This window comes from Euprymna scolopes, chromosome 17 (genome assembly GCF_053919585.1).
Source record: "Euprymna scolopes isolate OS-2025 chromosome 17, ASM5391958v1, whole genome shotgun sequence".
Lineage (NCBI taxonomy): Eukaryota > Metazoa > Mollusca > Cephalopoda > Sepiida > Sepiolidae > Euprymna > Euprymna scolopes.
In genome coordinates this window covers 68,660,752-68,732,840 of record NC_136498.1, presented here as the reverse complement: position 1 = coordinate 68,732,840, position 72,089 = coordinate 68,660,752, and the positions used below count along the sequence as shown (strand labels likewise).

The 72,089-nt window shown below is 33.6% G+C and overlaps 1 protein-coding gene and 1 long non-coding RNA gene across 2 annotated transcripts; one reads left to right on the top strand and one right to left on the bottom strand.

The window, feature by feature from the left end:
* The first annotated feature begins 31,524 nt into the window (after positions 1-31,524).
* On the top strand, positions 31,525-53,544 carry LOC145296776 (uncharacterized). Its single transcript, XM_080142832.1, has 3 exons — positions 31,525-31,746; positions 48,390-48,464; positions 51,072-53,544. Exons 1-3 carry the CDS (start codon positions 31,684-31,686, stop codon positions 52,797-52,799), a joined length of 1,866 nt encoding a protein of 621 aa, XP_079998958.1. The 5' UTR covers positions 31,525-31,683; the 3' UTR covers positions 52,800-53,544.
* Positions 53,545-65,272: 11,728 nt separating this feature from the next.
* On the bottom strand, positions 65,273-70,541 carry LOC145296775 (uncharacterized). Its single transcript, XR_013870023.1, has 2 exons — positions 70,045-70,541; positions 65,273-66,325 (listed from the first exon to the last, which is right to left on the bottom strand). It is a non-coding gene; the product is annotated as an uncharacterized LOC145296775 (long non-coding RNA).
* Positions 70,542-72,089: the final 1,548 nt, after the last annotated feature.

Genomic DNA, 72,089 nt, shown 5'->3' with positions numbered 1-72,089 from the left:
ACATACAATGTAACGTTTTTTCGATATTTTCAGTTTTTAATGTCTTGATTAAACTGTACAAGTGCCAAAAAAGGGAACATTTGAAAGAAACAGGGGAAAAAAGAATATTGTCTGCCAAGACGTACCGAACTGAACGAGTAAATTAAAGATTGTTTCTTACAATGTGATTTTATTATTTATATTGAACTATGTAGCACAATATTACACACACACACACACGCGCGCGCGCGCGCGCACACACACACACATACACATACACACACACAGCCCTTGAGCCTCTGGAGGGGCATAGGTCATCTACAATTTTGTAGATGCTTTTGTAGCGAGGAGTTCTTTTTTACAGGGTGAGGGTGCTGGCCCTATGTTCAACCTTCCCAGAAGGTACATACAGCGCCTAGCCTTCCCAAATGGTCACCCATCTGGCATTGGCCAGGCTCAATGTTGCTTAACTTCAATGATCTGGCGAGAACCGGCATGTCAACGTGATTGTGCCGTACTAGCACAATATTACTGAGTATTTATTAGTATGTATTAATTTATTCCATTTGGGTCAGTTCTATATTTAAAATACAATGAACACTATTTTCATAGAAATGTTAATAAGATTATATTTATTGTGTGTTATTGGTTTTTCTGTCCCCCCCCCAAAAAAAAATTGCGCTATTCAGAAAAAATATTTGTTGAATAAATATATTTCACATTCTGTGGTATTTCCACAGGTCCCGCTAGTTAGTTATTATTGTAGATGAACACTCACAACTAAATCTCCCTCCCCAACTGGCCCTGTCGGTGGGGCATTAAAGCTACTTCTACAGAATTTTAAACTGAACTGCTCTTTTTTTTTTTAAAGTTTGGTTACTGGTTCAAATTCTACAGAAGTACCCCAAAAAGATGTTTTATTTAACAATTATTATATAGTAAATATTTCTGCATACTAATCTGAAAAAAAGGCAAAATTTAAGGCAAATTTAAAAATAGGCTAAATAAAAAATTTTTTAATGTAAAACTGTTTTTAAAAGGACCAAATTTAACAACCAAACTGGTAACCTTGGTGATTGTTGTTTCTGTTATTCTTCTGAATTTAATATTTTGCCAATTTTACACAATGAAAATAAATGTTGAATATTGATATAATAATAATTTTCAACAATGCGTGCATATGTGGTCTGAGCAAAAAAAAAAAATGGGTGCTTGTTTGGAATAATAACGAAAATCGAAAATTAAAAAATTTTAATTCAACTAAAAACAATTTTATCTACTTAATTTCTATGTCAATTTCAACTAAAAAAAATGTCATCTACTTAACTGTCATGTCGCAATTAGTAACATATTATTGCATTATTATATAAAAAATACTTTCACGATTTCACAATCCATTGCTCCGCAAATATTTTTCAAATCTAATTTAAACAAGAGAAGTAACTCATAGTTTTGTTCTTGGCATCTGTCAGCCTAAAAGAGTATGGTGTTGCACCTGTAGAGGTGACTGAACACAGTCTTTTGTGGCTGAATAAACCTATTTTCAATCTACATTGTCGGTTGCAGGTGTTGCAGTTGTAGATCGTTGCATCACATTGGTGGTCTGTTGAATTTTGTTGACTGGTCTTCTTAAATATTCTTTTGGTCTCTGCCCGTTCTGCGATGGACCTTTTGCTAGTGGCCAGGCCTTTGGTTACCATTTGTTTCCAGCTCTTGCAGACTTTAGCTTTTGGCTCACCTGCTTTCATGTTGCGTTTGCACACGTCAACATAACAGAGGTAAGGATGACCAATTTTCCTTTTGCCAGCGGTGAATTCACCATAGAGAATGTCTTTTAGAATTCTCCCATTGTTCATGCGGTACACATGGCCTATTTTTTTTTTATTTTTTTCATTTTCTCCCCAAACAAGGTACATTGCCACTTTGGTGTATGGGGGCTACTATCAGGGACATAAGCTACTCGAGTACCATGTAGGGAGTTGAGCAGCAAGATGTCGGTTCACGTTACACTTGAACGCATGTCAGTACAGTTGGCAAAGCAGCGACCTGGAATGGAATTCCAAAGTCTAGCAGTTCTGGGGAAGAAACTACTGGAGTAGAAAGCTCTCTTATATCTAGGGAATTTCTACCATGTAGGGGTGGGATTTAGCTGCTTGTCAGGTTTGTCGAGGGTATTTATGTCGTGGGGGCACAAGTGCTTGCAGTTTATCAGAGCATTCACCATTAAAATACTTCTAGAACAGGCAGAGGGATGCAACATTTTGTCGGTGGGACAGAGGCTGAAGCTTAGATAACAGTTCAGAACCTATCGGGTTGGCAACTCTCTTTTGGACCTTGGCTAAGAGCGAGAGACTAGTAACAGATGCACCAGCCCAAATATGACAATACTCCATACATGGGTGAATGGTGGCCTTGTAGAGCTACAGGATACTTTTGGGCATTAGTAGCTTTCTATCATGGTAGAGAGAGCCTACCTTCTTCGCAGTGGTCCTGGCAATGCTCTCACTGTAATTGTTCCAACTCGTGTTTCCTGTGAACATTAGGCTGAGGAGTTTAAAAGAAGTACTTTCTGGTAATGAACCTTTGGCCATTGCTATTGGTGGTAGAGGTTTCTTGTAATTATTGAAGGAAACAAGTTTAGTCTTGACAGAATTGAATGTGACCATCCATTTTTGTCCCCATTCCACTACAGATTGGAGGTCATCCTCTAGTGTTTCTGCTATTTCCTTAGATATGTGTTCATTTGTTTTCCTGTTGTGCCTGTTATAGAGCGTAGTGTCATCAGCATATATACCCATCTCAGAGGCAATTTTGTCGGAGAGGTCATTTATGAATATTAGGAATAATAACGGTCTAAGGATAGACACCTGAGGCACTCCCACATTTATATCATATTGTTTAGATGTACGACCATCGAAGACAACTTGGATTTTTCTCTTATCTAAGAAGGATTTAATTATGTTAAGTATTCGTCCAGTGATACCGTATGAACTAATTTTCTTGAGGAGACCTTCATGCCATACCCTGTCAAAAGCCTTGGATATATCTAGAGCTATCGGTCTACCCCCCCCCCCGCTTTGTCTAGTGAATGGTATATACATTCAGAGATTACAGTTAAGATATCTGCTGTGGAACGGGCTTGCCTAAATCCATATTGTTGGTCGGTTAGAAGTTTAGCATCTGTAAGGTGATGGACTAGAGCTTGGTTAATTATAGACTCAAAATATTTTGGCGAAAAGTGGGAGGAGGCTAATGGGGCGATAATTTAATAGGTCAGCTCTTTCACCAAAATTCTTGAAAACTGGTACCACAGAAGCAGTCCGGAAAGCAAGATTCATTAAGGCATTTGTTGTATAGTTTGGAGAGAACTGGAGCTACTTCGGCGGAGCACCTTTTTTAATAGCACAGCCGGGATGAGATCAGGTCCACATGCTTTTGAAGTTTCAAGGTTTTTATGATAGCATGCACCTGAGAAGGGGTGATTTTCAGATCGTCTAGCGTGGTGTCTGTCCACAAAGAAAAGTCAGGGAGGGGGTGGTTAGCAGGGTCCAGTGTGGAGTTGGAGGCAAACCGACTGGCAACATGCTAGCCTTCTCAGTTGCTGAGCAAAGAACCTCATGATTGTTGGTTAGTGGGGGAATTGTTGATTGCCCATCATTTACTACACTGTTGTAGATTTTCCAGAAATCAAGGGTTCCTAATTTTTGTGCTTCGATACGTTTTTTGGTGGTTTCAGTAAATTCTCTCTTAGCTGTTGCTATTTCTTTCTTACAGTTACTTCTAGCTTCTATATACTTCTGTCTGTTTGAACTGGACTTATGTCAGTTAAATCTGCAGTACGCATGCTGCCTTTGCACAATGGCAGTTGCACAAGTAGAAGCAAACCATTGGGAAGAGTGGGGCTTGCTATAAAATAAAAAATTCAGCATAGGCATTTTTTAGGAAGAACATGGAGGGGATATCAGCCTTTGTGAGCGCATCATTGTTTATAACTTTATCTTTTCAAGAAATTTAAAGAATTCTCTGCAGACAACACATGTGAAATGTGTTCAGTTTCCATTCTTGGTGATTGTAGGTTGTCCATGCTTTTCTTCCATACATGCTGATGACACAGGCCATGTAAACATTCACTTTTGTGGAGATGGTGAGATATTTATTTTTCCACACCCTGAATTGTCAATTTTGCAAGATTGGTGAATGCCTTTTTGATGTGCTTGCTGAGTTCTACATCAAGAGATAGGTAATCTGAGACTGTAGACTCAAGATATTGGAATTGATGGACTACGTCTAGGCACTGCCCATTCATAGTGATAATGGGAGAAGGCTCATGATCTGGCTCATGACCTGGGTTTTTTTCAGGCTGATGGTGATGCAAGCATTACAAAACCTGTCCATGAGTCTTTGAAGTCGTTCTTCAGTGTAAGATGCTACTACTGCATCCTCAGCACTTTGGTCCTGGGCCGAAGACGGTTGATGTTGAAGAGGCAGCCATCTGATCTGGAGCAAAGATAAACTCCATCTTCTGACGAATTGAAAGCATGTCTCAGGAGAAGGGCAAGCACACAGCTCTGTTTGACACCGCTTTTTACACCAAACTCAACAGAGGAGTCTCCACCGAATTGCACGGTGCTTATCATATCATGAAATGGCTCTATAAGGCTCAGGAATTTGGGAGGGTAGTTAATGAGAGGCAGCATCTTGAATAGCTCATCTCTACTGACTAGGCCAAATGCCTTAGTACGGTCAATGAAGGCAAGATACAATGGAATGCTTTGTTCTCTGGACTTCTCCTGGAGTTAGCACAGTGGGAAGATCATGTCAACAGTGAAATGTTGGAAGTGAAAGCCACACTGTGATTGTTTAATGATGTTTACTAATTGTTTATTTGCAATTTGCTTCGAAAACAATATTCATTAATAAGTCAATTTTTAGTTTATAATTTTTCTTAATTTTTGGATATGCTACTAATTTCGACCTGACAATTAAGTAGATAATATTGCTTTTAATTGAAATTCAATCTTTCGAGTTTCGTTATTCTGAAGTACCAAAAATATTTTTAATCAAATTTAAACAACAAACAAACAAACAAAAATACTGGTAATTCCAGAGGAAAATCGGACTCTCCCTTGTTTTTATTTTGTTTAAAATTATAATGTTTTAATTCTCCAAGAAGAATATTTGTTAAAAATTAGAAACCAATGATTTATTTGAAGAAGAAAAATTATAAAAAAAGTAAACAAAAATTTTGCTAAAACTATTTTAGGAAGTGTGCACAACAAAGAAAGAAAAAAAGGACACCATGTGGTCAGGAGAAGAAAAAGTACGGTTGAAAAAGATGGACGTGTAAAGTTGAAGACAAGAGATGGCTGTCTTGTGAAGTGGAAAAAAAAATTTCACCAGGTGAGATGGACATGTGGCCCCACAGTGGCAGCAAGAGACTTTTAAGCTGTCATCGAATTATAAATTACTAATGTAAAGTGTAATGCCACATAACATAACGTTAAATAGTATACTTATTTTGGATTTTACTAAAAATGGGTCAATGTGAAGAAAAAAAGAAAGAAAAATAAACGTTACCATGACATGGAAAAAAATGCAGTCGCAAATAAGGTCTCAATAACAAACCAGGCAGAGAGTGGAGAACTTGAAATAAAAAGGATGTTGCACCAGTCAGTGAGTCAATTGTTTGCTTCTTTTCTTCTTATCTGCTCACTTTCGAATTTTCTTCGGTTCAGTCAGTCATATTTTCTTGTTTTGTAGGGACCGTGGTTTACAGTCAATGTTGCTTTAGTGTTAAAAATGAATGTTTTAGTCTTACGGGTCAATTATGCATTATGATAAGAGATATTGTTTCATACTCATTTAAGCGTAGCAAATAGCTTGTTTTGTTTTAGAGAGGAAATTAAAATAAACCATTTTGACTTGAATATATTTTTATAAGTTTGTGTTTGGACTTCAGTTTTATTTCTATGAATTTCTAAAGGTTTTAAAAGCAATAATTGTTGTATAATGTTGATAACCGAATAAGTTGAGGGCACGGATAATACCTCTGACCTGTTGAATCATGTGTTAACTGTAATTGTTTCGAATAGTGGTTGAGTACTCAAGAGACAAAAATAGGCTGAAATTGTCTTGAATAATCTTGCCAAACGGAGGCTGAACTATTAAGAGAAAAAAAGGGACCATAGACTAAATAGAAGGTTAGATTAAGTAGTGTTCTCTAAAATAATCTTGTTAAAAATAAATGAGCAATAAAGAGATAAATGAGTTGTAGACATCAAAGACTATACAAACCTGGATTTGGTCTTGCAATGATTTGACTGGCTTTGTAAAATATTTTGAACATTTTGAAACACTTTAACACTTCTTCAATGAAATTTCTGAAAAAAAAAAAAAAAAAAACATACATCCTTGCTATTACAGTTCTCTGAGTCTTTTCCCTTGCAATGTATTAAAACGTTGCTTTTAAATATTTGGAAAAATATGTTGGAATTCCTTTATTTTTACAAATGAAAAAAGAAAAAAAAATAAGGAAAGGAATTTCTGACATAAAAAAGCATAAAATGGAAATATCAAACAGACTATACACTAAGACATTTTTATTTGGATTTAATTATTCATGTTTTATTGTGTGAACTTTTACATTTTCTTTTTTTGTTTACGTTTATTACTTCAGGCAGGTTTAAACCTTAAATTCTTATAAAAAAAATTTTTGGGGAAAGGGAAGGTATGTAACAGAGTGCGTATGAGTGTGGGGAAAATATCAGCAAGAGTTGTAAGATAGCTGGCTTGTGAAGATATCAGCAGCAGTATCCAAAAAAATAAAAAAGCATATATGCAAATTAGGAAGCGTGCTCAAGCTTGTGTGACAAGAAAAGAGAAAAGGACACTACATGGTCAAGAGAAGAGAAATGCAGTTGAAAAAGATGGGCGTATAAAGTTGAAAATGAGAAATGACTGATTACGGCTGGTGTGTCATGGAGCAGTAAGAAAGACACTTGCCAGGTGAGATGGACAGTGGCAGCGAGGGACTTTTAAACTGGGGTTGAGATGGGAAGAAAGAAAAATGGTAATTTACGACTTGTGTTAAAAAAGAAAGAAAAGCCAGGTTGGATTTATTTAGTTTTGTTTGGTTGCTCCTTTTTGATGGTGCCAGATGGCATGGGCATCTGAGAAAGGTTTGACCTGTAACGAACACGTTTTGAGTGTAAGGGTCACATTACAAAAATACCGACAACGATGAAAATTGAATTGCAGTTACATTTGCAAGACTTTAAAAAATAAAGTAGAAATTTATTTAATTACAAGAAATACAATTTAAGAATAAGAATCAATTTTATCCAAAATTAGCTGTATCCGTCTGGCATTGTCAAACTTTTTAATTTCATTTCTTTGTTTTTTTTTTGTTTTTGTTTTTTCATACATAAAGATTATGTAAGAATTTTATTTTAAAAGTTTAAATGATTTTTTATTTGATAGTTTAAAGACTTCCAATTTCCTTTCAAATTTCGAACAGTACAAAGTAATTGATTTTTTTCAACTATTTACAAAATATTAAAATGGCTGATTTCTTTACAAAGAAACCGACATGCATTATGGTAGATTTAATATTGTAGTAATATTTTAATTTACTACTTTTTTTATTAATATAATAATTGAAAAACATAATGATGAATAGCCATTTTCTTATAACAAACACAGAAAAATTGATTTTATTTGTTTTAAAACAACAGTAAATATTTAAAAAGTATTTATTTTTAAATATGATTGGGGGAGGGGCACTTAGCCCTAAAACTATATATATCCCCATTAGGAACGGTCCTAAAATCTCTTTTCAATCGATATTCATTCCATGATTGTCTAATTTTCCTACCTTGCCAAAATTGCCTATTTTCTGAGTATGGGAAAAACACAGAATCTCATTTTTTTTTTTTTTTTTTTTTTGTGGGGATGCAAAGTGAAGGAGGGAATTTAGCTGAGGGTGCTCACTCATTTACAAAGTTGCCAACTCTTATCCTCATGCAGCTTTTGGCCTTGATAAGTGATGATTAAAAAATCCTTCCACTTAATTTTTGATTAGTGTTTAGGCACAAAATTCTGTTCGCAAATATCTTTTCAGGAGATGAGGATCATTTTTACATTAAGCTAAAAGGTATAATTTTACTTTAATAATCCCAAATTCAAAAGTTTATTTTAATGTTTAACTTTAACTATATTTTTGAATTATTTTAGTTATAATGTACATCGCCAGTAAATAAAGACATATGTGAAATCGTTTGAAGGTACGAAGAGACTTTATTCTCGAATGTACAAAAAACAAACCAAACGTTAAAAAAAAAAGACATTGGAAGGACCTGATAATAAGGGTAAATAACTCCATCACACTTAGTTATCTCCCTTGACCAATAAATGGTTTAAATTTAATATTGGCATGATGCATTTTTTTTTTTCTTCTTCTTTCTTAAGATAAGGGCTAATAGAGCCAATCACCAAACATTAGTAAAATATTCTTTCAGGTAGATTGGTTTCACTTTATTTCGGGGGTGGTGAGCATGTCCATATTTATTGTCCATTACCGAGACGGGATGTGTTCTCTCTACCCCCTGGAAAGAGTTAACTGGAACCTTCTCCTCAGTCACAATAGAGGGTTGGCTAGTTGGTTGACTGCTTAGTAGTAACCTTTTGTCGCTGATCATGCTACTAATCTTCTCTGGAATCGCGGGCTTGGTATGCAAGGCCAGATCGCTATCATCCTTGTCAATGTCATCTGGAAGACCCAGATTAATCTCTGGGCTGTGATTGGTTGAGCAGGGACCCTGAAGCAATCACCCTTGTGAACCTTGTATGGGTTAATCCTAAACTGGGAGCCAGTAAATTTCCTTTATTTTTCAACAGTTCACTGTGAAGGGAGACAATGTCTCCAAAATCCACTTCCATACATGGGCTATGTGAGCAGTTGGAAGCTTTAGAGCGCTCACTGTAAACATAGTTGACCTTACTCCTGCGATGCTGTTCTTCTATCAGATCCATATTATTGAATGCGTTCATTATTAAATCAGTCCTGATGATACAAGATCAACTTGGGGAACAATCTGTATGATCCAATCTTACTGTTCAACAGGCAACATGCTATAGAAAGCAAGACTGTAGATCAGTGAACCAGTTGGGCTCAACTTGAGAAGTTCTCGCCAAATGTCTTGGAAGCTGAGGGCGGAGTCTGTCCTTACGACTGTAGGTGGATTATTGATGAGTCTGATTAGATTCCTTTTCTGTACATGTTAAAAGTTGTATTTGCCTAACTCCACTGATGACAAATCACAGCCATGCAGATGAGGAAGGTGAAGAAATTAATGCAGTAATCACTACAGGGTGGAATGATAAAATTGTTGCCCTAGAAAAGATGACATGATTTCATTTCCATTTGATAAAGACCAGTTTTCTTTCTTTTTTTTTGTTACAGACCATCTACTAGTTGGCTAGTTGTGTGCAAATCCCAAGAGTGATAGGAGCCTTATATCATGTCTGAAAGTGACATAATGTTCAACGAGCAAGATCAGAGATGCGTCATTGTACAATTCATGTTCTCTATTGATGTAAGTTATTATAACAGGACAATTGCCAGCACCATCAAAATGCAAATATGAATGGTTCAATGCTTGAGGGCACAACTCAATACATTGAACAACTCACAGTTATCGTCTTTGATGGAGCTTCAAGTGAGGGCCACATCATGCCACCTTACATCTTCGAAGTCAGCTTGAAAATCAACACCAAAGTGTACCTGGATGTGCTGAAGAGTGTGGTGATCACCTGGTGCAATCAGGTGGCCGCTGGCAGACCCTAAGTGTAGCAGCAGGACTCGGTGCCGGCCCACAAGTCTAAAAAGACTCAGGCTTGGTTTCAGAAGGAGTGATACGACTTTGTACCCTTCTCTCACTGGCCCCATCCTCCTCCCCCTACCTGAACCCGCTGGACTACTTCCTGTGGTCATATATCAAGAACATCAACATGACCTCTCACAATACCAGAGCCAGCTTGATTGCTGCCATCCATTGAGTATTTGCTAAGCTCCTGCTGGTGCTTGTGGAAAAGGTATGCTTTCAGTTCCGGATCTGTATCAAGGGGATGATTGAGGCTGAAGGCAGTTACATTCAATAGATATCAGCTCTACTACATAATCAAGTTACCTAAACTGATTTTCTCAATAAAAGTTTTAAAATAAAGCTGTAGTATTGTTAGTCCCTCGATTTATCAGAGAGGGACCTATGTTTTCAGTGGCGTCCGTGCGTCCGTGCTTCCATGTGTTCGTCCATTAGTTTTTCCTGAAATTTTGCCACAAATTGTATTTTATTAAATAGATGTGCACAGTAAAAAAATTTTTCATGAAAATTCCCATTGCGCCTCCAGGGGCTCAAAAGAGATTAAAAATGCCCCAAAATAGCCAAAAATGACATGTTTTGCCCCATAACTTTGGATCTCCATCCATTAGATTTTTCTGAAACTTGGATAAAATGTGGAACACATTGTACTTAATGTAAATACAATATGGGTGACCCTGGCAAAATTCTGGTTTGTGTCCCCAGGGACTTTCAGTTCTAAGAACGTCCCTTTTTGTGGCGCTTTTTTCATATTTCGCAACAAAAACTTGATATGTCTGACTATAAAGTGTTTTTTCACGATGGTCAACTTAAATATACATGTGTTAAGGCCTGAAACTGCACCGTTATCCATTTAAATGGGGATTCGGTGTCTTCAGGGGTTCAAAAGAGGTCAAAAATGTCCCAAAATGGCCAAAAATTACACTTTTTTTTTTTTTTACCCTATAGCATTTGATCCATCCATTAGATTTTCCTGAAACTTGGCCAAAATGTGGAGGCCATTGTTCTTAATATAAATTCTGTATGGGTGACCCTGGCAAAATTCTGGTTCGCATCTCTCTGGGAGTTTTAGAGCTAAAAAAAGACATGTCTTTTTGTCGCTCTTTTTTCATATTACTGAAACTTGATATGTATGTCTATATAGAGGTGTTCCATGGTACTGGATTCAAATATACATGTCTTAAGGCGTGAAACTGCACCGTTTGTCCATTTTCACTGGGATTCGGCGTTCCCAAGAGCTCAAAAGGGGTCAGAAATGCCCCAAAATTGCAAAAAATGACACTTTTTACCTCATAACTTTTGCCCTATCAATCAGATTTTTCTGAAACTTGGCGAAAATGTGAAGGCAACGTTGGCCCTTCACACTTCTCACATTCATCATTTCTTCACTATTTTTTGTGGCATCATCTCATAGTCAGCACCAAAGGGAGATCACGCACGCACAGCTTCTTTTCTTTAGGGTGACAAATTTATCGTTCCACCCTGTAGACGAAACTGTGATGACAGCAATGAAGAAGAAGATAGCAAAAAAAGGATAATTCACCTGAAGGAAAAGTCATCAGAAATACCCATGTGCATGGGTCGAGGGATGAATCCTTTAATCCTGCGGGGTCGGGAGTGGGGTGGGGGTGGGGGTGGGGGAGGTAGCTGCATTATTCTATCCACCACCAACAGCACTCCCATGCACAGCAACAAAGGAAAACCGTGTGAAGCTTCAACAGTTTCATCTTTATGGCGCCAACACATTCACACACATGTGAACATCAAACATTATTTATGATGGACTGCCCACCGCTAAAGCTAGTGATGGACCTTGACGCTGAGCCTGTAGCTCATCATATGCATGTAGCGGTTCTCATAAATTGGTGAGAGGAAGTCAAAAAAGGACGACCGAGACATGCAATTGGGAGTCATTGAACCAGCACCAATTGGTGAACCTGTCACTTGGTGTCACAGGATAGTGTTCTGCGCAAAGAAAAATGGCCAACCAAAATGTGCAGTCAATCTTCAAGCCCTAAATACCTATGCAACTCATGAAATGCATCACACACCATCGCCATTCCTTCAAGCGCGATCAGTGCCATCTGGTAAAAGAAGACTGTCCTTGGTGCATAGAATGTATCATGTAAGAAAAACACTACCGAAAGCGGTGAAATAGCACAAAATAGCCCCAAGGTCTCGGGGTTAATACCATGCAATGGGTAAATTTGCGGCAGGTTTGAGTATCAGATTCATTGTCAGGGACCTCGAATACCCCTAAAAGACCAAATTAGAGTGATTGGTGTTCTATTGTAGTGTAAGGTAACATTTACCATCGCCAATAGTAACGTTTACAACAAATGAGTGTTTGGTTATCTTTAAATTCCGCATGTTTTTTTTTTGTTTTTGTTTTTTTGTTTTTAACTTCCGATTAGTACTGCTTCACGGTGAATGCCCTGAAAAAATTCCTTCTGGATAATGTTTACCAGTTTTAAAAATAAAAAAACATATTGAGATTTTTTTTAGAATGGTTTTATTTTTAATTAAAAAAAAGAAATAGGCAAAAGTGTGCTGGTTGACTACCGAAGAAGGACCTACGTTTAAGAATTTGAGATTAAATTGTTAGGTTAAAGTACAGAATAGTTACCAAAAACATCCTCCTCTCCTCATGTTAAGCAATAGGTTTCTACCGTGTAACCCTGATATAAGAGAGCCTAATATAAGAAAAAAAGAATATAAGAGAGATTTTCTCTGGTCCCAAATTAGAGCCTGTACTAATGTACAGGGTAACCCGGATATAAGTGCAATCCGGATATAAGATAGCTATATGGACCGGATAAAAGGTCTTTTATATCCGAGTTAGACTGTAATTAACCCAAAAACAGCATATGCCCGACAACAAATACCCAATATCTTAAAGGTGCTCAACCAGCGCACTTTTACCAAAAAATGCTTACTTGAAATGTTTTGAAGTACCGATTTTACTATAGGGAAAAAATTCAAAGTACAGAACATTTTGTTATGTTAACTGTTTTTTTTTCAAAGTAAAACGGAAATATATGCTTTATGGTAGGGGTGACCAATACTTTACTTAACGTATCATGAAAAAAAAAATATTTTCAAAAAAGTTCAAATAAAAACTATGTTTTATTTTTATGTAAATTATTTTTTAAATATTTTTTAGTTATATTTTATTAAAAATAAAACCAGTCCATAAAAACAATCCAATATAAATCCTATATATGTTATTCGAAATGAACTGCCGGAATATGCCGAGCTCAGCCCAAGCGCTGATGAAGTTGATCAGCCAATATAAAAGCGATAACAAACACGCTTAGTCAATAAAAAAACAAAGCAGATGATTTTAATAAATTAGAAGAAGAAAAAAAAAAAACTAAAAGAAATATTTAGTTTTTAATCACACACAAAATTTACCTGGACCCTCAACCCTAACCCTAAAAAAAATTTCAACAGTTTTCCTAAAAGTTCTTACAACTTTTCTTGAAAAACAAAAAATCAAAAGTTTTCATTACAAGAAACATTAAAAACTTTTTAAAAAAATAAAATTTTATCCTTAAAATTCTCTTGAAAGAAATTTAAAAAAAAATGTTTTTCTTTATTTTAAACAAAAAATAAATATATATATATATATATATATATATATATATATATATATATATATATATATATATATATATATATATATATATATCCATAACTCTTACGGTAGGTTGTTGTTAGATTTTATGCCATTATCTTTCAATCTTTTTTTCATTGTAATTCATATCTGATAAATATTATTTATAAATGATAAATATTATTTTTTGCTTCCTAATGTTTTTTAATTTGATTGGCACTTGGCATATATCAGGTGGTTTACGTCAGTTGCCAATTGAACCCAAATCAACATCACAGAAATCCAGTGTGCAAAACTTTATGAAATATTTTTTTATAAAAATAATATATTTTGATGTGTGAGGATCTGTGAATGAATATAATAAAATTCTCAACTGGATGTTGACTCATCGGCTGTTACACACAAAGTATACAAAAACAGCTCTCATATTGGCTCCACTCACCTGTAGCAGCCGACACCCGCTACATCACAGGCAGGAGCTACTTCTCACAACTTCAAGGTTTGAAATCCACTTCCTCCTTGCTTGTCCAATCACAAGCCAGCTCTCAATCACGTGACAGAGTATATAAAAGGCGAAATCTGAAAACATTAACCCTCTTTCAACCTGGCCCTGCCTAGGGGCAGACTTCACCTGGGGCTTAGGCCCTAGGCTGAACATGAGTACTGCGAGCTAGTTATGGCTATCTTCAAACTCACATTTATTTCCACATGCTATACCCAAATGAACATTCTTTGTCTAAAGAACATACACTGACACACACACACACACACACACACACACACACACACACACACACACACACACACACACACACACCTGTCTCTACTATCGGATGCACGCTCCTACATATGTAAACATACTGAAACCTTAGCCCTTTCTTTCTCTTTTAACTGGCTTCCTCCGTACCAACGGCTACTACCTACCAACACATGTAAACAGAACTGATCTGTTCTCTTGTTCAACCAGCCGGCATGATATTAATTCTATCTCTCCACAAGAACACTTCAACCTACAAACCCGTTTCTCTCTTGTACACTCTTTTACTAACGACACTAATGAAGATAACAAATAAAGTCGTTTATTAATATAGAATCAAACTCCAATTTTTTGTCCCTAATTCTACATTTCGGTGAACCTGACATGATATGAACACTAAACCCCATTTCTATGTCTCATTTCTATACACCTTTCTGTTGAGAAAAAGAAAAATAGTAGAAATTAACCCGACCAATGGGAAGTGTGCACACCTAAAATAAAATATGAACAACCGGCATGTTTTGGGAGCCGGTTGGGAGAGATAAATGGTCAAGGTTTGGAGAGGGACCCAGCAAACAGAATCATAGCAAATTGGGAGGGGGGCATTTTGAAGAGGTACAAATAGAAAATAGAAAAAATTAAAATAATAAAAAGTTAACAAAAAATTTAAAATGGTTTATCATAATTAATTTTTAAGGTTGTAATATGCTTTTGTGTTTTATGTGTGTAATACTATTTTTAAATGGATTTTAGATACTTGATTGTAATTCCATGAAAATAAATATTTTGAGGACTTTCTGGAATTTTTACGGTTAACAGTACATATCACAAGAACTAATAATTTTGTTTAACTAATTTAACTTTATTAATTTATTTTTATTTATTATTTATTAATTTACTTTTACTCTATTAATTTAACTTTATTAATTTATTTTTATTTATTATTTATTAATTTACTTTTACTTTATTAATTTAACTTTATTAATTTATTTTTATTTATTATTTATTAATTTACTTTTACTTTATTAATTTAACTTTATTAATTTATTTTTATTTATTATTTATTAATTTACTTTTACTCTATTAATTTAACTTTATTAATTTATTTTTATTTATTATTTATTAATTTACTTTTACTTTATTAATTTAACTTTGTTGCAATAAAAAGGAAATGCTTCTTTAATTGGAATATCATTGAATGTACAAAAGAATTTATTTACTTTTCTCTAAAAAAGTTTCATATTTAACCTCCTATGAGAATACACACACACACGCACACACACACACACACACACACACACACACACACACACACACACACAAGCACATATAGAGCAAAAATGGTAATTAGTAAACACCTGAAGAAAGTGCTCAATACAATTGCAGAGCAAATATATATTTTTTTATTACCGTTTTATCTGCTTAGTTATACATGTTTCGGTTAACGAATCATATCAATGATCCAGTAACTTCGTCAGATTTTAACAGAAAATCTGACAAAGTTACTGGATTGTTGATATGATTCGGTAACCAAAACATGTGTAACTAAGCAGATAAAACGGTAAATATATATACATATATATATATATATATATATATATATATATATATATATATATATATATATATATATATGCATATATATATTGTTTTAACAAAAACCAAGACATCAAGGAATGGATTGATAGCAACAAAATAGTGTATTTCATCGTTAGTTGCTATCAATCCATTCCTTGATGTCTTTCCTTTCCTGGTCCATACTATTGCTATTATTTATTTTTATCTTACTTGTAATTCTTTTGACTTATTTTTCTTCGTTTTTCTATCAGTGGTCAATGACTTGATCACTTACACCCCTCCTAATTCCACATATGACTCGATAAAATTGGGAGGTCCTGCTCCGGACGTCAGTGTCAGTGGAAAAACGCTTCGAAACGTTAGTCCACGACAAGCTCTTGGGAGACCATTTGCCTAGTGAGCTACTCCGACGAATGAGAGAGTTTGCTGAAGACGTCCCCGCTGACAGTGCCCTTATAAAACAGCTTTTCTTTTCGAGGCTGCCAGCACGGGTGAAAGCTATTTTTGCTCCTATGTTGGAAAAAAACTCTGTCAACATTGTAGCGGCATCGGCAGATAAAGTTATGGACTTTACTAAGGGTCCTACCACCGCAGCTATCCCCCAGACTTTCGCCGAAGTTTCTACGCTCTCAGCCAAAGTTAGGGACACAAGTCAAGAAACCACTTCCTTGGCTATAATTGACGCTCTCGAGCGGCTTACCAGAGAGGTGAGGAAGCTGAGTGTGGGCAGATCACAATCACCCAGACGCCGCTACAAGAGCCGTTCGCCATCCCCACATCACCACCATCACTCTAGCAAGCCAGGACTATGCTTTTATCATAGTCGTTTTGGCAAGGATGCACGGTGCTGTACAATGCCCTGTTCATATTTGAATCAGGGAAACGATCGTCTGGAGAACTGAGCACAGCATATTCTCCACAGACCTCCCACAACTGTGCCTATTTCATCACTAGAATTAACCCTGGTAAATGTGTTTTTGGTGCTTCAGAGTTAGTTTTCCTGAGCCACATCATCAGCCCAGAGGGTATATCTCCCTAACTTGAAAAGGTTAAGGCTCTACAAGACCTTAAACCACCCACTTCACTTCGCCAACTAAAGCACTTCCTCGGCCTGCTAAATTACTACAGATGCTTCATCCCACACTGTGCGGATCTCTTGTCTCCTCTTTCTGACTTGTTACGTAACAGGAAGAAAAAAAATGAGCAGATTTCACTGAATGATATTCAACTAAAAGTCTTTAAAGAAGTGAAGGAGAAACTAGCAACACACACATTACTTGCACATCCTGTGCCTGATGCCCAGTTTTCACTGATTGTGGATGCATCGGGCACAGCTGTAGGTGCAGTGTTGCAACAACAGCACCAACAACAACTACAACCCCTCGCATATTTTTCGAGGCAGCTGAAACCGGCAGAACAACATTACAGCACGTTTGGCCATGAACTCCTGGCTATGTACCTCGCAGTGAAACACTTTCAGCATTCACTCGAGGGCCGACAATTTGTGATCTACATTGATCACCGTCCACTTACAATCGCACTGCGTGCTAAGCCAGACAAATATTCACCTCGCAAAACTCGTCACTTGGATTTTGTTTTGCAATTTACCAGCGATATCTAACATATCTCTGGGGGACAGAACACTGTGGCAGACGCCTTATCCCATCTCCCTATTAATTCTCTGTCCTCACCTTCGGATATCAATTTACAATAAATGGCCTTAGAGCAGCAAAGTTTGGACATGTTGGATCTGTCGTCATCTGAATTCGCAACTTGCAAATTCGCATATCTGCCCGTGCCTACTTCTGACACGCAGATCATATGTGACACTTCAACAGATTCACCTAGACCGTTTGTTCCCATGACTAATCGTAGAGCCGTCTTTGACACACTACACAATCTGTCACACCCCGGACGCAAAGCCACAGTGAAGCTGATTACAGCTAGATTTTTCTGGCCTAATATGAGGTGTGACATCACTGCCTGGACACGTTCATGCGTTTCCTGTCAGAAGTCAAAGGTGCACAACCATATCCGTGCACCCCTGGGATCATTCAGCGCCCCAGATGCTCGATTCAGCCATGTTCACATCGGTCTGGTTGGACCATGGCTAGTCAGCCAGAGATGTACCTATCTCCTGACCTGCATAGACTATTTCCCACGGTGGCCTGAAGTTATTCCCCTAAAGGACATTTCGGCTGAATCTGTAGCACAAGCCCTTATATCGGGCTGGATATCATGCTATGGAGTCCCCACAAAAATTACCACAGACCGTGGAGCACAGTTTGAATCCCACCTGTTCCAGGAACATTCCAGGATTTTAGGGATCAAACATATTCAAACAACAAGCTATCACCCAGCTTCGAACGGGATGATAGAACGCTTCCATCGACAATTGAAAGCTTCCTTACGCACTTATCCTGACCAACAGCAATGGAGCGAATACATACCTGTTGTTCTTCTTTGCTGTCGTGCAGCTATCAAAGAGGACCTGGGATACTCTCCAGCCGAACTTGTCTATGGAGTACCTCTATCGCTGCCAGGTCAGATGCTGATTCCGATAGAACTAGGATTGTCAGATCCAGCTCTGTTTATAAACAGACACAAGCTTACTTTAGTAAGCTTCCTCCCATGAAACCTAGGGAACAGACCATAAAATCTTCGGTCCCCAAAGACATTTCTTCATGGACACACGTTTCTTAGAAAAGACTGTGTGAAAGCCCCTCTAACACCGCCTTATACTGGTCCTTATCACGTGTTACCACGCACTTCTAAACTTTTCACCGTGGATATTAGGGGCAAAAAAGAAACAGTATCTGTTGATAGAGTGAAAAGAGCTTTTCTTGACTCAGAAACACAAGACACACATATCCCACCTACATTCACACAACATGCACCTGAAGTGAATACTGAAAATGACAACTATGTCACTACTACATGTAGTGGCCACCGTGTATATTGGCCCAAAAAATTATGCAAAACTTTGTATATTTAAACCCCTGTAAATTCGGTTTATTTTTAAAAAAAAAAAGAAATTTTAGCTGGAACTTTCTATTCTCATTACCCCTTTATATATTCTTTCTTCAGCAACATAAACTTCCAGACATTACGTTGCCTTGTGTTCTGTATTTTTCTAAAGACTGCTACCTTTTTATTTTTCTTCATCGGCTTTTCACCTAAGCAGGGGGTGATGTAGCAGTTAACAAAGTATTAAGCAGATCAATGCCCGGTGCCAAAATGATTCGGCCACACTGACCAATCGGTTGACAGGGCGCATTGATTTGAGCTGTCCCCTTAAGGATTATTTTTAGCCCTTTGGGATATGAACTGCGATCACCAGAGAGACGCCAGCAAGCGACCTGTATAGACCTCTCTCACTCACCCCTCCCACTGCTACTTGTTGGCGACTGCAGTCTGATGGCAGACAACACCTTCAAACAGATATTTACACTTTCTTTCTTTCTCTCCAGTCTGAGATACAATCTCGCTTTTTTTTTTAATAAACCCTTTATTATTGTTTTGTTAAAAGCAATGTCGTTTGGCTTTGTGTTTATTTGAGTAATTATTAGGAGAGAAATGCACAACATTTCCCTCCTATATCTCCGTTCCATGACGAGTACTTACATCATAAATGTGTTTCTTCTGTAATTTCATTTTTTAACTAAGTGTGATTCTAAATAAGTACCACGTATTTTATTGAAAATAAAGCCATTCCGAAAAAGAATAATTTTAAAGTAAAAACTATTTTTTATGCAATTTTAAAATAATACTGGAATTACTTAAACATTGATCAGAAGGGACTGTTCTTTTGTTTACACCGAAAAAGAAAGCGGAAGTCAACATGACTATTGAACTTAGACTTTTAAATTATTAGTTGAAAAAGAAAACATTAATGCGGGGGGGGGGGGCCTTATGCATAATACGAACCGTGCTGAAATAATAACGTACAGTGTTCATCTAACAATTTAATAAACAAAAAATACTGTAAAAATTAGATTTGACTTAAGTATCCTGTCTAAAATATAGCACGACCAGTATTTTGCATAAGTATATTTGCGGACCTAAGTGTGGCCACCCCCTAAAAGTGCGTGTTTTTCTTTTGTTTGTTTGTTTTTTTTTAAGTTTTTTCAATGATTATCACAGATTACAGACTTAAGTATCATATTAGCAGAAAAAACTTCGGAAAAAAATAAATTTAATACCATTTAAGAAGGGGGCTCACGTTTTCGTTATAACATTCTAATCACGTGAGAAGTCGGTAAAGAAATGGACACTAAGTCAGGTAGCAAAAAAAGTAGGGGTTTGACATTTTAGCCGCATTTTCGCATCGCGAAAAACTAGCTCTGCTTGAAATATGCGTTCGGTGTCACACAAAAATATTCCCCTTTTATCAGCTGACGAATTTGGCTTCGTAATGAACAAAAAACTAAATGTTTACTTTTTACAGTTTATATAAGTTTTTATTCCCATTTATTGAAAACTTGAATTTCACTTCGCGTTTTTTCTGAAACAGGGAAAATAAAAAAAATCTACGAAAACTTTTCCAAAAAAGGCGCACTTTGTTCACTCGTAGAAATAAAATTAGGTTTTTTTTTTCGTTTCTTTTAATGAGTCCCAATTTATCAAGGATAAAACACACACGAGGGTTAATGGTGGAGAAAAGATGCACTTTGTTTAGTGTAATTAAAACTGCCTCATTAGATTAGGATAAAAGGGAAATATTTTTGGTATGACATCGACCGCAGCTTTCTAGCAGAGCTGGTTCGCGATGCGAAAATGCGGCTAAAATCTCAAACCCCTACATTAAACTAGCACGATTCAATCTAAATTATATTGGACAAAATAGAATAAAAATTTAATAAATTTAATTAGTGAATCAGAATTAAGATGTCAAAAAAAAAAAAAAAAGTGTTGAAGCACATTGTTTAAATTCAATTTTTCAGAAATGAATTTATTACAAAAATAAAACTTTTAAAAAAGAAAGGTGACAAACACGCATTTTTATGGGGTTGGACAGGGCACTCTCGTACAGGTCCGCCCATGATTTAATTTAATTAAATTAATTTGTAATTTAATTAATATCATCCTAACTTTTTTGCCACTTAAAAGAAGAAGCATTAAATAAACTGCTCATATTAAAAAAAAAAAAAAAAATTACAGCATACAAAAATAATGAAAATGCAAGACAAAAATCGTGCTTACATTATGGACGCTTTAAAACAACGTAGTGACGTTTTTGAAGCTGTAAATTTACCTATGTTTTAAAAATCTAGCAAAAATCAAATAGTAGTCATATCTTCCTGAAAGTTTCGATATTTATTCGCTATTAAATAAACTTACATAATAAAAATAGGTTTTGTTAAATATAAGAGGACATTTTTTTTTAGGTTTTTTACCCCCCCCCTATATTTCATGTTACGAAAACTAAAAATAAATGTAGGTCGATAAAAATTTCAACATTTTTTAAAGTTGAAAAGATCAAATAATGAAATATATATATATATATATATATATATATATATATATATATATATATATATATATATATATATATATTCTCGGTAATAGAATTTTTTAAATTAAAACAACAAAAAAAAAGAATTTTAAAAAATAATTATTTTTAAAAAGCTTTAAATGATATTGAATTCAAATATTATGTGATATGAAGTTTAAACAAAGTTTGTTTTTTTTTCTAACAGGTTTCCAATAATAATAAAAATATATTCATATATTTTAATATCTCTTGAGATAATAAAAATTGCAAATCCCAAATCGGCCTAAAAAAAGTTCACTTTGATTTTATTATTTAAATTGATAGAGAGTGATCTGTATTTTTTTGCGCCTTTTTTCAAAAAAGTATGGAGGCCTGTAAGCAACATTATCTTTAGATACATAAGTGTCCACAGAAGACGTTAAAATTAATTTTATTTTATTATCTCTCATCTGTGTAGTTCGTCAATAAAAATCTATGGTGAAAGTGCACTGGAGGGACCACCCGAAGACAGTCAATGTGCACTGGTTGTCCAACCTGCAAAGAGTGTTTATTCCAAAAGCCATTCTTAACATAGAGAGGTTGGGAGTATTCCAAAAGGCATTTTCTTATTTTCAACCCCCCACCCCCAGTCATCAGCTTCTGAAAGGTAAGTCTTTGTGTGGTCCGCCAGTGCACTTTCACCAAATCTATTTGTTTTACAAAAGATGAGTCTTATATTGTTTTTTTATCCATAGCAAAAAACAAAACAAAAATAAAACGTTACTTCCATCAATCATTATAACGCGAATGCCCATCCATAGAAATTGACACAAACACACAAAGTGGTGATATTGCTATAATTGTGTACAATGTTAACGTATTACGCAACCTCGTGGAGATACCTAGTGAACATATTAAGGTTTTCTAAAGCAAACTAATTTTTTGAAAAATTATCAGAATAAAATAACCTATAAAATAAACAATTACATTGAAAGCACTGCCAGGGCCGCTGCGAAGAAGGTAGGCTCTCTTTAACGTGCTGGAAAACTACTAACACCCGAAAGTATCCTGTACATCTATAAGGCCACCATTCGCCCACGTATGGAGTATTGCTGTCATATTTGGGCTGGTGCATCTACTACTAGTCTCTCGCTCCTAGACACGGTTCAAAGGAGAGTCGCCAATCTGATAGGCCCTGAACTGGCATCTAAGCTTCAGCCTCTGTCCCATCGACGAAATGTTGCATCCCTCTGCCTGTTCTACAAGTATTTTAATGGTGAATGCTCTGACGAACTGCAAGCACTTGTGCCCTCACAACGTAAAGAGACTCGACAGACCCGACAAACCCGACAGGTAGCTAAATCCCACCCCCACACAGTAGAGATCCCTAGATGTAAAAGATCTTTCTACTCCAGTAGTTTCTTCCCCAGAACCGCTAGACTTTGGAATTCCATTCCAGGTCCCTGCTTCCCCAACTGTACTGACGTGCAGAAGTTCAAGTGTAACGTGAACCGACATCTTGCTGCCCAAATCCCTACATAGTACCCCAGTAGTTGTTGCCCCTGATAGTAGCCCCCTACACCAAAGTGGCAATGTGCCTTGTTTGGGGTGAAAATGTAATGAAAAATATTTTTTTAAAACCTAAGCCAAGTTAAGATACGGTTGCATCCAAAACTAAGGGACAAAATTTTAAAACCTAATATTTGTTAGAAATAACAACTGTAAAAAGCTGAAATTTTGACAACTGATGATCGTTATCATCCCTAATAAATATACTAAAATCTGAATCATTTGCAAAGGATAGAAAAAGAATTATAACAATTAGTAAAAATAATGATGTCAGTAACGAGCGGTTTACAAAAACAGACTTTTATGTTTTTCGTTTGGGGAGGGGTATTCAATTGTAGAATTTGTATAGCTTAACAGGTGCTTCTGCAGTTTAATTAATTATTTTTCCATAAGTAACGCGCCAATATTTATCGAGCAGATATTTATCGAGCAGAGCTCGATAAATGTTGGTGTGATACTTATGAAAAAATTATTAATTAATCTGCAGAAGCATCTGTTAAGCTATACAAATTCTATAATTGAATACCCCCCCTCCCCGAAAAACATAAAAGTATGTTCTTGTAAACCGCTTGTGAAAACTGAATTTTTGGAATTCGTTTTAGATTTGAAAAAGTTGTCAAAAAACACACACTGTGGATTCAAACAGGATAGTAAATCCAATGGAAGATTTTCACAAGATCAGTATCGTTTTGAAGCTCGACCCTTCAAACAACAAATACCGAAAAATTGGCTAAAAACATTAATTTTTTCACCCTCAACTGGGCACTTTTCAACAGGGAGAGGTCGCTTTTTACGTCGATATTTTCAAAAGTCATCCCCTCTTTTCGATTGTCTAGCCTTAATTTAAACCCACGTCACTTCCGGCTTGGGGGTGGTCATAACAGCAAAGACAGTTTTTTTTTCCATTCTTTTCCTCCTTACGGTACGGGTTTGAGCCTGCCTCCTACTACCACTTTTTTTTTTTTTTTTTTTGCCTGACATATACTTCATATTTTTTTGACAACTACACATTTTTTCATTGTGTTTCTTTTATCTAATTTATTTTAAGGAAAAATGATTCATATTTTTGGACAATGTTGAGAAAATATTCATTAATTTTTTTTTCCATTACGTTCTTTTTTTTTAATTCATTTTAATTTGTTATATCGAAAAAATACTTGCAGTATTAATCATTTCTGTAAATAAACATATTTCAAAGAAAATATCAGTTTTCAGATATTTTTATGTGGTGATCTAAATTTTTGTATGTTTAAAATAAAAAAAAATATATTTCCGAAGAAACTACACTGTTTCGTGTGGACCACTTTCATAGCATGAAGTTGTTTGTTTGAGTCAATATGCGCTTGTACCAAAAAAGTTCCCTATTCTAAACTAGAAAATTATAAACATGAGTTATGTGCCTTTATCCACGTTTCGACTTGCTAATCAAAATGGCGACTATATTTTTCCGGGCGGGTTTTTGGTTCATCGATTTACTAGTATGATGAAACTCGCTATAACTTAAAGCTTGTTTGTTCAAATGTTTTACTAAAACATCGTTCAAGTAAAAATAAGTTGTTTGAGAGAAATATCAATTCAATTCATTTGACAAAAAATAAAAGTCATGCTTCAGTTGCCATACATCAAAACTCATTAAACTCTAAATAATTTATGTGACAAATATAATAGACATGAAGTGAAAATGAATGTACATATATCGGAAGCAATGACAAAATCCTAAGAAAACAACCTTTTGTGCCATAAATGTTTAGTAACATTTAATGCTACTAAGACTAAGCTTCTTTCCTTTATCAATTGTAGGACTCCTTCTCAACCACCGATTGTCATGGCTAAAAACACCATACATGAGAGCTCATCACTCAAACTCCTCGGCTTAACATTTTCAGGCAACATGAATTCGAACAAATACATTGGCCATGGAAAATGCTTTTACAATGTAGACATGTTTCGAAATGTAGGGATTGGCATTGTTTTGCTGTAAATGAACATAATTCAATGCAAATACTTCATATTTTTTTACAACTACACATTTTTTTTCATTATGTTTGTTTTATCTAATTTATTTTAAGGAAAAATGATTCATGTTTTTGGAAAATGTTGAGAAAACATTAATTAATTTTTTTTTTTCCATTACGTTCTTTTTTAAAATTTATTTTAATTTGTTATATAGAAAAAATACTTTCAGTATTAATCATTTCTGTAAATAAACATATTTCAAAGAAAATATCATTGCTAAGCCTGCTGTAAAGAAGGTGGGCTCCCTCTAATGTGCTAGAAAATTACTCCTATCTTAAAGTATCCTATATTTTTAGAAAGCCATCATTCACCCATATATGGAGCATTGGGTTTGTGCATCTACCACTAGTTTCTCCCTTTTAGACAGGGTCTAGAAAAGTCTCCAATCCAATAGGTCCCACACTATCAACCGAGCTCTAACTTTTGTCCCATTGTTGCATTCCTGTGCCTGTTTTGTTTATTTTGCCTTTATTAAGTCATGGTCATAAAATCGTTAGCAATAGACAGAGGCTACTAAGCTAATTAGTTTTAATGCATAAAACTTGGGAACATCATGATAGCCAGCACAGAATTCTGAAAATGTGACAGTGGTGTTCATTCACACAATTCTGAGGCAGCACATTCAGGACTGTAGAACATAATGCGAAAGAAGATCGCCGGTACATGCATATCGTCGCAAGTTTGGTTTGTTCAGTCACAGCACAGAGCAGTATTTAAGCATTGTGGTGGGGCAAGAACTATGAAATAATTTGTATGTAACAGAAGCAACTGTTACATTCCGGCGAGTAGACAGCAGATCTTATCCAAGCAGATCATATACTCCAGAGAGAATAGGGTCGTCGCAGGGAATATGTAGCATATACTTGATGGCATAACACTGTAGACACTCAAGAGAATCAGAGAACACTCTGCCAACTCTGTCGAACACTAGGAACCTGTTTTACAAGAGGGGACGAATCATTGCCTTTTAAAGTCTAGTCAACAATTGCCATTCATATTGGATATATGACAAGTGGTCCCCAAACCTGAGATTGCTAGATATTATTACTCCCAGATAGTTATGACATTTTGAGAATGGCACAAATGTGTCTTGAAACCAAATCCCATCGAGAAGAACAGGGGAGAGATATCTAGGAGATGATGGAACAATTTTTTTTGCTGGGGTGAACATCTTTCCCTAGTCCCTCGTCCACTCAGACACAAAAATAAGCAGTGCCTTCAGGTATGCTGACGTTATGTAAGGTTCTGGGTGACACAGAAATTTGTTCGTCATCAGCATAAGAGCTTGATAATGCAGTCAAGTTGTCACAGTTAAAATGAAATGTTGCACTGTCCATTTATGTCAGCAGGTCGTTGATGAAGAGCAATAATAACATTAGTGCAGTTAAACTTCCCTATGGCATCCCAGCTGAGACAGGAAGCTCAGCTGACAAACAGTCAGCAACCAAAGTAGCTTGCAGCCGATCAAACGGATAATGACACATCCAAGAGAAGAACTTGCCTCGAATGCCAAATGAGGGTAGTTTCTGCTGCAGGATCGAGTGAGGAACAGTTCCAAATGAGTTGGTAAGATCTAAAATTGCCACAAGTGTGCACTTCTTAGCCTGAGGTTAACTACTGATAAAGACAGGCAGCTTGTTCCGCGGCAGAGTGCAGTTTTAGAAAACTGAACTCAGACGGATGAATGAGCTTATTTTTTATGAGATGTGAAGTAAGTAATATGTTCCATGACCTTGCCAAGACAAAAGCTTTTACAAGTGCTTTAATGGAATGTGCTCTGATGAACTCATAGCAGTTGTGGTCCATCGACGTACATATTTCCGACTAATCTGAGAAGCAGCAATATCCTACCCCTTCAATTTTGAGGTCCCTAGATTCTGGAATGTCTTCTAATCTTTTTTTCCCCATAGACTACTAGACTGTAGAATCTTCCCTTGTTTCTTGCTTCCCAGACTGCACTAACATGCAGAAATTTAAATGCAACGCGAACAGATATCTCGCAGCTCAATTCCCCACATAGTCCCCTGTAGACATGATTCCATGCCTTATTTGAGGTGGAAAAGAGTTGAAAACAAATATATATATATATATATATATATATATATATATATATATATATATATATATATAAAAATTAACCAATTATTTTATTAACTCGAAAACATTTTAAAAGTAAAACAAAGTTTTTATTTCAGTTATAAAATAATAAATAAATAAAAAGACTGTTTTTAATTATTTATCACTTTTACTTTCGTAAAACAAACGTTTCAACGAGCAATACTAATTCATTTGAAACCTTAAAAAGGCGACTGACTAATTAAGTTACTTAATTCGGCTTTCTTCAGTTGTTCACAAATTATCGACATGCTATTTCCATTTAAAGCAAAGCAATTGCTTTAAAAAAATAAAAAATAAAAAAAAACATAGCATTGAAAAACAAAAACAAAAAAAACAACACTAAAACATTGATTAAATCATATTGTTAGAAACTTGCAGAAATATTGTCGCTTGTGGAGTTCCATAACTTCGGATGTGGGTCACGTTTAAATTTATACAAAACTTTTCTAGCCATATGGAAAGGTTTTTTTTTTTTTTATTTCATTTGTTAAAGGGTATACCTAAGTGCTCTACTCTATTTTCGGGATTGTGTTTTTTCCCCCTCAAAAGGAGGATTTTTTTTTTAATGTTTCTTTTAATATTACGTTATTCAATCCATTTTATTTTTATAAATAATTTATTTGAAATAGATTGTTAGGATTTGTTTCCGCTAGTCAATAAGTAAAAAGAGAACTAAAAAAAAAAAAAAAAAAAAAAAAAAAAAAAAGATACAGCAATAGTCCTTGTCTCGAAGGGCACTAACATTTTTAATTAACATATTGTTAAAACTAAATAAATTTACTTTAGGTTACTTTTTTTTTTTTAAATTTTTTATTATTTAAGATTTTTTTTTCATTAACAGATTTTGGCTATGTACGTTTTCAGCACCCCAAATTCTCTTTTCAAAGGACCGTTAATATTCTTATATCATTATTCGATTTGCAATTTTCATTTTAAATTTCAATTTTTAGATGTATAATTGTAGTAAAAAACATCCATAAATATTTAATTTGACATCTATCTCTTTATGAGAGAGAAGAGAAGAAAAAACTTTAACAATGGAAGAAAAAAGGTAAATTTATACAAACACCGTGACAGCGAATTAACCCTAACCCCTAACCCTAACGCTGTCACGGTGTTTGTATAATAATACCAGAAAAAAAGTAGGGCGATAGATTCAAATTAAAAACTTGGCATAAAAAATGTATCCTGGAAAAATACTTAGTTAAAAAAAAAAAAAAACAGATTCTATATTAAATTTAATCTTTTATTAACCTTATTTTACAATCGCATTTTTGAAACAACAAATGATGTAGATAATATGGGCCGTTAAAATCGTACACGAAACCTATCGTAATTAATAATTTTTGGCTTCTTCACAGAAAATACAAGACATTTCATAAACAATTTGCTTATATATATATATATATATATATATATATATATATATATATATATATATATATATATATATATAGTGTGTGTGTGTGTGTGTGTGTGTGTGTGCGTCTGTGTATTCTGAATGTTTTAACCATGCGTAAGTACATAAAAAAATAAATAAAAAGGCAAACTGTACTCTTAATATGAGAATGGGCAAATAACCCCTCAAATGAATTTAGGTTGTTTCCTCTCTAAGTTTCGTATTAACATAAGTAAAAGAAAACTATTTTTAAATTTTGCATATAACATATTTTATTAAAAAGCCCATACTTAAAAAATAAATAAAAATAATAATAAATAATTAATAATTTAAGGTTTATTTTTTTAATTATTTAATAAGACGTGGAGCCCCCCCCTCCCACTCCTCTCTAAAAACATAAGTGATTTTAACTCCGCTGACTTTATTATGTGTCGATAAGTGATTTTCAGTATTAAAACTATAAAAAAATATCAGCATTAAAAATACAAAAATAAAACTATCAAACGAGATAAGTGTTTGTGTTTCTTGCCTATACCTTAACTTTAACACTGGATTATTTTTGATTTTGCGAATGAAAAAAATAAAATAAATTAAACTGGATTAAAACAGTTTTTAATAAAAAGTTTAAGCCCCCTGAATGTGGGGAGGTCATCATCACCGGTTAAATACAGCTAACTTATATGTAATTAATTAAAACATGGAAAAGCTTAGTTTTCATAAAGTGGTACATATGCAGTTGCACCGTGCTGAAATAATAACGTTATTTAGAAAGCCATTCTTAACATGGAGAGATGAAGGTGTGTTTTCTAACTATTCTGTACTTTCACCTAACAGACAGTTAAAAAATAAAAACAAGATAAAGTAAAAAATTTAACTTGAGAATACAATTTAAAAAATAATGCGGTACAATAAGTGCAAAAGCACCCATAAAGTCTTGTTTTAATCTCATGTTTACACTTTTTTTGTTAATCAATCAGCGTCTGATATTTTAAAAATTAATGTTTAAAAATACTATTATTATTATTTTATATTCTATTTTTTTTATTATTCTGATTATTATTATTCCAATCTTGGTTCACAGCATTTCGGCCGATATAACGGGCGACCTTTTATTCCAATCTATCTTTTCAAACTTGAGACCCTTCCAGTCGAACTGGTCCAGATTTTCTCGGTCGGTCGGGGTTATATCAGCCGAAACGTGAACATAACGATCAAGATGAGAATCGTATTCTGAATTATTAATTCTCATTTCAAACATTCCGAAACTTAAGATGTTTACCTTTTGATAAGTTTTTTTTTTTTTTAATCTGCCACTTGGTTTTAATTCAAATAGACAACTTTAAAAGCGACAAATACAATATTTTGGAGGGGAAAAGTAGTAATTACTTTAAAATTGTCTTATATAATAATTTAAACATTGATATTTCTTTAAAAAGAGGAGGAAGTTAGTAAATTTAAACTAATTCAAGGGCTTTTTCGATTATTAAATTAAATGTTTAAAACGCTTTAACGTTTTTATTGCGATTTCTTACACGTGTGTGGGCTGTGTGGCTATCATAATTAATTTATTTTTCTATTTAAAAAAAAAAATGCAAGAGTTTGCTTCTTTTTTTTTTCTAAGTTAAATGAGTCTAAAAAAAATACTATACCGTCATTCAAAATTCACTTAAGTATATTCTTAATTTTTTTTTTTTTTTCTTTATAATTTTTTAAAATCTGGAACATACATGCAAACTTTTATTTTTCATTAACGGAGAAATCAATAAATCTTTCGTTTCTTACGAATTCTTTATAAAAGATTTTAATTTAGTTTATAACTCTTCTCTTTTCGCAGAGAGTGCATGTTACACAAGAGCGTTTTAGCAGAGTAAAATTCAAACTCTCAACTCCAATATGGGGGCGGTTTCTATGAGCGATTGCAAAAGTTGTGATTTGGCCCGTCAGCATTTCCTAGTGGGTCGCCTCAGGCGATTACTCCACAACGAGGAGGTAATGTCTGAAATCGTTTCCTCACACCGAACAAAAACAAATTTTGTTGATTTAGATTGTCCTAAATATAAAACTTGTTAGTGTTTGTTAAACCTTAAGTTACAAAAAAAATGTCCTAAATTCATAGAAAAGACATCTTAGCATTCTAAACAATTAAATCGATAGTCTAAAAAAAAATCTTTTCAATTCATAGCCCTGTAAAAAAAAAAAAAATGAAATTGTAGTCAATTTGTTTCTGCTGAAGCTGCGAAAAAAAAAGTTGAAATAGCAAAAAAATAATTCGAACCATATTTTTTTATTTACTTTAGAAGTTCAACGACTCAGAGGGTTCAGTTTTCAAATATAGCTTGCACTTTTGAAAAAAAAAACTTGAATGCTATTTTATTTATTTACTTGCTATGGTTATTTAAAAATAAAACAAGGAAAAGATTTAATATTTCATTAAATTTTATAATTTAACAATTTTTATAATTTACTTGAGTAAATTAACGAAAGTTCAACAGTGAGGCAGGCTTCTATCGGAGGAAGCTATTCTCACAAGTATTATCTCGTTTGAAAAGGAAGAGAGGCGATGCGAAACAACGAATGTAATTAAAAATGGCTGTTTCTTGGCCTTTTAACTAGTGTAGTATCTGTTCTGTGCTAAACGAGTTTATTCTATCTACGGTCAGTGAAACAGAAGTCCTAGACGGAGACAATTTTTATGTTTGTTCCAATCCAGCGTGCTTCTGTATTTTTCACACATTACAAATCGACTTTCTGTCTAAGTTTGCCTTCGTGGGCAGGCAAGTAAATAGAAACAATGGTTGATAAAAAGATGACTGAATGATTGATTTTTTTTTTTTTTTTTTTAAGTGAGTGACGTTTTAATTAAAACGTGCAGAGTTCATAAGTGCTTTTATAATAAATATTGCTTTTATTAGAGGCAGGAGAGAACAAAATTAATTTTTAGTGCGAGGATTGAACAAATAAAATGATTATAATTCAATATGCACTTTGGTTTTATATATATAATAAAAAGATTAAAAGAGGGGGAGGAACGAGAAAAAGCTAGGTTAGAGAAGAATAAAGCTTGAAGCTAGTGTCTCCACGCATGCGCAGAGTGAACGCTCTTCTCTCTTGCCGGAGATTGCCGAACGGCGTTGTGACGTCACGCTCGGGCGTTGACGTCAGAGAAGAGAGCCAGGTTTTCCCAGATGGCAGTGCGGTTTAGAAAACCTCACAATGTATGGGCGACCGCCATTCTGGTGGCTGAACTTCGGTCACTCGCTTGGCAGAAGTGCCGTCACCTAGGACTATTCCATCGACCCGATGCAGTTCTCTCCTATAGAGATAAAAGAGAAGCTTACGAGGGCTCTTGACGAAGACAACAATGTAAGAATTTACTTTTTAGCGAGCCAGACTTTATCTTCTCCGTTCGTTAGCAAAAATGATCCTAGCCACGAAAGAGGACATATTAGATGTTTTTGCGAAAAAAGGAGAGAAGGCTTCCGACGCACACACACATACTCGCACCTGAGTTGTTTCGCTTCTCGTTTATGATGCTTTTTGATATTGAAAAAGAAAAGCATTTTTGATTTGTTTACACGATGATTATACCAAGATAAACCATCTGGATTTTTTATCGTAGTAATTTAGTTTTCATTTTAAGTAAAGATTTGGAGAAGGTAGTTTTTTGTAGCTTCCTTTCATGGCGTCCGTCTATCATAAATACATATTCGACATTACAGGACATCGTTTTTTTTTTTCCTCTTTTTCTTTCGATTAAAATATTTTGTTTATAAAACTGTTTACATTTTCATTTTAAATCCAACATTAAAACTGCATAAGGTCATTCTGATATTTTAAAACTATTTACCTAGTTTATTTGATTATCTAATAGATTCTTATGGCGAATGTTTTTTTTTTCTTTATTGCTTCTTTTTTTTTTTTTTTTTTTAAATTAGTCTCCTGAAATACTAAATATTTCACCTATGTGTGTGTATATATATATATATATATATATATATATATATATATATACACACACCAACGTGTCGGTTTTTTTCTATTGAACTTGACTAAGCAAGATCCTTAGATAAAAACGATGAATATTATTACTTTTTAATTATTTTAAAAATATTTTTAAACCTGGATAAGTTGACGATAAACCTTGGAAATCTTTGAATAAATCTGTCTTTGATTTGATGTGGCAGAATAAGTATTTGTCAGGATGGGGAATATGAACATGATTATAATAAACACTGAGTATTTGAAGTTTCTTTTTACTTATATATAAATTAGCCTGCATTTTTTTTTTTTTCTTAAAGTAAAAAGAAAGAAACTAGCGATTCGTAGATTTTTTTTTTCTACTGGGTTTTAAGCCTAATTCAGCTCGGGAGTTAAACGTGAATAAAAAGCAGCAGCAGCATAAGCCGACAGAAGTTGAATGGGATGGCCATAAAATCGGGGATCACTTTATATAATGCTTATAATTACAAACCGATCTTCCCCTAACATTTGGATCGTTACTCTGAACCGTATAGCAGCATCGAATTAGCCTAACTTTTTTTTTAATGGAAGGTGGTTTATAGCCACGGCGAGATAACTCGTAAAATATTAAAATAATAATAAAGTTAGATACTAAAATATTTGTCAGTGTTATAATATAACACTGTAACTTTAAAACTTTGTTTTTTGTGCACCAGATTTGCCGACTGTTCAACTCTGATAATTTGATTTTTTTTTTTTTTTTTTTCATGTTGATTATATAGATTTGCATACATTCATGCCTTTAAAAGAAATGGATGCGTGTATTTCGTTTCTTAACTTGCCCCCCCCCCCTCTTTCAACAACGGGAAAAAAAAATGTTCCTCGGCGCTGCCCGCTGAATACCGGTTTTCTAATTTTTATTTTAAAGCGCAATTCTAAAGTATAAAACCTGGTAAATAACTCGCTTTTTTTTTCTTTCTTTTTTTTTTTTTTTTTTTTTGCAAATGAAGTTGTTTTAAACAATCTGTAAATAAGGTGAAAAATACTAAAATAGGAGAGATCGTATAAGAAATCAACACAGGAAAAAAAAATGCACGACTGAATAATAATTGGGAGTGGGTTATAACAGACTTCATGCTGCAAACAATCGCTCGTTGTTCATTAATTCAATCTGATGTATTTGAGTTTTAATTAAACCCCTTCCTCCAATATTTCGATCAGCTGATATAATACCCCCCCCCTTTTTTTATCAAATGTCTACTACTACTACGTGGGTCTTTCTGTCAGCTTTACATATGGAAGTTCTAATTTCATTCAAATAATATAAAACTGTATTTAACTCCCTTTGGCACATTTTTGACTTGATTAAATCGACCCCTATCTTGCAGTTTTTATAAGTGATTCAATTTATAGAGAGAAAGCCTTATGAAATTGTTAAGAACACCCTATATGTCCATATATATATAAATGGTTGTGTGTGTGTGTGTGTGTGTGTGTGTGTGCTAGGTTATTGTTACACAACTGCTACTATATTATTGCATGTTATTTTATTTTTTAACTACGCTTATTTTATTTATTTAAAATAAACTTTGATTCTGAATATCTTCACTGTTACCTTTAGTCTCTAGATTTTTACCGTTTTAGATTATTGGATTTAAAATGCAAATGTTTACTTTCTTAGCCCTCTCCACTCTCCAGCTCCAGCTGTTATGAAGGGGGGGGGAGCTAAGGTTTGCAGAAAACTGATAAAAATAGTTTACATTACTGATTTATTAACCCCAAAATTTAATGTTAACCGAAAACTCTTTAAATCGTAAATTTAAAAATACAAAATTTTAACACTGAATTTATTTTTTATTTTATTTATTTATTTTTATTTTTTTCAGAGTTGATTTTTTTTTTCTTTTTAACGACCTGCTCCAAGGCAGTACAAAACACCCCCAACCACTCCATGTTAAGAACGGCGGTATTATTATACAAACACCGTGACAGCGTTAGGATTAGGGTTTAGGTTTAGGGTTAGGGGTTAGGGTTAGGGTTAATTCGCTGTCACGGTGTTTGTATAGTTTTACCAGAACGGCTTTCGGAATACCCTCCCCCAATCACCCCATGTTAAGAACGGCTTTCAAGGTTGGGCGGTGTTTATTCCGAAAGATGGGGAGGTTGGGGTGTTTATAATACGCTGGCCTGTGGGCGCATAAAAATTTACCGATTTTTTTTTTTTTTTTTTTTAACTTAGAACTCTTTAGTTTTTTCTGGTTCTATAGAATTGGAATTGAACCAACCCGATTTTGCCGAATTGAACTAAATAGTTCTGTTCAAATTTTGTAGAAATACCATCTTTTTTCTTTCATTTTATACAAATGGGCACGTGAGAAAATTACATGTTTTATTTCGTTTAGCACAAATTACTCGCAATATTAGATTTTCTTAATAGCAATGTATTAAAATGTTGGACTCTTTTAACTGGCAAAACTCAAATATTGTTCATTTGTGGCTACATCCATACAGAAAACATAATGCACCCCAGTTAGAATTATCGAAATTTTCTTCAAACTAAATTAATTTTAACGATTTATTCAATGCTTTTTAATTTGTATTCTACTATTCTAATCTTCGTTGTTGCTTACAGCATTTTGCCCCCCCCCCCAACCTTTAAGGGTTATAAGCTTTTCAAACTCTTGAATTTATGCGAAATTTCTAACTGAAACCTCTTATTTAATTCTCTGGGGTATTTTTTTTTTTTTATCACTTGGATCTCCAATTTCTATAAGAAAAAAAGTCATTTGAAACTGACTGTTTAACGATCATCTTTAACCATGGATTTCGAAGAAGGTCGGAGATTTCATCGAACGAAATGGTGTGAATGTAAGGAGTAAGATGAGAATTGTAGCTCGAGGTGTTGCCCGGATTTAAAGTTGTATTCAACACAGTTTATCTTTCGTTCGTCTTGTCAATAAAAGCTTGTACAAAAATAACCTTTGATCGCAAGTTTGAAGGCAAACAATGGACGACATTAACATTTCGTTTCCATTATTTATTGATATTGTGCAAATAATTATTTTATGGTTGAACTTTGTTTTTATATATTCATGGCACGCTTTAGAAATGTTTATCTAAAGTGTTCAATACGTTAATATATTGGTAAAATTGCACTTTGAGAAATCTTAAATATATACCAAACGCAGTAGAATTTAGTTTTATATCGACCTGCACACTTTTAACGTGCTGAGACTATTTTTGTTTCATTTTTTATTTTCTTTATTTAAAAATTGTTTCGATCTTCGTGTGGTTATAGTCAAACTAAATTGGGTGATCACGTGATGTCTTGTTTCAGTTGAATTCATAAGATGATATGGGCATGGTTTACAATAAACAACAAAGCGAAAAAGTGATACAAAACCAATCTAACAAACGTTACCAAAGGCAAGATAGATTGCTCTTTTTACCTAGCCAGTTTTTGGTGTTTTAACTTATTTTTGAAGCGTTTAAGTTTGAAATGCAAGTAGTGCCGAGCATTTAATTTAAAGGAAAACAAAGATGGCGATATGAGGCTGCCTCCTTGCGAGTTAAAGAATCGCTCAAAACTCGAAAATAAAACAATACTAATATGACCACCTAATAAATGATCATTTTTGCAATTTGTTTAGTTAAACATGGCCAAATCATATTTAATCACTGAGGTTTATTTAGATAAAACACAGTCGCTTTATTTTACGTGTGTCGATAACACTTCATTATAGAAAAACTGAGATTTATAAACAATAACAAATAATATATATATATATATATATATATATATATATATATATATATATATATATATATATATATATATAGCTTTTGCATGTTAGAGAATTTCATTCTATTTAGTTTGCTATGTTTTTTTATTTTTTTTTTTTCTCGGCTGTTAATTATACTGCATTTTTACCAACAGGTCTTTTAAAAACTGTCTAGCATTTGTAGGGCTACATGTTGGAATGTAGTTTAAGCATTAAATTTGCATCTTTAGAAATGATCATGGTCGATTAAACTAAACGATTGGGGTTACAGTAGAAACACAATTATATCTCAAAGCATATAAATATAATCTGGTGAGACAAAACCGTAATGATGGCGGAAGTTTGTCAGAATCCGATTTTCGATAGTTTTGTTAGCCTTTTTGGCCTTGACTACACCACGCGTTGTTGATGTAAACCAGTGATAACTTGCATTATTTTGATTATTACTATTCTCGTCTTTATTATTTTTATATCATTTCGACTGATGTAGCTTTCTTCTTAGGGTACTTTTGTCGAACTCTGGAATCTACATGGGATTTCGAACAACCAAAATGAGAATGGTAGTCATCATAATAAAAATTCACTATTTCATTAGGCTCATTATTAAATTGAATGTTAAGTTGTGTGTGTACTCTACAATCAACCAGTTGTACACAATTTAGAAAGTAAATCTGTAAATTTCACTATTTGAAGTGACTGCGTATGATTCTAATTAATCGGATTTGCACAGTGACTATCATTTTTACAAAGCTTGAACTATTTTTGTTAAAATTAACCTCATTATAACTTTCGGTAACAAAACCAACTACCCAAATCCTAAAATACACACGAGGTTACAAAAAGAAAAAAAAGTTTCTCAGATATAACAAACTATTGTAGGATTGTTCTCGCTTTCTATAAGCTGGTCTGGTTGTATAATTTTGAATTAAATCGATTTTCATTTCAATCAGTGCCCCCTGGTTTTGGTGGAGGTATTTTCTCCACATTAAAAACCACTCTCCACGTGGAGAGGCAAGTAACTAGGGACAACTTTATAAATGAACAGACGTTCTTGGCCTTCGGCAAGATCAAAGTGTAGTATCTCTTTAGATGCTGCACTTAAATTTTTATTCTTTCTCAGTAGAGGAGAAATCCTTTACGATTGAGACAATTTATATTTTTGTTCCTTTTCTCCATGTTAAAAAAACGACCCTGGTGTCTAACTCTGCCCCGTGGGGAGGCATTGTAAATAGGAAATTTAAATACCCTTATTTTAGAAATTCTTAACATCAAACTGCTATTACTTTAAAACTTATTGTATAACCCTTTCTCGCTTTAAAGCTGGTTTAAATCGTACCAAGTTTAGAAGGAAGTTTTAACTTATTTTTGTTTTATCGATATTAAAAAAAAATTAAGTCGTTTTTGTCAGCTAGCTACATGTTTTGTAGCCAGACTTCATCTTGCATTTTGATTTTTATTCCTACATGAAAGGGCAAAATTCTTATCTTTTTCCCTTTTAATACCCTGTATAATATATTGTTTGTAAATGCTTGAATTTGGGAATGTCGCCGTCTCAAGGCTGATCTTGTGTAAAGACAACACATTAGTTGCGTAATGCGAGATAATAACCCCGACTTAGAACTATTTGCTCTCTCTGCATTCATGGAATTACAATTATCATTTTCAACGTGTACTTTTTTTCGATTCATGCTTATAAAATACTTTTTAATGGATCTGTCACCATTTAATCAGCTTGTGATAATCATATTTTTGCAATGTATTTATTGGTAAATATAATTTCACAACTTTTAACATTTCCCGTTTTATCATACAATATGACATGTGGTTGCTGCAACCACATGTCATATTGTATGATAAAACGGGAAATGTTAAAAGTTGTGAAATTATATTAAAATATATAGAAGAATGCAATGCATTCTTCTATATATTTTTAATTTTAAAACTAAGGAAAGAATGACTCATTCTAAGTAATGTTAGTCTTTTTTTAGTTTTATTAGAAAATATATTTAGTGAAATTTTCGAAAGTTAAACTTTTGAATTCTAAAAGGGGGAAAAAATTGGTTCTTGTTCAGAATCCCTCCTATCTTAAAAAAAGAAGAAAAAAAAACCGAAAAATCTTTATGATGTACGTATCCGTGAGTAAACGAAAACAAAACATATTTCCAAAAATCACATATATTGATCAAGTAGTTTATTTTTAAATAAGAAAATTAAATTTTATGACTAAAAGAGGAGCGACCTTCTAGAAAATAATCTCAAGAAGTGAGGGAGATAGCTCAATAATCGTTCAAACTTGCAAGTTTTGAAGTTTTTTATTAAAAAAAATTTTTTTTTTTTTTTTTTGTGGTGTACGAATTCCCATTACTCGTTTAAAATTGATTTTATTTGTAAAAATAAAATAAACTACTTAATCACTTTCCGTGATTTTTGGAATATATTTTCGTTTTGTCATGGGTATGTACATCATACAGATCTTTTTTCTTTTCTTTTTTTATTTCTTTTTCTTTTTTTTTTTTTTTTTTTTTTTTTTTATAAATATAGTAGATTCTGGACAAGAACCAAAACTATTTACAAACAAGAATTTTATTTGTCTGTAAATATCTCTTTGGTGAAATTGGTTGTCTCTTTCCTGTTGATTGTTTCAATAACATATTTAATACTTAATAGTTGGAACTTTATGCTTCTGTACAAATTGACCATTTTTAACTTTTTTAATTTATAGGTACGTGCAAAATGAATAGCTGGTGCTGCTGCTCTAATTATCTTTGAAATAGACCCAGAAAACTAATATTTCAAAGGATTTTTACAATGACTATTTAACTTCAAAATTTAAGCTGAATTTGTCAACTTCCGAATGTCTCCGTGAAAACATTTTTCATTAGTAATAATCGGTGTGTTACTTTACTAAATGCGAGTTGATTAAGGTTTGTTTCCCCCCCCTCGCCCTCTTCCCAAAACTCTTTTCCTGTATATTTGTACCTATTTACTATGCCTCCCCACGGGACAGAGTTAGACACCAGGGTCGTTTTTTAACATGGAGAAAAGGTACAAAAATTCTTGGATTAAATTGTTTAAAAGAAAAAAAATCTTTTTATTAACCGTCATTTAGAATTAATTGAACAAGTTGCTCTTGGATATAAATTAGATTTTTTTTCATCCATGTAAACGTTGTGTAAATTAGAATTTCTAAGTTAGAAGCCAATATGGTACTAGTGAGTGCACCTATTGATCCATGCTGAAATAATAACGTTATTATTTAAAAAGCCATTCTTAATATGGGGAGGGGAAGGTGTTTTGTACCTATTCTGTACCATAACCTTACAATTGAATTAAAAAACAAAACTTTAATTAAACTTGGAAATACGATTTAAAAAATAGCGCGGATCAGTAAGTGCACTAGCACTGCCAATATAATACAGAATTTTTTTTTTTTTTCATAAACATTTATTATAATTAAAAATGTTAAATCAACTTAGTTTCGACTGTATACATCTTCATCAGGAACGAAATCAATTTTTTTTTTTCTTTGCTTATGGCAGAGTGTATTTCTATTTCTTCATTTTCCGATTCAACCACTCTCTAATACAAATTTCTGCAAGCATTTTAAGTTTGTTTGTTTTTTTCCTTGTAATATAATCTTATTTACATATGTATCCATATACACCAAACATTTGTCTAAAATATTAGGATATGCAGCATAATCACGTTAACACATCAGTTCCTGTTAATCGACGTTGAGCCTGGTCAGTACAAGATGGGAGACTATTTTGAAAATAGGCCTCTGTTATCTCCCCTAACCAGGATATACATGCTGATTAGGGACTGTATGAATTTTTACTTCCTATAAACTTTCAATGTAAAGTGGAATGTCCAATATTGGACGAAGACCACTAAAAATGGTATTACTAGTTAAATTTGGATAAAGATATAGAAATAAAGAAACCAGAATATGCACAAATATCTTAGCTGTGTCACAGATTATGAAATCAAAGAATAAGTTGTGGCTGGACCCAACCGGTCACTGTGTAGAGAGAGCGCGAGCGACAATTTCTACTTTAAATATTTACACTTTCTCAGTGTGCATAAAATCTTGTGTTTGACTTGAAAAAATATTTACTGAAGTTTTTCTATTTCTCTTTGACAGCAATATATCTTTATTGAATGTATTTGCACATTTTTCTTTTTTGAATATTTTTTATATAAATTTTTATCTTGGCAGATTTTTCTCCGGATATATCTTGGAAAAACGAAGTGGTTGATCTGCCTTGTTAATCAACCCCCCCCCCCTCCACTGGTTGATTCTTTTGGAGGTTTTCCTTTTGAATGTTTAAAAAAATTCTTTGTTTATTAGAATTTTGATATTTCCTTTTGATCATTAGTCAGCATTGATTTTCTTTTCTTTTTTTTCTTAACTAAATTTAGCATTTAATCCTATTTGTACAATACTTATCTGCCTGTTAAACCGTGTTATTCCTAACTTAAATCGCATTGAAACACTGGTTCTCATCGGATCACCAAAGTAAAGAAACGTTCAGTTTGTTCAGGACTTAAATGAGTAACCTTTATTTTTTTATTTATGGGAATCGCCCAGACAAGGCATGAAGCCACTTGATGTCGGGAGCTAAAAAGAAAAAAAAAAAAATTATTTCAAGATCAAAAACTGGCTGATAGGTGTTAGATTCTGACTCAGAAAAGGACAATTCTTTTGTACAAAAAACATTGTTCATGGAATATGAGGACAAAATAAGGAAAGTGAGTTATGAGACTGTTGAAACTAAACCCATGGTTCACTTTCTACTTTTAAAAAAAATAAGTATTTTGGGAATATCATGTGCTGTGTGTTCTAAGTTTGAAACTCTTGTACAGTCATTGTACTGTTCAGGTAACATAAATCCACCTCTATGGATGAAGTAACTAGTCTAGAGAAGGAAAAACATGTCGCTCGTCCCTTTTCACTATTTATCCCAACTTTTTGTTTCTGGTTGTATTGGATTTTTCCTTATGCAGCTGGAGATTTCGCAACCTCTTCTCCACGTGACTCTCCAATGATGATGATGGGTGGTATCCTTATTTCAAGATTTTCATGTTATTGACAATATAATGATGTACTTGGCTACAATTTATTTTAAAAATGATTTATTCGGTCGATGGGATTGCTAATATTAAACGCTTTTATATAATCTAAAAAATAAAATTTAACATAGGGGATAACTCATTTTAAATTGAAAGATATAGAATTTGTCTACCTTAAGTGTAAAAATGTGCAAATGAGAATTAAAAACTGAAATTACTTAGCTGCATCCTGCACAATACCAGTTTGGTACAGTTAGGTTAAAATAGTTGTTTTCCAGTTTTGACTTCAGGACTTTACTCTAAAAATTTGTTTTGGTCAAGGTGTTGAATAGCTTTTTAATGTTATTTAAATACTTAAAAATATTATTTTCAAAGTCACTTTTCTAATTGTAATCTGTCAACAGTAGCTGTATCTATTACTAGCAGGACTTGTGTACCAGTACTTCCTGAGAAAATTGAGATTAAGAATTGCAAAAAGACCGAAAGATACTTTTCACCCATAATGCTAAGCATTTAACAATATAAAAAATTAAATATATAATATATACTATATAAAATATTTGTAAAAAGATTGGTGTATTCATTGACTTGTTTTGGTTGAGAAGGGCTATTTTTAATTTACAATTCAACAACTGTATAAAATAGCTGACTTAACCAAAATGTATTCTGGATAAATTTTATCATGAAATTGGTGGTCGTGGGGTAGTTACCGACTTGTTTGCTTGGCTGTGGTGTGCACATGGCTTGGGGAAGAGCATTGTTTTTAATTTACAAGGTAGAACAGAATCACAACCTCCGGAAATAAATTGAACAAAAATAGGGAAGACTTTTGTTGTCAAAAATGCTAAGTTTCTATCCACAATTTTTTATATTGTGGATAGAAACTGTTATAATAAAAACAACCAATGAATTAAAATCCAATAATAAATGAATAGTGAATTAATGAGATGTTATTATACAAATTAACTTTTGGACGTTGATTCCATGGATTTGATCAGTATATTAGAAAGCTATATTGTGTATATGAATTTGGTGTTTTATTCTCAATGTCATTTCGATAAATTGCCCCACCTTATAAATATGCCAATTGTTTATTCTTGTACAAAAGCTGCTAACCTCTTTTGTAAATTGAATCCATCTTGATGCCTCTCATCTTGCTTCCACCTTTTAAAAAAAAAATATTTTTATTTTTAACCTGAGGGCTTTTGTTATTTTAGTCTGATTTACTTTGTGTTGTAATCACATGCAGCACATGTGGCTAATTTTTTAATCTGCGGTTATCCTACTTAAAATAGGTTTACTGCAGCATCTAAAATCCAGATTCCCCCGTTAAATAGTCTGGAACCTTCATCGCAAAGGATCTCATTTGGACTAACTGCAGTTAGTCCAGATGAGATCCGCATGAGATGCAGTTAGTTCCAGATGAACACTTGATATACAACAGCAAATCTGCTCCGTTTAGGAAGGGGGGGCAACAGCTCTCTTTCTACCACTGTTTTGTTACATTTCTGTCTGAAATTTTTTGGGCTTATTTTTCCAGAAAGTTTGATTACCTGCCATCCACAAAGAAGTATTATGTGATAATTGGAAACCAAGTCGTTCACACTAAGAAATCTCTCTCATACTTGAATCTGATGTTTTATACAATAGAGCACAACATATGGTTTTATTCTTTACAAAATACAAGTTTATTAATTTCAGTCTTTTCTTAATAAAAGAATTTAACATTATATATATATATTGCAATAAGTATTCGTGTGTGTGTGTGTGTAAGGTTAGAAGAGTACCTCAGCAGAATGTTTGATTATTAAGAAAAATTAAAAATAAGTGTAATATTTATGTATTACAGATCAGAACAGTATTGGTACCATCTGTTTTGAATCCTAAAAAAGGGAATCTATTACAGACTTCTTTACTGGGTTCTCTTCAACCTTTGTTGTGTGTGTGTGTGTGTGTGTGTGATGGAATTTGAAACTTTAAAATGTCTTAATGTTTAACTTGGCTATAATTTCATGTCATTTCAGAAATTATGATTTAAATTTTTCTTTTCAATAATAGCTAAAATGCTTTTAAATATACTTTACATTGTTAGTAATGTTATTAGCAAAACTGAAAACTTTTTTATAATGCCATAGATGATCATATTTTTATTTTGTATTGTGTAATTTCCTTGATCGGGCATGATTTTTGTTTTTGAAGTGGGGCTGTTATAATGAATCAACATAGCACCCTTATACTTGTAAATGTATTTTGAGAGTGGAAGGCGGGTATTCTTCATCGAACACATGCTTCCATTATGGGGAAAAACTTTCTAGTAGCAGGATGCCCAAAATTGATAGAAAAAATTATTTTAGTTTTTGGCATGAAGGATAAACTTTTTTCTTTTCATGTTACTGGATTTCACAATATTGAATTCTATTTTGAGTTTAAGATGTCAAATGTCTTAGCAATTTAGTTTTGTAACTTTATTTTTTGTAAATTAATACTAAATTACATATTTTTAGCTTTGTTTTAGTTATTTTTAGTGTCTCTAACATTATCAGCATTATTTTTTAAGCATTTTGTGTATAAAATTCAACTTAAATAAAATGTTGATACTTTTTTATTTGAACAAATTTTATATTGAATGCATTGACTCTTTTTTGGAGGATATCAAATATTTTTGATTTGATGGGTAGAACAAACTGTTCTTGTCTAGAACTCGCCCTATATTAAAAAAAAAAGAAAGAAAATCTGTATAATGTACCAGTGACAAAACAAATCGTGTTCCAAAAATCACAAACTGAGTAGTTTTATTTTTATAATGAAAATCATTTTTAAGCAATTAATGGGAATTCTTAGGCATTACAATATAACTCTCGCAAGTTTTTAATTGAGTTCTTTTTTTTTCAAAAATGGCAGACAAGATGGTTACTTATCCGATACTCTTAAAATTTAATTTTCTTATTTAAAAATAAACTAAAATCAATTTGATTATTTTTTTTTTTTCAAATAGATTTTTGTTTTATCATGAGTACACATTTCATTGTTTTTTTTTTTTTATAATATAGGAATTTTAAACAAGAACTGAACATTTGAGTTTTTATATAAAGTGAATATATTAATATCTATCTATATAAGCATGCATGTATTCAAACATTTAAGCAATAAATAAGTTGAAAGTTTAAATGGAAGATTTACTCATATTTTAATGTTTTGGTTTATCTACATAAAACAAAAACTTTCTAGAACACTTAAATCGCCAGAAACATTTGGTACATCCAATCTTTGTTGTTGATTAGGCTAGCTGTCAAGAAAATAAAACTAATTCAGATATACTTTTAACATAGGAATACATTATATTGCATAATGTACAAAATACCATTCATTAGACAAACTTTCTAAAGTTTTTACTAAATTCTGTCTATAGTGTTTCTTACTGAATATTGTTGCAATATGTTTGATAGTATGTTCTGATGTTTTGATTACTTCAGTATTGCTTTGACAATATTTTCCATGTCATTCTCCATATTGGTCCCCCGATTTATCGGAGAGGGACCTATGTTTTCAGTGGCGTGCATCCAGACGATTGCCAGAATTTAGAATATTTTTCTTATTAGAAATGTAATATTGTCATTTTTTATGGAAGCTAAATTTAGCTCTGATTTTCAAGAAATAGCTGAGGTCTTTATTTTGTATACATACTAAAATTTTGAACCAACTGTAGGATATATCCTCGATGAGAAGTTCTCAAAGAGTATAAATAACTGTTTATCTATTTATAAAAGTAGTTATGAAACACGTAGTACCAATGTCAACATACTTCAAGAATTTATGGTAGGTCAAACTTTTACTGATTTTTTATTAATGATCCATCAAATCATTGAGATCATTTAAGATCTATGCAAATGACTCAACTCTACAGCAACACTTTGAAGAGTATTATTAAGATTCTTTCTTTTTTGATGGCACATGAGGAAAGGTGGCTTATTTCTTTTAACATGTCTAAAATGAAGATTCTTTCCTTTCGTCACCAATATTCATATCCTTGTTTTGTTCCAGTTGAAATGAATGATACTCTCCTTGAGGGAGTCTCTTATTTTAATTAGCTCCTGAGACTGACTCATTCCAGATCTAAAATTGAAGACATTGATCCAATCTGTTGTCTGAAGCACATAGTATTAACACTAGTGTCCCTCAAGTGTCTATTCTGGGTCAAATTCTGACTAAGGCTGCTGGAGAAATGGTTGGATCATTCTACTGCTTCAAAAAGTATCAGACTCCTGATGCAATCCTCTGCCTATATGATACAACGTAAGGATTAATGCTGCGTTCTTACCTTGACAGAATACAAAATTGACTTCACAATCTAGTGGGGGAATGATATTCTGTTCTCTAGTCTTTCTTAAATAAGATGTCTTTTCTCTATTCTATAAGTATTTCTACGGAAGATCTTTGATCTTTAAGCTCTCGTTCTTTGAAAAACATTCACAGTAAGAACCAGTCATGCTAGTATGACTGCAAAAAATTTTCTTTTTCATCTGCCATGTGGTTAACATCAAATAGTTTCTATGAACAGTTTCTTTCCAAGAACTTTGCATCTCTGTAACACGTTACTATAGGATTGATTTTCTGCAAACTATATAATCTTGACTTCAATGTAAAATATTTGTCATAAACTCTCCTCATAAGTGATCAAATTTTAGTCATTCCATTCACTTTCAATCTTTATAATATTCATTATTTAACTGTCAATCTATTTACTTCATTAACCCGTATCCTTGGGTGGCTTTTAGCTTTGATAAGCTTAAAAACAAACAAAAAAACACCTCAAAGTTGTATCTTGCTTACTGCAACTAAATTACACCAAATCCATTGTTTGCTGAGACATAAGACCTCTTTCCCTCTATTAACATGAGGTCTGCCTAAAATGAATTTTGGTAGTGGAAGAAGACCTTAAACATGCCTATTCCAAAATCAGTTATCTTTAAAAAGAAACTTATGTGTTTGCTAGAATGCTCATGTCCATGCATTAAAACATCATATTGAAAAAAAAACACAAAAAAAGACAACTTGTAATCCCTTTGGTATGTACCAGGATGAGATGCTAACCTTCTGACATTACTTTTAGTATTGATCCTACCTTGTAAAAGTTCCTTCAATATTCACTTTGTAACAGACATACGAGAGTCATTCTGAAAGTAAGACTTATTTTATTAACTAAAAAATAAAAAAAAATAAAACAAAGACAGGAGTAGTATTGCTAAAATGAGCACCGTTTTGTGCTCCAGAATTCATTTTTCTACATAGTTATCACCAAAACTCTAAAAAATGATGGCTAAATAAGTATAGTATTTAGGCAATCATTAGTCCTCACTTGGAATATGGGTCCCCAGTGTTTGCTGGTGTTAGCAGGTTGTTCTCTGATTCTCTTGAGAGACTACAGCGTTGTACCATCAGATGTATACTATCTTCCCTGTTGCGACCCTATTCCTTCTGGAATATATGATCTGCTTGTATGAGATATGCTGTTTACTCATCGGAATGTGACAGTTGCACCTGTTGCTACAGATTATTTCATGGTTCTCGACCCACCACAATGCTTAAATATCATCCTGCGCTGCGGCTGAACAGACCAAACCTGCGACGATATACATTCACATTAGATCCACTGCATAATCACACCTGTGTTTGCTCAGATATACCAGCCATCTCCTTTTGTGCTGTTCTGCAATCCTTAACGTGTTGCCTCAGAACTATGTGAATGAACATGTATATCATTGTCACATTTTAAGAGTTCTGTATTGTCTAACTAGCGTGATGTTCCTAAGTTTTATGTATTTCCTAATTAGCTAGGTAGTCTCTGTCTATTGCTAACAGTTTTTATGACCCTGGCTTAATAAAGGAAAAAATAAAATATAATATGATGGGACGATTCCAATATTTTCCATAATTCTGATACAATTACCAATTTTAATTCTTAAAATTCTTAATATAGTTGGGTTTTTTTGGGGGGGACGGGTGGTGCCATAAAAACTCCTAATATGTGCATACATTTTTGCAAATGTAAAAATACATTTGTGGAAGTGATATATAGATTTAAGTTTTACATAGTTTAAAATCAATATTTATCATTTCATCATTAATATGAACCATGAAAAATTAGGTTTTAAATAAAAATAAACAAACAAATCATTTTTGGTATCAGAAAATAAGCACAAATATTCCCGATTCCGATAGCACAAAAAGATCTGATTATTATCCCCCCCCCCCCCCAAAAAAAAAAATTCTGATTAATCTTCTCAGAGAACTATGACACTCACATTCTCTTGACAACTTGACAATGCACTTTTCTGGGTAGTTTCAGTAAAGTTTTTCTCCTTGAGCTATTCATTGATGAATGCCATCTTAGCACTAATATATTTTTTTATCGCTTACCATAGCGTCACTACTGCAGACTACCATTTTTACTCTATCTGGTGATTTTTGTCTAATTTTGCTATCACACACAAACATGTTTATAAACTGAGAAAACTTTTGTATATTTTTCTCTATAATTAATTTGAAGAAGGTGTTGCAAACTGAAATTAAAAAAATTTTCTTAAAAACATTTTCTTCAAATTAATTTTTTTTTTCTCTTTGCTTTTACATATCTGAAGAAGGTTACTGAAATGCCATATGTACTTATGTCAGCTTCCACCTTAGTGTGTACGACATCTGAAACCATAGTCTATCTTTAGCATGGTTGCATAAGATGGCTTGCCACTTGATTCCATCGACAAGACCTTGTTCTTAAGTGTCACTGATGCATTTGCCATGAAAAAAGTTTCTTCGAGATTTAAGAGGAGGCACCTAAGTCCTACCTTGAGTTTTTAGCGAACCCATATATGGGTCTCTGATAAGTATTACCACTTTGAACCAGCATGGACCTGTGATTAACTAAGAAGTAATTTCACAGTCTCCTTCTAAATTGGAGCATCGTCAGTAGATGCAGTTTTGTATCCAACCTAGGTCATGAATTGAATGAAAGCTTATTTTACAACTTTTTTTTCCAGTCCATATATCATTGTATTAAATATTTTCTATTTTTCCTTGCATGACTAGCAAGTATGTTTATCTTTTACATCCATTTTTAATTATTAATAGTAAAATAAGTTTTGAAAATATTTCTTCCAAGTATTCAAATTCAATGTATTAATGTTACTATTTCAGGTATCGGACATACAGGCTGTCCTGGAGGTTATTTCCACCTTGGAAAGTTACCCGATTACAAGGGAGGCACTTGAGGTAAGGTATTACTTATTATAAATGAAATTGTATAAAACTTTACATCATATTGTAATACAAATTTCTAATATTCAAATGTTTGAAATCTTTATCTGCTATGAAAATTGATTTAAATTTTATTACAATCTATTGAATATTATTGATTTTAAAAAAGTTTGTTAAAGGTAAAAAAAAAACTGATTTTATATTTATTCATTGTTGCTAAGCTAACTTTAATACTTCAGTTTTAAATTATTTTTTTATTCAATATAAGATGTCCAGTATTTAAATGCAAAGGGTTTTCTTTGGACTAAAAATAAACACAGTATTTATGTATTTAAATGGAAATCTTAGAGAATTAATCTTAATTTGGTATTTTGATATTAAATGATGCAAATAAGTTTTTGATGTAGTGCATTCTCCACAGGTGATTATGAGAATCAATCCTATCTAAAGTTTTTTGACCTGCAGGTCTTCAAACTGTTTTTCCTTTTACTCTTTTTCAAGAATAATTAACATAACAGAAATTGTCTTGTATAAATTCAAAATGTTTACAGTTCAATTAAGCTGTAATTAAAAAAATTTTTTTAATAATATTGACAGAATAATGTTGGTGAGTGTTTAGAGAGAATATCTGCATTACAAAAATAATTTTCTCGACTAAATTTATACATTAGATAAAATTTAATGTCTATAAAACAAAAGTATTTATTTTATGTGGACGGGAGTGTCTCTTTCATCCCTCCCAACTCATGCTGCACCTTTTGCACTTATTGTTATCTCTCTATTATTTCTCTAGTTATAGTTAAAACTCATTACAATTGATAAATTGTATATATCAAATGGGAGATAGGGAGAACAATTTTTAATTGTTCGGGCGATGATATAACATTTAGAGATGAAAAGTTTGCTTATCTTGAAGTGACCTTTCTCTCTCTCTCATTTCTAACTGCTGCTTCTCTTACTATATTGAGTAAATGTTCTTAGATACATAAACATATCTATGCACATTTGTTTTTAATCTTTTGGTAGTACATCTTAGATTGTTTAAAGTCATTCTTTAAGAAAGTTTTCTTTTTCCGTTACTTACATTTTTAAGTAGTTTTGTTTGAAATATGAGAAAATGTATTATTAGTCTAACATGCTTCCACTTGCTTGATTTTCCTGTCAACGAGAACACACTGCAAAATATTCTCGCATTTTAAATGTGGATGCATCATTGAATTGATGTGCTTGTGCACTTTTACTAAACAACATTAATTTTTCTATTTCATATAACTGTTTGGCTGTGGGCAATGTATTGTTTTACATAGAATTGACATAAATTTCTGGCACAGACAGGGAAGTTTATTCCATCATTTTAGATTATTATGCAGCAAGAAGAGATAAAATATTGCATAAAGTGAATAAATTTTTAAATGGACTTGCACAGAGATCTTACATTATGTATTTTATTATGTTACTGATGCATATACCTGTAAAGGTTGCAATAAGTTACTTGCTTGTGCATCTGTTTTCCTCATGAAAAAAAATACACTGCATGCATTATAGTTGTGTGAAAATTGTCTTTTTTGAAAGGGGAAGGGGTACAAATTTATTTTTGGAGATCATCAGTCCAAAACAGATACATACAATATAACCTTTCTTTCAATATTTTCATTTCTTAATGTCTTCATTAAACTGTACAAGTACCCAGATTTCCCACTATATTTAAAAAAAAAAAAGAAAGAAAAATCTGTATGGTGTATATATCCTTAATGAAACAAAAATATTGCATTCCAAAAATTATCTAAATTGATGAAGTAGTTTTATTTTTATAAAGAAAATCATTTTTAAGTGATTAATGAAAATTCGTAAGTATTATAGCAGAAATCTGGCAAGTTTTGAATTGAGTTATCATCTTTGGTTTTTGAGATTTTCAAAATGGCGGGCAAAACTTTCACTCTTTCGATACTCATAAAATTTGATTTCCTTATTTAAAAATAAAACTAAACTATTTACGTAATTTTTGGAATATGCTACTTTTGTATGTATATTATTCAGATTTTTTTTTTACTTGTTTTTTAATATAGAGAGAATTCTGGACAAGAATTGAAATTTTTAATATTTAGTGCTTGGTTATCTCACACTGAAATAGTGAGAATATTATGCTAAAGTTTTTATGTTTTGAAAATTTAAGTCTTCTATTTGTACTGATAAGTCACCATGAGGATAAGCATTAATGGAATGGATAGTCAATTGAGTGATGAGAAATATTAGTAGAGGAATGAAAATGATGAATGAAATAAAACCAATTTGAATTCCCTCTGGACAATTTATGACAAATATTTGGAATTAGGCTTGAAGAGGACATTGTTGTAGCCTGCAGGAAAGCAATCATACAGTAATGTTAATTTAACAAAATACTGCTGTGCCACTTAAAAAAAATAGTTTCTTGATTTAACCGTGATTGAATATTAATACTGTTTTTGTTTTAATTCTAATTTATAAAAAAACATTTTCTCTCAATTTAAAAAAAAATAATAAACCCTTTATTTTAAGAATACAGCTTTTGTTACATTTTTGTATAATTGAATGAAACTGAAACCTGCTTTCCTTCTAACTATTTTGTATTGTTTTCCATTTTAGCAAACAAGAATTGGAAAATTGGTTAATGAGCTCCGTAAAAAGACTACAAATGATGACTTGGCGAGGCGGGCAAAAAAACTGGTGCGCAGTTGGCATAAGCTTATATCTCCATCAGATAGCAACAGTATCAATGGAGAACGGATAAACAGTAATTCACAGAGCCCAGGCATGACCGTCTATAGCGGTGCCGGTTCGCAGCCGGTCAGCCCAGCTTCACTTCGTTGCTCACCGGCCCTGTCTAGATCTAGTCCGTGTGGAATATCCATGTCCAACAAAATACATTCTCCATGTTTGCGTATGAATGCATCACCATGGACTTCAGGATTGTATCCTATGTCTCCCAAAGTTGATCCAAATGGTATTCAACGGTCAAATGTTTCTCCCAGTTCGGTCTGTCCGTTGAGGTTTGGCCCTTCTATGACTTCAACTCCAAAAGGATCTAATATTTCCCCCAAAACCATGTGCCCTCGAAGAGTCAGCACACCATCATCTTCAAAACTTAAAGAACATAGTCCTAACATGTCATTGTCGTCTTCAATACCAACATCAAAAGGAATTTGTCCAAATCCTCCCCATGGGAACAGTGCCTCAAATGGAGGCCGTTGTGAAAATAACTGTCAGAAAAATGAACCCTGCAGTCCGGCAGGTTGTGATCGGAATTGTGTGTCGAAAGAAAAAACTTCATTATCAAAAGTTGGTTCATTACATTTAGGGAAAAATTCCCCAATTTCGAATCATTCCAAAGATCGCATCAATGCTGGCATAGTCAATGATCCAAAAAATCCTGTGAAAGTAAATTTCTCTAAAAAGCGAACTTTGAACGACCCAGGGGGAGGGCCTCCAGCAAAGCGTGTGCCTCCCTCTGAAAAATGTGTTGCTAAAGATTTACATACTAAAAAAAAGAAAGTAAATGGCATTTTATATGGCATGTGCCCAAATATAGAATCTTCTGAGAAGAAAAAAACAAATGAAATTCTCTCCAAATCAAAGCCTGTGATGGACAATAGTTTCACATATGTGAGTGGTGACAGTAATGACTCCTTTAAGAACTCTGCTAATAAACGCAAATTGACTATTAAACAAGACAAAACAAAGACTTCTAAAGTAAAAACTACAGCGCAATTGATAGCAGAGTTGCAAGCCAAATCAGGAGGCAGCAGTTCTCATTTGAAAGGAGATGTCATCGAAAAAATCCGAGCAAATCAAATAAAAAGAGAATCCTCTAATAATATTCTGCCGTCAGACATTCATTTAAAATCAAATAAACGTGACTCTCGGCAGCCGCATAACATGCTAAGCAAGGCCAAAAATGAACTCGTACAAAAGTTTCTTCAGACTTCTGTGAGGCCCAATGATATTAAAGAAGAATCTGAATCTCTGTTGTCTCTAGAGATGGACCCCTACCGGTTGCAACTTCCTGGCAGTCTAGCAGAGTCGACCCCTGCACCCATGACTGCCACCCAACAATCTTTACTGGATATTTACGACTCCCTTCCACCTCTGAATCTTGACCAGATTGACTGGGAAGAGGACAATTATGAGGTGCCGGAGCGGGAACAGGTTGTCGGTGATGGGGATGTGGATCGATTACATTCAGAACAATGGCCAGGCGTGAATGGTATGTGTGACTCCTTGGGAATGTGGCGGGATTGGACTCAGACTATGTCTGCAGAATCACTTGATGGGGGCAGAATAGAATTATTACCCTATGTAAATATTGAAATATAATAATAATAATAATAATAATGATGATATGCAAATGTCATTGGTTGCTCCAGTCCCTCAAGACATAACTTATTGTTGTAAAGTGATAGGTCTGATTACTACTGACATTTGACTGCTGGATTTCAAAGAGAAGATTCAATAAAGCTCATTTAAAAAAATTAAAATTAAAATTTGTTTGACTATTAGAAGATAAATTGAAATGTAATTTAGATGCAAATTTTAATTGATGGGAATAGATTTTGAATGAGGTGCTGTGATAAAAAAAGAAAATAAAACACAAAAATGGCTACCTACGCAGTGCACCATTTGACCAAGAAGCTTAAAAATGCATTTTTTTTTTTTTTTTTGTCTTACCGATAACCAGTTTTGTCAAGAATCTTAATCTCATTGGTTAAAGGGTGATCATTGTCTTTTTATTAAAAAAAAAAAAAAGGAAAGTTCACCCTTTTTATAAGGTATTGATGAAATTTATGTATTTGTTACCCTTTCTCTTCCAAATTTCTATTTTTAGTTCTCTCTCTCTCTCTCCTCCCATCCTTTTAGTCGGGCATGACTAATTCTTGTCAAGCACACACATACATCATCTCCTCTTCCTCATGTCTTTTCCTCCTTCTTCATCCAGCTGCCATCATCTCAAATGCATTAAAAAAAAAAAAAATGACCACAACAATTTCCTTATGTTGAACAATATTTTCAGTTAACAATCAACATGAAAGTGATAACAGAATAAATATATGCAAACACCTTGTGATTTGTCAGATAGATTGATTTACTCATTTTTCACTTTCAAGAGATTTGGTTTATCAAATTCTATAAATACACCGATTTTTTACATGATTCTAGATTAGTTGGAGAAAATGTTTTGTTTTGTTTGGGGAGGGGGGTGAAAAAAATTAAAATCTTCAAAATGAAAATACAAGAAATGGATTGTTTCGAATTTAGTTTCATGGGTTAAAAAAGTCTTTCTTTCAGGAAACTGTTTTGATTTGGGTTTTTTTTCCATATGTACCAATCGTTCTGCAGGTAAGATGCGATATGGTCAATTTAATGGGATCTGTATTGAGTTCCAATCAATAAGAATAACTGTCTTATTTTCCATTAATGGAAGAGATAGTAGATAAATATCAAGTTTCTTAGTATATTTAACAGATAAGAATCTCATGTTTAAAATAATCAAATCAACCAAATAAGTAAAAAAAAAAAAAAAATAGTTCTTATTTAATTGGTGTAGAAGAAAACATAATAATACAATTATATTTAATCACATAACCAGAATTCAAGAATTTACATCCCAAAAAAATGGCTGATCCTTAAGAAGTTGCTCGTGAGGTTTAGACAACAGCCTGAGAATGACGTTCTGAGCTAAGAATCACTGTTCACACCCACTTGTATTTACAATCAAGTAATGTATTTTCCTGATCTTTATCACAAAATTAAATTGTTCAGTTATAAAAGAAACTATGGTTAGGTCAGGCTGACTGTACAGTTAGCTTGAAATGGAAGGAAAACATAATTAAAAAAATAATAATAATTTAGAAGAAAAAAAAACAAGTAAACAAAATCTTACATCCCAGGACTCGTTTTCTGTGTGCTTACATCAATTTATTTTTTCCAAAATAAATTGACTTGCATCCTTGATGCATGGATAAGATTTTACTGTGTCTGATGCAAGCTATGTAACAATTAGCATCTCTTATATGTATTGAACTTAGAACCCCCCCCCCCCCCAAAAAAAAAAAGTGCTTGAATATATAGGTAGATTTTATAACTGATTTTATATAAGCATCAGTAAAACTGTAGACAGATTAATCTCCTCAGTTTTTCAACCCCTGATAAGATGATTGTTGTCAATACCTAGATTAACCCATGTAAGGTTTTTCTGATGCTTACATAATTTCATACATATATATAATATATATATATATATAATATTTATTTATTCAGACACGTCTCGTTGAACACGACAGAGTTATTCTTTTTGCCGATCTTGATGGATAGTTTTTTAATTTCGGTAGGCAGCTTATGCAGTATGACACCCAAAGGTTGTGTTTCGGCCATATTGTTCTCGAGCGCTTCCTATCGGTGCATCCGATTATCTTCAGGGGCGATTGTTGTTGTTGTTTTTGTTTTCTATGAGGCTTGCTGTAATTATAGTTTTTTTTTTTATTAATTGGTTATAGAGGTGAGTGCATGGGGGTTAGGTTGAATTATTTTTTATTCAATTTTAATTTCGATTTCCTCATTGCATAGTTTATTTATTTAGTTTCTAGTTAGTTATTAAATACCGTTAGTATATTTGTGCTGGTATTAAATGAGATCCGGTTCAAAAAGGGCTGTCGTCTTTTTATAAGTATGGCTTCTAGTAATTTTAGTCGTCTTGTGCAGTTGTTAAGGTATCTGATTTTAGTATTGTTAGTTAAGATATTTCTAATGTCAGGCGACTGTAGTTTTTTATTGTGGGATGTTAGATGTTGTTTTATGGCACTATTGTCAGCTAAATTATAGGTTAGTCATCAGGAGAGTGTTGTTGTATGGCCTATGTATGCGTTGTATGAATTTTTAGAGTGGGTTCGGAGACCTTTGAAGATGTATCTTTTAATTAGGTTTATTATTTTTTCATCTATTTTGTAGTTAATATGCTATTGGTTTTTATAGTATACTTTGATGGTGTCGTTTTTGTTAGGGTTTGGGTTTACGTTTTTATTATGGAGTGAGTTTAAATAGTTTTATGTGTTTGTTGACAATTTTATTGGGAAAGTTATTGTTTATTAGGGTTTGTTTTATGTTTGTTAGCTCTTTATAAAATGTTTGTCGAGTTAATGCTATATTGTATATTTTTGGAGTCTAGGAATATTTTATTTTCGAGGTGGGTCATATAGTATTCTGCGAATGTTGGGCCTAGAGGTGATTCCATTGAGACGCCATCTATTTGAATGTATATTTTCCCATTAGGGTCTGTGAAGGAAACTTGTGTGGTACATTTTAATAGTAATTTTTTGATGGTTTTGGGTTTTATAGCTTGAGGGAGTATTGTATTGTGGTTGTATACTTGATTAATGATTATTTTAATTGTCATTTATCGGGACATTAGTAAAGAGGTTTTCAGCGTCAAGGGATGCGGTTATACATTTTTGGGGGGAGTTTAATTTTAAAAGATCTTTGAAGTCGGTGGTAGATTTTATGCAGTATTTACTAGATCAAAAAAAAAAATCAAACTAATAATATATTATACTAAATTTTAAAAGATCAAACTAATAATATATTATACCAAATTTAAAACTTCCAACTTAATAATCAAAAACAATAACAATACTAACCCCACACTAAACCAAACTAATGTAGTGTATGAATTTATTTTCCCCTGCAAAGAATGTCTCCGAACCCACTCTAAAAATTCATACAACGCATACATAGGCCATACAACAACACTCTCCTGATGACTAACCTATAATTTAGCTGACAATAGTGCCATAAAACAACATCTAACATCCCACAATAAAAAACTACAGTCGCCTGACATTAGAAATATCTTAACTAACAATACTAAAATCAGATACCTTAACAACTGCACAAGACGACTAAAATTACTAGAAGCCATACTTATAAAAAGACGACAGCCTTTTTTGAACCGGATCTCATTTAATACCAGCACAAATATACTAATGGTATTTAATAATTAACTAGAAACTAAATAAATAAACTATGCAATGAGAAAATTAAAATTAAATAAAAAATAATTCAACCTAGAAAACGAAAACCACAACAATCGCTCCTGAAGATAATCGGATGCACCGATAGAAAGCGCTCGGAAACAATATGGCCGAAACATAACCTTTGGGTGTCATACTGCATAAGCTGCCTACCGAAATGAAAAGGACCACCCGGCAAATTGAAAAACTTTCCATCAAGATCAGAAAAAAGAATAACTCCGTGTTCAACAAGACGTGTCTGAATAACAATCTGCTGCCAATATATATATATATATATATAATGTATATATATACTAGCTAGCTAGCTTGGACTACTCACTATTGCTTCACAAAGCTTGCTACTTGAATTACATGAAATTAATTTAAAATATTTCATTCATAATTTAATAAACATTAAGTAAAATCTTTCATTTATTCATATAAACATCAATATTTTCATGATTTTGATACAAATTTATCTTAAATGTGACAAAATTAAAATAAAAATCAATTTGCCTTTTCAGTTTAGACTTGGAATTCCCACAAACAAAAGGAACATTTGAATACAAATGATAAAATGTTGCAAAACAATATTTATTTTATTAAAATCAATAACAAATAATAATAATAGTCTATTAATAAAATGTCCTTTAAACTAATATGCAAATTAACTTTGCGACTGATATTCCATAAACATATCTAGTATATATAAATAGATGATGCATCTATTGTATAAAGTTTAATTAGCTTGGAATAAAGTGTTTCAACTTTACCATTAGGGGTGATAAATGACCACAGCATTCATATATAGGTGTATGTATGTATGTATATATATATATATATATATATATATATATATATATACAGGGTTCCCACAAAGTCTGGCTACATAATCTAGGCAGACTTTGTGGACACCCTGTGTGTGTATGTGTGTGTGTGTGTGTATATATATATATATATATATTTTTTTTTTTTTTTTTTTTTTTTTAACTTTATTGGTATTTCAGCTTTTAGTAAATTCAGAGGAAAAACTCTTGCGTAAAACCAATCATTAAGAAGTGTGTGTGTGTGTGTGTATATATATATATATATATATATATATATATATATATACACACACTGTATATAAAGCTTCTGATAAGTATGCATCCTATGCCACTGATGGTATTATCTCCTTCACATGGCAGTAAGATTTTACACAGAGGTCGAAAAGTGAGATTGAAGAGCCAGGTCAGTTCTGTTGGCATTCCTCAGGAAAGGAGCCTCGGGCAATTAGTAATAAATTAATCCGTTCTCAAACGGAGAAGGCAAAGCATGGTAGGGTGGATCTTCTATAACTTCACAGAACCAGCAACGTATTGCACCGAACAGAGGGAAAAAGCCATTTCAGAAATGGCATAAACTTGATTTTAGTGACAAAAGAAAAAAAAAAAAAATCACTGAGGTGAAGGGGATCCTATGCCCCTGACACTTGCAACTCTAAAAGGACATAGTAAACTCATAAACCCCTCCCAGAATAATTCATTGCAAATAAACAACAAAGGAATTCCTTTATATTAAACTAGCAAACCACTCCATGTTGCCTGGTCGTAAAATATGCATGAATATCATTTTAAATTCATGCAGATTTCTTATAGAGCAAGTTCTCTATTGATTATTCAATATATAGTAATGATTTCAAAAGTTATAAAAAAAATCTTTTGGATACAGTCCACTAGAATTGAAACCAGAGCATTTAGTGCTCCAGCCTTAGTCATTATTTATTTCTCTAGCATTGTTTCCACTTAAGCTATCGACATATGGATATGGAAGGCTAAAAATTTATAAATGCTATTACGATTGTGTATGCGCAAAAGTAATAGAAGTTTTGTTTTCAAATATAATTATAATTAGGGCTATGACAACAGGATATTCTCATTATTGTTTTGACTCTCGAGTATATATCCTATACAGTCACTCAACCAAGAACCACATCACTCTATATAAAAGATATCAACGGATACACACTTGAGTCAAAACAATGAAAAGAATATGCTGTTGTCTTGGCCCTAATTATAATATATAATCATTGTTGTAATGGTTTGAGAAAGGAACTCCTAATTTTCATGTGCAGTGATTTTTCACCAAAGAAAGTCAACAAAACATTGTGTTAAAAAAATATATATTTGAAAGAAATAGAGTATTGTCTGCCAAGAAATGTTGGAATGAAGGAAATTAAAGATTGCCTCATATGATGTGATTTTATTATTTGTATTGAACTATGTAGCACAATATTACTTTTTGAGTATTTATTAGTACCTATTAGACGTTTAAAAATAATGCATAGCATGGATTACTTATAGGGACTTGATTTTGTAGTAGGGTGTGTTTCAGTTGGATTGAAGCGTTAAGTTAAAAAAAAAATCATTCCTACTTTTAAACTTGACCTGCAACTCTAAAAAGACTGAGCTGTAATATTCAAATAAATATACATTATGTTTAGTGTAATAAAAAAAAAAGCAAGCTAAAACTTATCCGACGTTAACTGAGAAAATTCCACCTTATTGTCTATGCAAACATCTAGAAACATGTAAAGATAAAATGAAAATGGTTGGTAAGAACAAATGTCTTCTAGAATGTTTTCAAAATAATGAAATTTTTAATCATTGATTCTTCAGAAATAATTTATTCCCTCACTATTTCCGTTTCCATTTTTAATTTGTTCGATTCAGTAGAGAAAAGTTTTGCTTGTTTGCTGCTTTTTTTTTTTTTTTTTTCAAGTTCAGTTTTAAATCTAGCTCTAATGAAATAGTAAAGTCAAAACAAAAGCAACAAATAACTTATACCAAATGCCATAGAATTTAGATATCAATGTGGGCACTTTAAAGTGTAGAAATTTTAAGACTCATTTCTGAATAAGTTAACTTATTGAGAGAAAAAGAATTTGGATTTTTTTATTTATTTTTTTTTTTTTGCTTCAGCTAGAAAAAAAAATTATAAATTATTTACACGATTTCTAATCTGGGAATCTCTTAGATAAGCTTTTTCTGTATCCAAATTTCTCTGAATGACAGGACAGGGTTTTTTTGTTATTTCATTTATTTATTTATTTATTTTTTTTTTTTTTTACATTTTCACCCCAAACAAGGCATATTGCCACTTGGTTGTAGCGGGCTACTATCAGGGGTACTGTGTAGGGAGTTGGGCAGCAAGATGTCGGTTCACGTTACACTTGAACTTCTGCATGTCAGTACAGTTGAGGAAGCAGGGAATTCCAAAGTCTAGCTGTCCTGGGGAAGAAACTACTGGAGTAGAAGGCTCTCTTACATCTAGGGATCTCTACTGTGAAGAAGTGGGATTTAGCAGCTTGTCGGGTTTGTCTGGGGCATTTACGTCTAGGGGGCACAATTGCTTGCAGTTCGTCAGAGCATTCACCGTTAAAGTACTTGTAGAAAAGGTAGAGGGATGCCACATTACGTCAATGGGACAGGAGTTGAAGCTTAGATGACAGTTCAGGACCTCTCAGATTGGTGACTCTCTTTTGAACCTTGTCTAGGAGCGAGAGACTAGTGGTAGCTGCACCAGCCCAAACATGACAACAATACTCCATACATGGGCGAATGGTGGCCTTATAGAGGTATAGGATACTTTCAGGCGTTAGTATCTTTCTAGCACAGTAGAGAGAACCTACCTTCTTCGCAGCGGTCCTGGTGATACTCTCGATGTAATTGTTACAACTCATGTTTCCTGAGAGCGTTAGGCCAAGGAGTTTAAAGGAGGTACTTTCAGATAAAGAGTCATTAGCCATTGCTATTGGTGGTAAAGAAGGTTTCTTGTAATTATTGAAGGAAACGAGTTTTGTCTTGGCAGCATTGAATGTGACCATCCATTTATGTCCCCATTCTACTACAGATTGGAGGTCATCCTCTAGTGCTTCTGCCATTTCTTTAGATATGTGTTCATTTGTTTTCCTGTCGTGTCTGTTAGAGTGTCGGTTTTGCCAAACTTTTCAAATTGAGGCTCCCAGAATCACAGTACCTAGCACTATATATAGTGAAAACTAGTTATGTATACCACTAGGTTCCTTAAACTCTAAATGACCTCTTCCCTGATCTCTGTGGTATGTTGCTGACCCTGTGCAGTTCTAGGAGGTCCACCCTGGCAGGCTTTATCTTCTCTTTTGAGAAAGAGTTAGTTCAATATTAGTCCTGAGGTATGTGTGTTGTTGTCTTTTTTGGCCGTGTCATCATCTCTCACATTAGCAATTGCCGAGGGCGGGAGGACGCACATGGGTTCACAAGTATAAAAAAATAAAACAAAAACACAAACTCTGACATAAACTGCAAATATCAGTTGCATTCTGTGCTTGTGATACCATTGACCCTCTACACGTTAAGGTTCACATCTACGTTCTGTCGAGGTAATGTTCATCAGTTTATGTCATCCTTTCTTGATCTAGTCAGTCAAGAATTGCGTTCAACTATGTTCAACAGGAAACTCTCCTCTTAACTATTGTCTACTGTCCCAAACCCAAGACTGTCCCCAACTGTTGAAAACTGACAAAAAATCACTGCCACACGTAAAACTGTCTGTAAACTAACTGTAGATATATCCAGTCTTTAGTCTACATCACCTTCATTAACAATCATATTCAGCTTCCTTTGTGTACCTTGGTGAATAACTTCCTTTCCATTATTTTGCTGGTAAACTTATTTCATTTTTTTTTTTTTTTATAAACTTTCTAACACTTGCGGACTTTGATAGTATCACGCATCAATGAGATAACAACTTGCATTATCTTCAAGCAGCTGATATTGTTAGATATTGCATTCATGAGTGACAATGTGGATCTGCAAAGGTCTAAGATAAAATGAATCTTCATAATTCTGGTCGCAGCTAGAATGGTGGTCTGAATAAAGCATTTGAGTAGATTCAGCTTCAGGGGAATTATTGCAGTTATCAATTTGGCATAAAGCATTCATTTTAAGTCCATGAGCTAAAATATCGAGTTTAATGTATTTTTTTAGATAATTTGTAAAATGTTTTAAACTGCATTTGTGTGCGTTCACTTCATAGGCTGTGATTGAGCACTCGTTTTCATTTGAATTCAGTGTTTGATCTCAACACTAGTCATACTGTGAATCATGGTCTCGGCCATTGTTGTAACAAAAAGAATTTTCTGCCAAATAAAATCACAACTGAAGTTTTAAACAAGCAACAAAAAAAAAAAAAAAAAGCAACAATGTTTTATATCGAGGTTACAATGAGACCTGGTCTGTCCATCAAATGACAGACTTGCAAAATGGGCAAGCATTTTTTTTCCACTAAACATCTTCAGCTTAGGATCCAGAAAAATCTCTCTCTTAAACTTACAAAGACCCAACTGACTTCATCTTTCTGTTCTGTTAACATCTTCTATCTATAATATAAAAGCGAAAATGTATTTGTGTGTGCATTTTTTTCGTATGTCCGCCAAAGACTTTTGGGGGAGGGGTCGCTAAATCTTACAACTTTTAATATACTGTCTAGATTATAATATGCCCAATTTACGAAACTAGGTCGTCCGAATCTTTTATCATGTTACAAAATTCACGCTATGATTTCATTTTCTCTACTGTTATGGCGTGATTTTTTACCTAGAAAACCACACGTTCATGTTCGTTTAACCACCTGCTTTTTTTATGTTTAATTTCATCCTTTCTCACTTTTCTGCCCGTGTAGTGTCATGGTAAGTCATCAGGTTATTTGCCTCAAGGTTTCGGGTTCAGGCCTAACTTTTTTTTTTCTTTTATACCCGAGCAACGCTGGGCACTCCTGCTAATCTATCTATATATATATATATAAAAGGCAAAATGTGTTAGTGTGTGTATGCATTTTTTGTGTATGTGTGGCAATGGCTTGGCGCGGGGGGGGGATTAATTGCTCCTTAGAACTTTTTATATACCCACTAGATTGTAATATGTCTGATTCATGAAACGAGGTCATGTGTATCTTTAATTTGGGCGACTTTTACACACCATTTTCTTATATCAGACAATTGTTATTCTATTTGGACACTCCCCTTGTTATAGGGAGCTGGTTTTCCCCAACATCTTAGGAAAATTGGCTTGCAGCCAAAGTTAAGTGCATCATTTCATTACCGTATGGCATGATGTTTGACCTCATTAAATTTACGCACCTGTCACTTAATTTTTTAATCGTCTATATATATAAAAGCAAAAATGTTTGTGTGTGTGTTTGTATGTCTCGCAAAATCTATCGACATGGGCCACGGATTTTCGCCACATAGGTATCATTTTAAAGCTCCAACCTTTGGCTAAAAACGTTAATTCCTTCACCCTAAAATCATCAGTTTTGTACAGGGATGGTGTAGCAAAAAATCGTTCCTTCATTTTGCCTTTTCCACGACTACTGCGATGATGACGTGATGTTTGACCTAGAAAACGTTTGTTGGTTTAACGTGCTGGTTTTTTAAACGTTTCATTTTGTCACTATTTAGTTGTTTGTCTTTTTGGCCTACGTGTAACGCGTCCAGCTTTTTTTTTCCACCTTACCCTCGAGGCCTCAGGTTCAAGCCCACCTTCCAACCTAAACTTTTTATTTTTATTTTACACCTCTAAACTCCGGGGCTTTTTCTTCTTACTCCCCACCCCTACGCGCACAACGTTGTTATCTTAAGATTGCATGTGGTTTTTCCGATTTTTTTTTTTTTTTTTTTTTTTGTTTTTTAACAGGGTTATTACTTACCCCCCCCCCATACACACACCTACAAATACCCGGGCAACGCCGGGTACCCTCCCCGCTAGTCTATATATATAAAAGTGAAAATGTTTGTTTTGTGTGTGCGTTTTCGTGTATGTCTGCAAAAGGGTTTTTTCCTCGGCCTTCATGCAGGGGTCTGTCCTTCTTAAAACTTTTTATATCACGTCTAAATGATAATATTTACGAGATAACAACGGGAGTTGTGTGTGTATTTAATTTGCCCGACTTTGAAAAGCTAAATATTCAACATTTTTTGATTGCCGCGTCTTGATTCAGCTTTTTTGTATAATAAAACAAAAAAAAACTGCCCCGCAGTAAATAAAATACTGCCCCGCAGTCAAAGTTGACCTCATTATTACTTCTTGCTGGCCCAGTGGTTAGCGTCGCACGTTTTTTTGTTTTTTTTCACACTTTATTTCCCAACGCCTCAAGGCTTCAGATTTAATCCTTCCTACTTACCTACCAAAACTTTTTTTTATTTTTTTTTATTTTGAAGGATCATGGCATCATAAGTCATTGTGGTTCAGTGAGCAAAAGTGTTCCCAGTAATGATTTTCCCTCTTTCGTGCTTCAGATTCGAGCCCGCCTACCATGGCTAATTTTTTTTTTTTAAGGGGTGGGTTCCAGCACACAAGCTTCCTAAATATCTGGTGGAGAAGTTGTCACCTACTTCTTCCATTCTTTTCAGGGGCTTGCTCAATATCCTTAGCATAGCAGCTGTGTCTAAACCAAACTTCATGTCCACCCAGACAACGCCGAGTATCCATGCTAGTCTAATATATAAAAGGCAAAGTGTGTGTGTTTGTATGTCTCACAAAAATTTCCGACAGACATGTTGGAACGTGACAAAATCAGTATCGTTTTAAAGCTCAGTCTCTCAGACAACAAATATCGAAAAATTGGCCAAAAACATTAATTCCTTCACCCTCACACCCTCACCTGGGTCGTTTTTCACAAAAAGGGTGATTTTTTTTTTGTCAACATTTTTGCAAGTCATTGTCTTCTTTCAATTGACTACCCTTAATTCCAACGCTCACTACTTCCAATTTCACGATGGACACATCAGCTAAGACGCTATGTTTATTTTCACCTTTTCCTGTGTTACGGGTTTGAGCCTGCCTACCAACAATTTTTTTTTTTTTTTTTTTTTTTTTTTTTTAGCACCTCTCTCCACTTGGGCTGCCTACTGGGGTTCCTTACTACACCACCTCTCCACAACTGGGCAATAGGCCGCTAGTCTATTATATAAAGGAAAGTTGTCTGTGTTTGTATGCTTGCTAAAAACTTTTGTCATGTGCATCGTACAGGCACCAACTCGGCATCATTAGAAAGACTGACCTCTCAGACAAATATGTAAAAATTGGAAAAAAATGGTCAATTATTTCATATACAAATAGTTTTATATCAAACGGGGGTCACATAAAATCGTTTCTTTATAAATGATTTCAACAACTGCGCATGTGTCAACCACTGTCCTCAGAATTCATTTAACTATAAGAATTTTCAACATGATTTCGTAATGAGCGCTGTGGACCAATGGATTAAGAGATTGCCTCATGATCATTAGTTTTGAGGTTCGCATACACCTTCCAGTGGTTGTTCATTTGTTTTTTGTTTTTGTTTTTTTGTGCATTTAAACAGGGTTGTTTTGTAATTTCGACAGCTAATTATATCAAAGCAAAAATAATTTTCTTATTTCGATTTTTTTTTTTTTTTAATCAGAGGTTTAAATCAACTGAGCGTTAAATGTTTATTTAAAAGAAACAAAAATTCTAATCCAATTACGATTCTTTAATTAAAACAAAAAAAAAGCAAACTTTCTTATATTTACATTTTTTAAAGTTTTTTTTTTTTTTTTTTTTTTTTATTCTTTAGCATTGAAACGGTAAAAAAAATTTTTTAATATTTTTTTGTACTTTGTGTGATTTATTTGGCATTTTTTATCAGCAGTTAAGAAAAATGTTTTGTTTTAATTATTTCGAGGGTTACGTAAATCACATTTTATTTATTTTTTATTTTTTACATCATAACTGCTTAAGTCATAAGTAATCATTTTTAAAACATAAAAACCTTTATTTCGGTCAAAAAAATTTCTACATATTTTCAGTACATATTGTAAAGTAACATAGTCATTGCAACAGACCAAGTCACTCACACATATTAAACTAAAATTTGTTTAAAATGCTTATTTTCAACATTATAACATCATAAGCACTCATGACCGTGTGGGCAAAAGCATTTGCCTGTAAGATTTTGCCTTCTTCCCCCCTTCTGTCCATTTTTATCACTTTCTCCCATGTTTTCCCTGGTCTTCCCTTGAAACCCAAGAATTCTCATCCATTTTTTTTTCAACCTAGCCATACCACTGAAGTTCACTTTTCTGCAGACATCTCTCTATGCTCTCCAGATGTAATGTTCCTCTGAAATCATCAGAACTAAGCCTGTCTTTAAGAGTAACATTACACATATTCTATCATTCTTCTCCATGCAACACATATCCTCAACCCTCACTGGCTAGGTTTCATTCCTATACATTATCACATTGTACATGCATGCCTGCTGGATTCTCCTCTTGATCCATGATGGTAATGCTTTGCTGGTTAGTGATAGCAGAAATTTGAAGATGATGAGTACAAGTTAAGATGAATTCATGGTTCAGTAAGTCAACTGGAAAGATGATGGATCGTTACTGTAGGATGCAGGTGATGATTATCTTAGAAGTTTTCTTTATACTGGAAGCTATTGCATTTGATCTAGCTGCAGATGATGATGAATGGCTTGAGCTGTATCGTGCTAGTAAAAAATGCTGTTCGATTACACAGTGATTAAAAGGAAAAAGGCTGCTGATCACATGAGTTAAGCTGTTCAAGAATCAAACATCCGGTTTTGTTAGAAGTGCCAAGTCATAAATAAGTTCAGAACGACAAAGCTCTCTTCTTGGATAATTGATCATATCAATTAGAAACGTTGTGAGAATCAGTAACAGTGCAGATGTGTTGAAAGTACATCCGTAAAGACGGTTGAAGGAGTAAAGCAAATGCTTCTGTACTTGGTGAAATCCATGATGCAAGTGTTTGCTGTGTGATACTATAGTCGACCCTAAGGAGAGAAAATATAATAAAAGAAATGAAAGTTTACCAGGTAACAAAAGAAATAGGAAATAGAATAACAGATAGGAAGGTAGAGAAAAGAAATTGTGCATGTGATGGTTGGTCAGGGTGACGGTAACAATAAACCTGAGATATATTTAGATTTGGTTTGCTGGGATTCACAATGAATTTTTATGACTTTAAGAAGTGACTATGCAGGGTGTGACACTCAATGAGATTTTTAACAATAGAAATGATTTACAGACGAAAAAGGCCAGTTTATGACAGGGTTGAGTTGTGAGTTGAAAACTTACAACAGTCAACAATTGTGAGCTAGACACAGTAGAGGGTGACACAGTTGCTCGCTTGGAGATCCCTAAGGGAGATTGGAAAGATTGGAGTGGAAGCTGAGCAAGAGTAGACTGAGAAAAAAATTACTGGAGACTCACATGACCAGATAGATCCATGAACAATGGTGGGGTTCCTACTTGTATGTTATGCAGCAGTATTACACACACACACACACACAGCTTAACAAGTACTTATCTTGTGTTTTTTTATTGTGGCACAATCACGAAGATGATTGGGCTACAAATATGCTCAAAGTTAGTAATGCAAATGAGTCTGTACTATTTAAAGTGGTGAGTGTAAGTGGGTCTGCTCTATTTTTGGCTCGTTTTCTGCAAGTGAGTTTATTTTCATCTTAGATATTATTCTTACAGTGTTGCCCACAATAACCTGTGGCATAACAGATATAAGTGTTAAGTAATAATCAGTTCTACATGACTTTCTTCTCATGATTGAAGGTTTAATCCTTGCAAACTATACTAAAAATACAATTACGGATTACTCTATTGAGTTATGACTAAACCATGGATTAAATAAAGAGTTCCATCTCAAATTTTATATATATTCCCTAGTTCGACATAAAGATTCCTGAACTCGACAAGATGCACCTGTTTCACTTCAATGAAGACTCATCAGTATGGCAATTTATAACTACCACCAGTAGTCCGTTAACTTACCATCGAAGGCTTGTCAAATCAAGCTGAGTACTTGAATGGTCAACCATTAAAGGTCATGTTCATGTTAATTAACAGCATTTGTTTGGTATCAAGGAATTGGCAATTTGTAAACAATCCACGACAATGCTATAATCCAGTGGTTTCCAACCACTGCGCTATGGCACATTAGTGTATTGTGAAATGATTACTGGTGTGCCGTGAAGAGATGATAGTTATAAGCCATTTAATTTCATTTTGTTTGATAAAAGCATTTCTTTTCTTAATCGTGATGACACCGCTTAAATAGCTGAATTTCTAGAATCTAAATCTTTCGCGCATACTAATTAGTAAGCCTTTTTATGGTTTATATTAGTGATGGTACGATTAATTGGAATATCAGGAGTTTTTCAAAGTGTCAGGAATCAGTATTGTAGCTGCATAATTCAGACTCTATTTCAATACAGGACATGTTGATTTATGTGAATAAAAATTCTCCTTATATAACCGCCATTGGTTTTTATTATTTTATTGCAAAAAGGTTTTATGAGTAGAAAATATTTTTTTCTTGATATGTGTGCCGAAATGAAAACAATTGAAATGAATTGTTGACAGGTTCGTCATTATATCTTAAACTGATGACGTATCACGTTCGATTTGAAGTTCCTATCTTTCATGCGTGCTTATAAACCAAATACAAACATAATCTCTTGAAACAAATACTCGTTTATCTACAACAACTGTCAACAATTTCCCTTACTTTCTATCTGTGCCTAAAGCTAAACGGAAATTCAATGAGCCAAGTTTCTTTTCTAGAACTCTTTGCCTGCGAAACACAATTCTGTGAGACTGATTCCCAACTGACTACAACATGGCTGCTTTCAAGTCTAATGTAACTAAGTTCCTGTTGAGCCATCCTCTTAAATAATTAAACCCTATCCAAGTTCCACCATTACCAAGTATCACAGTGTTGTCGCACCGTCCACCTAACAAACTCATTAATCCTTGCCCTCGAAAGGCTTTTGGGCCTTAATAAACAGTGACCACCACCCTCTCACACGCACTAGTTAAAAAAAAAAAAAAAAAAAAAGAACCACTATTCTAGAAAAGAACCAAAATAAATAACTTTTTAAATCATATTATTTGGATTCTTCAGACTTGTTGCGGGCCAGGATATAAATATCCTAATTCGCTACAAAAGAAAATAATGAAACGAATGGAAAGAAGGAAACAAAACTCAATTGCTGGATAAAATAAACATGTTGTTTATTTTCTGTTGAAAAATGAATGTTTTAGGTGTAACTCATGTTCATGTCCGCGCATGGAAAGAGGGGTGAGTAATATAGTGGAACGAGAAATGGCAGTCCAAAGAAAAAGATAGAGGGTTGACATCAGTAAAGCTGCGCACACATGTTGGTACTTGTCCATGTGGAAATGTCTTCAGGCCACTAGCTGTGGATGCGAACTTGTCTGGTTGATGGACCAAAGCAAAAGGGAAAAAAGAGTGAGAAAGTCAATCCAGTCCATAGAGAGAGAAAGCGTATAAAGTGTACGTACTGTCTGTTAGCTCTTGCCCCACATACAGTAGCAGGGGACGTGACGTGCGCGCGGTTGGTCCGTCGACCTTTCAGGTCGGAAGCTGGTTCGAAAAGAGGGAAGCAGCTTATTGCTCTTGCTTTTATAGTTGTTTCTGGTGGTCTTTTGCGTATGTGTAGATTTCCTTTAAAGGGGAAGTGACGGTGCCCATGTGTGCATACGTGTGCGTATATGTGTGTACATATGTGTACGTTAGCGTGTGTGTATATGCACGTGAATGTGAGTATATGTACATGTGTGTACGTGCGCGCGTATGTGTATGACAAGAAATATGGCTTGAGATGGGAACGCGTGTTTTTGTGTGAGACTAGAAAGGGCTCGCACAGACTACTGTTCTTATCTTGAGTGCTATTTTCACAACGTTTCGGTCGATGTAACCTCCGACATTCTTCAGTTGTATATTGTCGAACCCAGGAATGTTTCTGTCAAACTCAGGAATTTGAACAGAATTTCGAAAAGGAACCCTTTATTTACTTCATGGGGTAGCATGCTCCTGCTCTGTCAGCCATGACTGGATAGTGATCCCAAGTTATTCGCTCTTGTATTTGGGTCACCCATGCTTAGAATTGAACCTTCAATCTTCAGGAGAATATCACTTTTACAATCGAGTCCATGCGACCTGAAGAAGGTCGAAGGTTACATCCAAAGAATCCAAATAATACGAATAACCAATCTTCATCTAAAAAATTTAGAAACATTTTTAATAATGCACACATCATAAAACTCGGCCTTTAATTTTATTATTTTTGTTAAAAGTGAGTTATTTTCTACGATTCAAATGTGTCATGTCTTAGCAAAGCTTATGGTGCAAATTCAGAATTCAATCTAAAAAAAAAAAAAATACAAATAATCTTTATGATGTAAATATCTTTCACAGAATGAAAATATCATATTCCAAAAAATCACGTAAATTGATCAAATAGTTTTGTTTTTGTTTTTTAACTAAGAAAATCAAATTTTATCAGAGAGTGAGACGTGTTTTGATCTGTCATGTTTAAAAAAATAAGTGTGAAACAACTCAATTCGAACTACCGAAATCAAAATCAGTCTTGTAATAATTACGATTTACTATTAAAATCGTTAAAAAAAAAGATGATTTTTTACATTAAAAAAACTAAAAAAAAAAAACTACCTGATCATCAATTTTACGGAATTTTTGGAATGCAAATTTCGTGACGGATACGTAACATCAATCATAAAGATTTTCCTGTGATTTATTTATTATTTATTTTTTTAAGTTGAATTCTGGATAGGAACCGAGCTTTTTTGTGCGTTAAGATTAAAATCCAACAGTTGTGCATATGTTGAGAGAGAGAGAGAGAGAGAGAGAGAGAGAGAGAGAGAGAGAGAGAGAGAGAGAGAGAGAGAGTTCTTCTTCTTCTTCTTCTTCTTCTTCTTTTTTATCCAACAACAACACGAGCCACTGTTGAAGTAGTGACAGGGCGGAGTAGTAGCGACCCTGCGTGGTGGCATCCGTGGCAATTGTTGAGTATATGCAGTTCGTGATGTTTTATTCTCTTTTCAGTAGCAGCAGTTAAGAGTTGATAGCGTTGACGTCTGCCGTCTTGTTGTAACTCGTCTTACGGCTAACAAAGAATCCATATATATAGTGCAAGAACATAGACACCAGGTTCGGGGGGGGGGGGGGGACAAAAACAATATGACCCGTTGTGTCACCGATTTGACTCGATTTAGATTGTCTGAATCAGGAAAAAGTGAGTTTGCAAAGCCAGTTAAATTTAAAAAATAAATTTAAAAAAAAAACAGGCTCCAAAATTAAGCTTCTTTCAGATAGATATACCCCCTCTCTCTCTCTCTCTTAATTATGGGTTAAACAATATTACCACTTGTTATATTATATTTAAAAAAATAATTAATAAAACAAAATTCCAAATTAGTCTCTTTCTTGGCTATTGCCCTATCTTTCTCTGTTTCAAACGTTTTCTTTTTCTCTTTTTTCGCTTTCCGGCGACGCGTTAAATAGTATTATAACGTGTGACTATATTTCCTTTTGTTTATAATGGACTATTCCACTCTAGAATTTTATAATTATTTTTATTGCTACTGACTGTTGAGAGAGAGAAACGAAGTGGAGTGTAAAATATGATATAAGTAGTTAAACAGCATACATTGGGAGAGTGTGACAATGGCTGAGAAACTTAGTAAAAGATAGGTCACTTGGTGAGTTAATTGCAAATTACGGCTAATTAGAACAATTAAAATATTTTTTAGATGTAACTCAATCCCAAAACTAAGTAATATTTTAACATGTATTTTGTGTGATTCAAGTACACACACACACACACACACACACACACACACACACTTCTTTGAATCTGTCTGTCCATTCCACTTTTTCTTAAAGTACTGGACAGATCTGTCTAGAATTTTATAGTGATCTTTATTATGATAAGGTGCATCGAACTGATTATTATGGTATCTGTTTGGTGCACAGTTAGAGATTAACAGGGAGTTGTTACCACAATATCAGATTTAGTCTAGAGCTTTTCTTGGAAACTACTGGGCTGATCTGTCTGAAATTTTATACGGATCTTTGTTACGATAAGGTGCAGTGAACATAGCATTATGGTATTTGTTCAATGCACAGTTTGGGATTAATAAGGATTAGTATTTAATGAATAATTTCTTAGATTACCCAAATTCTCTGTATCTTTTAATTTAAAACAAGATTTTTTTTTTCCATTTTATTCTATTCTTATGTATTTTCTCTTTTTAATTCTTCAATTACAGGTGATTTCTTTCCTTTTATTTGCGTTCACACTTTCTTATTATTTCTGCATCATTATCAGCAGCAGCCCTTTTCTGTATTTATTTATTGTTTCCTTCTGATGCAACTTTCAGACAACATATATCCGCCACATGGAGAGTCGTCTGGCAACTGTCAACAATTTGACAAAATGCAGTATACAAGAGTGGCAGCATGCAGCACACATGTTTGACGTGCACTCTTGTATGCCTGTAAAACATGGTCAATGACGAAACATCAAAATGACGTGATTCTGACTGCAGTGCATCGAATGAATAAATTTGCCAGTATTGTTCTACAAGCCTCCAGGAAAAAGTATGTCGCACAACGACATCTCAAATAGTACAGCCATGTCACCTACTGACCGTCATCCAAAACACTCCAAAGTATGTTCTACATTGACATCGTAG

What these genes read in the sequence shown, in the direction of transcription:
- LOC145296776 (XM_080142832.1), top strand. Translation starts at nt 31,684, where the DNA reads ATGCAGTTCTCTCCTATAGAGATAAAAGAGAAGCTTACGAGGGCTCTT. An exon ending in CTCTTGACGAAGACAACAAT is followed by an intron (nt 31,747 to 48,389) that starts GTAAGAATTTAC and finishes TTACTATTTCAG; the next exon opens with GTATCGGACATACAGGCTGT. An exon ending in TTACAAGGGAGGCACTTGAG is followed by an intron (nt 48,465 to 51,071) that starts GTAAGGTATTAC and finishes TTTCCATTTTAG; the next exon opens with CAAACAAGAATTGGAAAATT.